General features: G+C 40.6%; 1 protein-coding gene across 2 annotated transcripts; it reads right to left on the bottom strand.

Annotated features, from left to right (window-relative positions):
• Positions 1–28,456: 28,456 nt before the first annotated feature.
• Positions 28,457–49,818, bottom strand: NMUR2 (neuromedin U receptor 2). 2 transcript variants are annotated; one of them, XM_073225658.1, is made up of 4 exons: positions 48,925–49,818; positions 44,040–44,124; positions 41,969–42,094; positions 28,457–28,668 (listed from the first exon to the last, which is right to left on the bottom strand). In XM_073225658.1, exons 1-4 carry the CDS (start codon positions 49,639–49,641, stop codon positions 28,535–28,537), a joined length of 1,062 nt encoding a protein of 353 aa, XP_073081759.1. In that variant the 5' UTR covers positions 49,642–49,818; the 3' UTR covers positions 28,457–28,534. The 2 variants fall into 2 exon arrangements, with proteins under 2 accessions (XP_073081759.1, XP_017512946.1); XM_017657457.3 differs by lacking the exon at positions 28,457–28,668 and adding an exon at positions 37,297–38,989.
• Between the last annotated feature and the right edge of the window lie 22,271 nt (positions 49,819–72,089).

The following is a 72,089-nucleotide window of genomic DNA, read 5'->3' as shown; positions in this document are numbered from 1 at the left end:
AATTTTTAATCTACACTTACATGAAGAATACTATGTTTACTATGCTCTCCCCTATATCAGATCCCCCCTAACAACCACATTACGGTTACTGTCCATCAGCTTAGCAAAATGTTGTAGAGTCACTACTTGTCCTCTCTGTGTTGTGCAGCCCACCCTCCCCTTTCTCCCTCCCCCCCACGCATGCTAATCTTAATACCCCCCTTCTTCTTCCCCCCCCCTCTCCCTCCCTGCCCACCCATCCTCCCCAGTTCCTTTCCCTTTGGTACCTGTTAGTCCATTTTTGGGTTCTGTAATTCCGCTGCTGTTTTGTTCCTTCAGTTTTTCCTTTGTTCCTATACTCCTCAGATGAGTGAAATCATTTGGTATTTCTCTTTCTCCACTTGGCTTATTTCACTGAGCATAATACTCTCCAGCTCCATCCATGTTGCTGCAAATGGTTGGATTTTTCCACTTCTTATGGCTGAGTAGTATTCCATTGTGTATATGTACCACATCTTCTTTATCCATTCATCTACCGATGGACATTTAGGTTGCTTCCAATTCTTGGCTATTGTAAATAGTGCTGCAATAAACATAGGAGTGCATCTGTCTTTCTCAAACTTGATTGCTGCATTCTTAGGGTAAATTCCTAGGAGTGGAATTCCTGCGTCAAATGGTAGGTCTGTTTTGAGCATTTTGATGCACCTCCATACTGCTTTCCACAATGGTTGAACTAATTTACATTCCCACCAACAGTGTAGGAGGGTTCCCCTTTCTCCACAGCCTCGCCAACATTTGTTGTTGTTTGTCTTTTGGATGGCAGCTATCCTTACTGGTGTGAGGTGATACCTCATTGTAGTTTTAATTTGCATTTCTCTGATAATTAGCGATGTGGAGCATCTTTTCATGTGTCTCTTGGCCATCTGTATTTCTTTTTTGGAGAACTGTCTGTTCAGTTCCTCTGCCCATTTTTTAATTGGGTTATTTGTTTTTTGTTTGTTGAGGCGTGTGAGCTCTTTATATATTCTGGACGTCAAGCCTTTATCGGATCTGTCATTTTCAAATATATTCTCCCATACTGTAGGGTTCCTTTTTGTTCTATTGATGGTGTCTTTCACTGTACAGAAGCTTTTCAGCTTAATGTAGTCCCACTTGCTCACTTTTGCTGTTGTTTTCCTTGCCCGGGGAGATATGTTCAAGAAGAGGTCACTCATGTTTATGTCTAAGAGGTTTTTGCCTATGTTTTTTTCCAAGAGTTTAATGGTTTCATGACTTACATTCAGGTCTTTGATCTATTTTGAGTTTACCTTTGTATATGGGGTTAGAAAATGGTCCAGTTTCATTCTCCTACATGTAGCTGTCCAGTTTTGCCAGCACCATCTGTTGAAGAGACTGTCATTTTGCCATTGTATGTCCATGGCTCCTTTATCAAATATTAATTGACCATATATGTTTGGGTTAATTTCTGGGGTCTCTAATCTGTTCCACTGGTCTGTGGCTCTGTTCTTGTGCCAGTACCAAATTGTCTTGATTACTATGGCTTTGTAGTAGAGCTTGAAGTTGGGGAGTGAGATCCCCCCTACTTTATTCTTCTTTTTCAGGATTGCTTTGGCTATTCGGGGTCTTTGGTGTTTCCATATGAATTTTTGAATTATTTGTTCCAATTCATTGAAGAATGTTGCTGGTAATTTGAGAGGGATTGCATCAAATCTGTATATTGCTTTGGGCAGGATGGCCATTTTGACGATATTAATTCTTCCTAGCCATGAGTATGGGATGAGTTTCCATTTATTAGTGTCCCCTTTAATTTCTCTTAAGAGTGACTTGTAGTTTTCAGAGTATAAGTCTTTCACTTCTTTGGTTAGGTTTATTCCTAGTTATTTTATTCTTTTTGAAGCAATGGTGAATGGAATTGTTTTCCTGATTTCTCTTTCTATTGATTCGTTGTTAGTGTATAGGAAAGCTACAGATTTCTGTGTGTTAATTCTGTATCCTGCAACTTTGCTGTATTCCGATATCAGTTCTAGTAGTTTTGGAGTGGAGTCTTTAGGGTTTTTTATGTACAGTATCATATCATCTGCAAATAGTGACAGTTTAACTTCTTCTTTACCAATCTGGATTCCTTGTATTTCTTTGTTTTGTCTGATTGCCATGGCTAGGACCTCCAGTACTATGTTAAATAACAGTGGGGAGAGTGGGCATCCCTGTCTGGTTCCCGTGGAAATGCTTTCAGCTTCTCGCTGTTCAGTATAATGCTGGCTGTGGGTTTATCATATATGGCCTTTATTATGTTGAGGTACTTGCCCTCTATACCCATTTTGCTGAGAGTTTTTATCATGAATGGATGTTGAATTTTGTCAAATGCTTTTTCAGCATCTATGGAGATGATCATGTGGTTTTTGTCTTTCTTTTTGTTGATGTGGTGGATGATGTTGATGGATTTTCGAATGTTGTACCATCCTTGCATCCCTGGGATGAACCCCACTTGGTCATGGTGTATGATCCTTTTGATATGCTGTTGAATTCTGTTTGCTAATATTTTATTGAGTATTTTTGCATCTACATTCATCAGGGATATTGGTCTGTAATTTTCTTTTTTGGTGGGGTCTTTGCCTGGTTTTGGTATTAGGGTGATGTTGGCTTCATAGAATGAGTTTGGGAGTATTCCCTCTTCTTCTATTTTTTGGAACACTTTAAGGGGAATGGGTATTGTGTCTTCTCTGTGTGTCTGATAAAATTCTGAGGTAAATCCGTCCAGCCCCGGGGTTTTGTTCTTGGGTAGTGTTTTGATTACCGTCTCAATTTCTTTGCTCGTAATTGGTTTGTTTAACTTTTGTGTTTCTTCCTTGGTCAGTCTTGGGAGGTTGTATTTTTCTAGGAAGTTGTCCATTTCTTCTAGGTTTTCCAGCTTGTTGGCATATAGGTTTTCATAGTAGTCTTTAATAATTCTTTGTATTTCTGTGGAGTCTGTGGTGATTTTTCCATTCTCATTTCTGATTATGTTGATTTGTGTTGACTCTCTTTTTCTCTTAATAAGTTGGGCTAGAGGCTTATCTATTTTGTTTATTTTCTCAAAGAACCAGCTCTTGGTTTCGTTGATTTTTGCTATTGTTTTATTCTTCTCAATTTTGTTTATTTCTTCTCTGATCTTTATTATGTCCCTCCTTCTGCTGACTTTAGGCCTCCTTTGTTCTTCTTTTTCCAGTTTTAATAATTGTGATGTTAGACTATTCATTTGGGATTGTTCTTCCTTCTTCAAGTGTGCCTGGATTGCTATATACTTTCCTCTTAAGACTGCTTTCGCTGCATCCCACAGAAGTTGGGGCTTAGTGTTGTTGTTGTCATTTGTTTCTATATATTCCTTGATCTGTATTTTGATTTGTTCATTGATCCATTGATTATTTAGTAGCATGTTGTTAAGCCTCCATGTGTTTGTGAGCCTTTTTGTTTTCTTTGTAGAATTTATTTCTACTTTCATACCTTTGTGGTCTGAAAAATTGGTTGGTAGAATTTCAATATTGTGGAATTTACTGAGGCTCTTTTTGTGAGCTAGTATGTGGTCTATTCTGTAGAATGTTCCATGTGCACTTGAGAAGAATGTATATCCTGTTGCTTTTGGATGTAGAGTTCTATAGATGTCTATTAGGTCCATCTGTTCTAGTGTGTTGTTCAGGGCCTGTGTGTCTTTACTTATTTTCTGCCCGGTGGATCTATCCTTCGGGGTGAGTGGTGTGTTGAAGTCTCCTACAATGAATGCATTGCAGTCTATTTCCCTCTTTAGTTCTGTTAGTATTTGCTTCACATATGCTGGTGCTCCTGTATTGGGTGAATATATATTTAGAATGGTTATATCCTCTTGTTGGACTGAGCCCTTTATCTTTATGTATTATCCTTCTTTATCTCTTGTTACTTTCTTTGTTTTGAAGTCTATTTTGTCTGATATTAGTACTGCAACCCCTGCTTTCTTCTCACTGTTGTTTGCCTGAAATATGTTTTTCCATCCCTTGACTTTTAGTCTATGCTTATCTTTGGGTTTCAGGTGAGTTTCTTGTTAGCAGCATATAGATGGGTCTTGCTTTTTTATCCATTCTATTACTCTATGTCTTTTGATTGGTGCATTAAGTCCGTTTACATTTAGGGTGACTATTGAGAGATATGTACTTATTGCCATTGCAGGCTTTTGATTCGTGGTTACCAAAGGTTCAAGGTTAGCTTCTTTAGTATCTTACTGCCTAACTTAGCTCACTTATTGAGCTATTATATACACTGTGTGGAGATTCTTTTCTTCTCTCCCTTCTTATTCCTCCTCCTCCATTCTTCATATGTTGTGTGTTTTGTTCTGTGCTCTTTTTAGGGGTGCTCCCATCTAGAGCAGTCCCTGTAGGATGCCCTGTAGAGGTGGTTTGTGGGAAGCAAATTCCCTCAGCTTTTGCTTGTCTGGGAATTGTTTAATCCCACCATTATATTGAAATGATAGTCGTGCTGGATACAGTATCCTTGGTTCAAGGCCCTTCTGTTTCATTGCATTAAGTATATCATGCCATTCTCTTCTGGCCTGTAGGGTTTCTGTCGAGAAGTCTGATGTTAGCCTGATTGGTTTTCCTTTATAGGTGACCTTTTTCTCTCTAGCTGCCTTTAAAACTCTTTCCTTGTCCTTGATCCTTGCCATTTTAATTACTATGTGTCTTGGTGTTGTCCTCCTTGGATCCTTTCTGTTAGGGGTTCTGTGTAATTCCATGGTCTGTTTGATTATTTCCTCCCCCAGTTTGGGGAAGTTTTCAGCAATTATTTCTTCAAAGAGACTTTCTATCCCTTTTCCTCTTTCTTCATCTTCTGGTATCCCTATAATACGAATATTATTCCTTTTGGCTTGGTCACATATTTCTCTTAGTGTTGTTTCATTCCTGGAGATCGTTTTATCTCTCTCTATGTCAGCTTCTATATGTTCCTGTTCTCTGGCTTCTATTCCTTCAATGGCCTCTTGCATCTTATCCATTCTGCTTATAAATCCTTCCAGGGATTGTTTCACTTCTGTGATCTCCTTCCTGACATCTGTGATCTCCCTCCGGACTTCATCCCACTGCTCTTGCATTTTTCTCTGCATCTCATCCCATTGCTCTTGCATTTTTCTCTGCATCTCTGTCAGCATGTTCATGATTTTTATTTTGAATTCTTTTTCAGGAGGACTAGTTAGGTCTGTCTCCTTCTCAGGTGTTGTCTCTGTGATCTTTGTCTGCCTGTAGTTTTGCCTTTTCATGGTGATAGAGATAGTTTGCAGAGCTGGTACAAGTGACCGCTGGAAGAGCTTCCCTTCTTGTTGGTTTGTAGCCTTTTCCTGGGAGAATAGCGACCTCTAGTGGCTTTTGCTGAGCAGCTGTGCACAGACAGGGCTTCTGCTTCCTGCCCAGTTGCTTTCGGGTTTATCTCCGCTGTTGCTGTGGGCTTGGCCTGGCTGGGGCTGTTCCTCCAAAATGGTGGAGCCCCGTTGGAGGGGGAGCGGCCGGGAGGCTATTTATCTCCGTAAGGGGCCTCTGTGCTCCCTGCTGCCCAGGGGGTTAGAGTGCCAAGAGATCCCCAGATTCCCTGCCTCTGGTCTAAGTGACCTTTCCTGCCCCTTTAAGACTTCCAAAAAGCACTCTCCAAACCAAAACAGCAACAGCAACAATGAGAGAGGGAACAGAAAGAAAAAAAAGGAAAAAACACGCGATTTTTTTTTTTTTTTTGTCCTCAGGTGCTGGTCCAGGCACCCGCTCACTGGTCCTGCTGCCCTGTCTACCTAGCACCAGGGTCCCTGTCCTTTCAAGCTTCCAAAAAGCACCCACCCACCGGTCCCGCCGGGAAGAAACGCTCAATATTCTTTGTCCTCAGGCGCTGGTCCCAGGCACCCGCTCACCAGTCCCGCTGCCCTGCCTCCCTAGCACTGGGGTCCCTGTCCCTTTCAGGCTTCCAAAAAGCACTTGCCAAAAAGAGAAAAAAAAAGGGGGGGGGGAAACGCACGATTTCCTCCATCCTCAGGTGCCAGTCTCAGGCACCCGCCCACCGGTCCTGCAGGGAAAAACGCGGGATATTCTTTGTCCTCAGGCGCCGGTCCCAGGCACCCGCTCACCGGTCCCACCACCCTGCCTCCCTAGCAACGGGGTCCCTGTCCCTTTAAGGCTTCCAAATAGCACTCACCAAAAAAAAAAACCACTCTGGTTTCTTTCCACCGCCGGGAGCCGGGGGGAGGGGCGCTCGGGTCCCGCCGGGCTGGGGCTTGTATCTTACCCCCTTTGCAAGGCGCTGGGTTCTTGCAGGTGTGAATGTGGTCTGGATGTTGTCCTGTGTCCTGTGGTCTCTATTTTAGGAAGATTTTTCTTTGTTATATTTTCATAGCTCTGTGTTTTTGGGAGGCGATTTCCACTGCTCTACTCACGCCGCCATCCTGGCTCCACCCTGGCAGGCAGCTTTTATATGTCATAAGCAAAGAAACAATAAATCTGTGAGGAATTAACAGGACAAAGAAAGCTTATGTTTGGGAGCTTCAGTTGGTAAGGAATTCTAAACAGAATTTCAGCTTGGGTAGTAAATTAGTAAAAGTAACAAGGTTTGTTTATACACCCTTTTTAGGCTCTTAATTCCTTCTCTGGCCATAAGATGTCTCTTCACTTCATCTTTACAGGGAGAGTACCTTTCACATGCAAGATTTATTTCCTGTTTTTTGGAAACAATGGCAATGTGGGTGGTGAGAGGACAGTCAGAGTGTCCTTTAGCTGACTCTTAAGTAACTTTTGATTCAAAGTAATCAGTATGCCAGAGTGGCCCATTTTGGGGTTGATGGGAAGATAGAGTTCCAGAAAAGGAAAGTGACTACCTATAAATTTTTAACTTACTTACTCATGTTATTGCCAGGCAGTCCCAACTGGCAAGGTCTCTCCTGTCCACTGGGTGAACCCTCAACTCAAATGGGGAAGGGCTCTTGACTCTGATTGGGGAAAAATTCTCGAATAGGTCTGATGAGTGCAGATAAGGAAGGAATTCATTGAAGTGAGGTAAGAGTGAGTGTCAGAGTTGCTTGGTGTCAGGAAAAGTGGTTCTTTTATTTGTGCAGCCATGCAGACAGTAGGGAGCATGGAAGAACAGAGGGAGGAAAGGGAAGTTCATCAAACTCCTGTTGAGTGTAGGGCAAATCCCTTGCCAGCTCCCAGAGTCAGGGTTACCTGGTGTCCAGGGTCTGCTTGACAGTGTGGGAACTACGTCCCCACCACCCCAGGATTTGGGAGAGCTGCAGAGCGCTGGATGGAGTGAGATTATATTTAGAGAACTTCTCAAAGCAAAGAAAGGAGACTTTTCAGGCAGGCTGTTAAAGAGCATAGTACAGCTGCAGTCCCGTCCAGGTCACCCAGGCCATGGAAATTTGCAAGCCCAAATCCAGATCTCAGGAGCCACTTCCTTATTTGTCTGAAGAAAAACAGAGAGAGAGAAGAGACTTGTGCTTAAGACTAGAAAATTGAAAAAAATAACAAAGTAGCAAAGACACTTACCAGTGATGGATGCTGGTGGGCTCTTGTCTTTGTTGCAAGAAAGAATTCAGAGACAAAGCAGAGTGGCGTAGGCAGCAGAAAGTTTATTTAAAGACAGAGTACACATTCAGATGGGTGCAAGTGACCTCAGAGGGGAGGCACACTTAAAGGTTTAGGATTTGGGTTTTCAAGGATTTCAAGAATGGGGTAAGGAGCCGGGGGAGCATAGGCTGACATGCGTTTTCACGACGCCTGTCTCTGGTGGCAGAGAGGTTATGTCACCATCCATGATCAGTCCTTCAGATGTTCTGTAAGATAAACTTAACAATGAATTTATTAGTCCTGCTCTTCTTCAAGGTAACGGTTGCCCTCAGATAATGAAGACATATTATTTAAAACCGTCCTGCTTCAGGATAGGGTCGCTTGTTGGCTAATCATGATAAAATATGTTAGGAATCTTACCTCCTAACTCCCTGATTTTGAAATGGAGTCTTAGCCTTAAGACAGAGTCTCTCTTGTTCTTACTATACTGTTTATATCTTGACATTTTTCATCATAGGAAGGAAACATTAGTCATGATGCTTGTCCCATGTCCCTTCTCCACCTCAGTGTTGCCTGATTTACAGGGGTTTATTTTGAATTTGATCATCTTGGCAACGGCGAGCAGCTCATGGATGATAAAATACCTATGTCTATAAGTGGCTAATGGTAGGTTTTATTGTATATGTGAAATGTGTATTTTTCTTTTTTTACATAGTACTGTCATTTAAAATGCTTACCCGTAGCACTTTGGAAAGAGACTTAAAAAGCTCTGTTGATTAAGTCTCAGAGGCTGAAAACTCTAAAATCGTAAGAAAATATTGTGGTTTCATAAGCATGCCACTGAAGTACAAAAACAACATTAGGTTTTCTTCATTATTTTCTTCATGATACCATAACCTGCACTGTTGTAATAACCTAGCGATGGTTTCCCTTTTCTAATCTACTTTATACAAGCTGTTCTACAATATGGACAGTTGAATCTTCATGAATGTCAGCTTTGATCATGTATTCCCCCACTTTCAATGCTTTGTCTGGTCTTGAAATGTTTACAAAATGAAACCCAAAGGGCTTGACCTGGCCCTAGCTATTCCTTCCAGCTTTATTCTTACCCCCTGCTTATTAAACATGCACAGAGACCCTCCCGACCCCTAGAACAGTGCTTCTCAAACTTTAATGCACATATGCGTCACTGGGGGGATCTTGCTACAATGCAGATTCTGATTCATTAAGTCCAGGCTGAGAACCTGGCTTCTTGCCTTTCTAACAAGTGCTCATGTGATGCTGATACAACTAGTCCAGGAACACACTTTGAGTAGCAAAGCTCTGACAGTTTATGCCCCCCTCCTATAGGCATTCATCGCATTTCACTGTCACGTGTTTAGTGACTGTCTCACTGAGTATATGTTCCAGAGGACCATAGCAGATCTTTTGGTTTCACTGTTAAATCCCTTGGCACCTATCAAAATGAATTTGAGATTCTTAATCCTCTAGCTTTGGGCAGGACCTAATCTAACCCTTCCTCTCAAGCTACAGGCAGTGAGTTGAATCCAGAGGGGAAAGTGACTTCTCCAGGGTGACACCCTGAGTTATGAAAGAGCTGGGACTACCAACTGGTCTCTGAAATAAATATCTACTGTAACACTAAAGTTCAAGTAAAGTTGTTAGGACAAATAGCCGCCAGGTATTTGATACTTAACAGAATTCCCATTGCAAGCCCTTGGGCAAATTGCAAAAGTTTGAGAAAAGACAAGAAATATTTCTGGGGTATTTCTCAGAGTCCTGGGAGGCTCCACATTTATACTAACAGATCATAAGATATCTAGAGGGTAGCCAATTGAGAAGGATTGACCGAATTATTCCTTTTTAATTACCTTAATTTATGCATCAGATATTAATTGAATGACTTAGTGATTACACAGGCTTTCTCTTTCTCCAGCCTGGAATGAAAACAAGTTGCATCAGAAGCACAGGTGGGAGGAAGAGAAGAGATTAAGACATGGGCCACCTGATAGGAGTCAGCATAGACCCCACACTATAGTAAAAAAACCACTTAATAATTTATATCTGAGTGATGTATTTGTCTGTCTAGTAGTGGGGGAATATAAGGAATGCCCCCAAATAGCTTCTAGGGCTAGATCAGGGTTTCTTAATTTAGGCATTATTGACTTTTTGGGTGAGATTATTTGCAGGAGCTGTCCTGTCCACAGTAGGATGTTTAGCAGCATCCTTGGCCTCTATTCACCAGATGCCAGTGACATCCCCCTCCCCCAAGTTATGGAAACAAAAACTATTTCCAGACATTGCCAACTGTCTCCTGGGGCAGAAAGGGAGAAAAATCATCCCAGCCAAGAACAATTGGACTAGATCGTGGTTAGGCTGAGTATGTCTACAAGGTCGCTGTATATAGTTAGTTACACAAGCTGTGCAGTAACAATTCCATGGAGCTCCATTCTCATAGATTTCAATAATGTTTAGGGCAACTTATTTCAGATTTTGGTAATATCTGCAACCCAAGGCTTCAGCCTTTAATAATGAACCTTTGTGGAATAAGAGCCTCCCCCATTTGAATATAATATGAAGAATTTGCAAAAGTGTGTACCCATCAGAATGTCTGGCAATGATAGTGTCCAAGAAGATGATCACTGGTCACCTTAATCTCTACTGATATTCTTGTCTTTGACCCCATCTCATCCTAGACTTGATATCGTCAGGAACTGTATCACCCCTGAACTATTCAAGTCTCTTTCTCTCCGATCAGTGACCCCTATGCTTCTGACTTGATTAATCATCTAATCCTTGCACAATATTTTGACCACAGCTTGTTCTTCAGTGCACTGGTCTCCCCATTCTCACAACTGACCATCCCCCTCTTATCTGTATTTGCCACTTTACTCACTTGTCCCTCATGGTCATCACTCCCTTGTAGAAATCCTCAGTAACCTTGCCTGACTAACCCTATGATATAGTTGCCTGGCTAAACCCAATGCAGATTGAATCTCTTTATTTACCTTGTCTGTATCTGTATCTAAACAGATAAACATCTGCACCTTTTGGGAAAAGACACATAAAGTATAATGACTAATCCATTGCAGTTTAAATTTAAGGCCACAAACCTCAAATGGGCAGTCACACTGCCTAAATCCTCATCCTGCTAAGTTTGTTTTCTCTTCTCTGGGACAACCCTTTCGAGCTTCACTCCCTCAGATGTCTTAACGCTCCTGTTAACTCACTCTTATCTGATAAGTTTGCCTGAAAAATAGAAGCAAGTTGTTCCCATTGCTTATAAATATACTCTAGTTTCTCATGTCTTACATTACCCTCTCCTGATCTGAATTCTATGTCTTCCACCATGATATTTCTCTCTTTTCTTTCACAGTAAATATTCTTGAAGGATTGGTTTACAGTCACTGGATCTGAGTCCTTATCACTCACTATTTAATTCACTTTGGTTTGGCTTTTACTATCATTACTTCTCTAAAACCATTCCTCTTTATTATGTTGCCAAAATGAAAAGCACTTCTTGGAACTTCTTACTCACTGTTTACTGTTGACCACCCTCTTCTTGAAACTCTTCTCTTGGTACCTAGGATACCACCCTCTCATAATGTTTTTCTTGCACTTCTCTGTATTTTTTTGCCCATGATTTCTCCTTAATCCTACCACTAATTATTAGCATTTTCCATTTACTGGTCGTGGACCAATTCTCTGCCTACACATCTACCTACAGTGATCTTATCCACTCCATGTCTTTAAATTCCAAATGGATGAAGATAGCTCCCAACCCTACATTCACATATCCTGTTTCTTTCCTGTGTTCCACATTTATAGATCCATCTGACTTTTTATTACTTATAATCAGATGTACAATACACATGTCAAATAAGCATTTTCAAAACAGAGTTTTTGAATTTTTCCTACCTCCCCTTTTGTGTTCTCAGATCAAGTGGCACCTTCACCCCCCTAATCCCACTCAGATCCCTCTCTTCCTACTTGGAATCCACTCAGGCAAAAACCCCAGGTGTCAGCCTTGATTTGTTCCTTACTTGCATTCCCTACTTAGAATCCTTTATCATGAAGTTTGTGGGTAGAATTGCAATGTTTCCAGAATCTCTTGCATGGCCTTAGTGCGTCTCCGTATCAATAGGTGTTTCCAAGAGGTGGAGAGTAGTCATCCATCTCCATAGCAATAGGTGACTACAAGGGTTGGGGGGCAGCAAAGTCATACATATCTGGACAGGAGAGGTTTGGTGGGGTCCCTTTTTAGCCGGGTTGTGAGAGACACAGGCAAGCAATAGTGGATGACTGCTTGTGAGCAATAAATGGGTTTCTCCAACTTTATTTCTCCCTTTGACTGATTTTGGTTTCAAAGGTAATTTGCTCCAGGCTTGGAACTTCTTTTCCTCCTGGAGTTACATTTTTATCATGATGTTTCATTCTACTTCTAAAATATATCTTCTTTCCCTGGTCAAAGAACAACAGTACCAAAAACTTGTTAAAGGTGGCAAGACCGATTTTATTCAGACAACTGCGGTAGGGGAGAGAAACTCCTGTAAAAACTGAATTCTACTCCATCTAAGACAAAGGTAACAGATTTTTAAAGGGAAAATAGAGTAAACAAAAAAGGGGCTATGGGGAAGTGAAAAAGAAGAAAGAAAAAGGGATGGGGTGGGGGGAGTGCCTGGGGAAATGGAAAATTACAGAGAGGAGTAAGTGGAGAATTACCAAAAGTGATTTGGCAGTGTGAAGTGGAACAGTGCACACTTTGTGGTTTGGCAGCATTCCATTTTCTTGAGCAAAGACTTTGTGGTCACCTTTAGGGACCACATTGCGCAGGTGGAAGCCAGGCTAAAATTTAGTCAAGTTTCTTAGCAGTGTTTGCCTGAGTCCTTTGTCACGGGATTGTTTGTGTTTTACACTCTCTTTGCTGCTACCATCTCGTCTATCATTTATCATGTAGACTTCTGAAAGAGCCTCTCCAGCTGTCTTTAGCATGCATTCTTGTCTAGCATCAATTAAATCATGTGTTCATTAGTCATTAGAGAAATGCAAGTCAAAACCACAATGATATACCATTTCATATCCATTGGGATGGCTGTAACAAAAAAAGATAGACAATAAAGAGTGTTGTTAAGGATACAAAGAAATTATAATCTTCTTTCATTGCTGGTAAGGATATGAAAGGGTGCAGCCATTTTGAAAAACAGTTTGGCAGTTTCCTAAGATATTAAACATTGAGTTACCACATGATCGAGCAACTCTGTTCCTAGATTTGTACCTAAGAGAAATGAAAACATATGTCCACATGTCCACTACGGCTCAGCAGAGGGACTCTGCTTACTGAAGTCACTCAGGGAACCTAAGATGATGAAGCAGCCGCCATTCCTACCAGCAATTGTTAGTTTTTATTTCAGAGGGAAAAACATAACTCCTGCAGATCTTGTATCAGCAATTAAGTGACACACAGTACTTCTCACAATTTAGAAGCTAGAATTAATCACAAGTCCCCATCTAACGTAAGAACAAGGAAGTGTAATCATTTATGTGTCTGGGTGGTGGAGAACCAGAAATGGCTGGCAAGGGTCCTAAGGACTCCTGCGCCTGTGCCCTGCTGTTCCCTTCATCACTGGGCAGATATGGCTCCTTCTCATCCGTAAGTTCCCAGGCTTCCCTGAGAGGACTTCTGTGACAGGTCTGTCCCCAGCAGTGCCTCTCCCTCTTGTGTGATCCCTTTGAGCTCTTTATTCCATCTTCCAATGTGCTGTGGCCATGAGGCTTATTTCATGATCTGAAATTGTTTGGTGTATTTCTTTGCTTATTTTCTTACTGACTAACTCTTCCCACTAGAACATAAACTTTTTGAGGCTGTAATTTGTGTTCTTCTCTATTTCATTCATTACTGGACCCCAGCGTTTAGAACAATGCCTAGCAAGCTCATAATAGAAATCAATACATATTCATTAAAGGAATGAATGAACATGCTCTCTTAGCTCTGTAGCATTTTTCATGCTATTTCTTTTTCTTCTTTCAAATAAAATACTATGTTTTCTCTAACATTCAGCTTAATGTCTCCTTTTTCATAAAGCCTATGCCTAGTCAGAGGTAGTTTCTAACTCAACCGTGCTCTAATGAACTTTTACTTATCCCTTTTCTTATAGCAGATATTCTGTATTATTTCTTTGCAGCTGTATGCATGACTCTCCATCGTTTCCTAGCCTATATTTTGGATTCAACTTACAGAGCTGTAAAGGCTAAATACTGCATCTTATAAGTGTCTTATATTCCAATATCCAGCCAATTCAACAAATATTTACTCAACATCTGTAGTCCAGGCAGTGTGCCACATGCTGGGGATAGAGGAGTAAACACAGATGAATCCCTGCCCTCACGAGACTTATTTTTTATTGGAGCAGACAGACTGACCAACAAATGAACATATGATGTAATTAGGGTGTGATAAGCACTTTGCAGAAAATTAAAGTAGAATGAGTTGGGTAGACAGTGAAGAGGGAGTGTTGGGCAGGAAAAGCTTTTCAGACATGTGATAGTTGAACAGAGGTCTGCGTGAAGTGAAAATGCAAGCCACCCAGGCATCTTGGAGACGGATGCTACAGGTGGCAGGATGGCCAGCAGAGGCCATGAGGTGGGGATGAGCCTTTTGTAATGTGGGTGGAGTGGGATTGGGAGCCAGCCATGGAGATATTGGGACCACATTTTATGCAGGGCCTGTAGGCCATGTAGTAGTTTTGGGTTTTGTTCTAAGTGTGTTGGCATTTCATTAGTAGATTTTGAACAGAACAAGATTTTTTAATTCATCAAATTAACTATCCATCTGCTGTGTAGAGAATAGTCTGTGGGGGCCAAAAAGTGGAATCAAGAGAAGTAGTTAAGAAGCTATCTGATAGACCAGATATGAGAGCAGGGCTTGGATTAGAGTGGTAGTGAAGAAATGTTCGATAAGTGGCTGGAAGGTGCGTGTACTGTCTAGGGAACCACGTGAAGAAAGTGTTTCAATAAGGAGGAGGATCATATAAAACAGTGCTGTGCAGAGGCTCAGCAAAAGGGCTTGGGAACTGCCACCTGGAGTCATCGGTGAGCTTGATGAGTGTGGTTTCCCTGGAGGAGTGGGGGGAACAGCGGGACTGGAGTGACTCCAAGGGAAGGGGGAAGATGAGCAAGTGGAGGCAGAGCGTATATAGACTCCAGTGGAGCTTTGCTATAAAAGAGAAGCAGTTAAATGGAAGGGAAGTGTATAGTGTTCATAAAAAATGGTTCTTTAATGAATCAAAATGTTCAAAAACACTCGGAAGGAAAAGCAGAGAAGAGTGGCCTTTAGAGTTCCTGGTCACTGTCTGTGACAGTCAATGGAAGCTCGAGTCTGTCCTCTCCCTTTGCCCTCTCTCCATCCCAGAGAGGAGAAGGACCTCCCCTGTGGGCCAGGGATGAAACGGACTCCACAGATCAGCGAGGCCCCCTTGGTGATGGTAGCAGTTCCCAGAGGAGCATAAAGGGAGACGCTGTGAGTACACACGGGGTAAGGCTCCCTGGGCCCTTGCAGGATCACTCCCTCTTGTTCCGATCATATTTTGGCAATGATATTCTTCTCTCTCATTAGTGTTTCTGTCCAGTTCTTTTAAATTTCACTTTCCAGGAAGCAAGATGTCCTGGCCAGATCTCTTAATTGCAGATATAAAGAGAGAGAGGGAGAGGCAGACAGAAAAATAAGAACAAAAAAAAAAAAAGCAAAGCAAAAACTAACTGTAATTGGTTTTGGTTAAAACAATGAATCAATTTTTTTTCTTCTCCTCCAATATTGTTCCTCATCAGAGAAATAAAAACTCAGGTTGTGGACCTAGGAGAAAAGGTAAAAAAACAATCATTTGACTGTTTATACTAGGGGTCAGCAAATTAATAACCCACAGGTCAAACCTGGCTCACTACCTACTTCTGTGAATACTGTTTTATTGGCTCACAGCCTGTTTGTTGCTTCATTTACATATGACTGATGGCTGCTTTCACGCTACAGTGGCAGTGTTGGGTAGTTGCGCAAGAGAGTGCACGGCTGTAAAAAGCTTGAAGTATTTACTGTCTGGCCCTTACGGAAAAAGTTTCCTGATTCCCTAGTTTATGCTAACAGTTCCTGAATGTGACATTACCTCAATGGGATACAATGAACACTCAGTCTTGCGGCCTCCACAGTAAATGAGGTTAAGCATATTTCTTCACTGCAGGACTTTACAGAGGCTTTAATATGCTACTATGGATGTGAGTCTCTAAAAGGGCAGTAAAATGGGCCTTGCAGGTTTAAGGATGAAATTTTAGGGGCATTAGGATAGTATGGTTCTGATTCTTAAAAATGCCCAAATTCTGGCATGAAAGACACCTCATTTTTCCATAGGGTCACTGGACAAGTAATATCTATAAGGAAAAATGGAGTGAGAACAAAATGCCACTTTATTAATAGCCACTCAAGTGTCTGATACTCAAATGCAGCCTCCTGTAAATGGCTCTATTGAAAAACACTAATTTATAACTTCAGGCACAAGGAGCTTTCTATTTTCCCTGTGATTTAAATCTTGAAATACCACCTTCTCCTGCCAGGCTCATGGATAAAGGAAGCTGAAGGGGATGGTTGAGGAGCAATGTGACAGGTTTGCAGAGCAGGGATTAGCTGAGATTCTGTGCTTGGCGGAGGTGGGAAGAGGAGAAACAGTCCCAGCTTCATCCACACAGGAGCAGCAGTTTCTAAACTGATAAGCTGGGTGGAGGGGAGCTTGTGTTTGTGCTTGTAAGGCCCAGTGATTGTACTGATAACAACAATGGTCTAGTCAGGGTTACAGGACTCCGAACAGTCTGCTCTGCAACAGCTCCTCTTCCTTTGCTGGTGGTGGGGATGCTTAAAAAGGATAGGCAGCTGGGGACAACTAAAAATGCACTGGCACAGTAAGGCGATGTTGTAGGTATCCTTTCCCTCTAATTTGCTGATTTTTCTTAACTTGTCTGACTTCAGTATCCTTTTGTATTGCACAGAATTCATAGTGAGACCAATTTTCCAGCAATACCCTTGGAGAATGTTGGTTTAAACCAGTGGTCCTTAAACTTTAGTGGGCATAAGAATACTTGGAGATTCTTAATAATAATTCATATTTTTATACTCTACCTCAGAGGTTCTATTTCAGCAGGTTCAGGAGGCTGCATTGTCTTAAAAAACTTCCCAAGTGGGAACGATTCAGGTAGTCCACTGGATAGTGTGAGGAACAACAGTCTTGACATTAGCTGGAGGAGGAAAAGGAGTCTTTTTTTAAAGTGGTTGCCCTAGAGTTTATGTTATACATTTCTGAGTCTACTTTCACCCTTTTTATTCCTTACATTGCAGTCTGGTTTGTCTGTCTGAAATTAATATAGTAACTGCTTTCTTTTGATTGGTGTTGGCATGGTGTATTTTTCTCTATCCATTACTTTAAATCTACATGGGTCTTTATGTTTAACAGTTTTCTCGTAGACAATATAGTCGGGCCATATTGTTCACTCCACTCTGACCATCTCTGCCTTTTAATTGTGCATTCAGACCATCGACATTCAGTGTGATCTTTAACATAGATCTCTGCCAGCCTGTTCCTCACTGTCTTCTATTTGTTGCCCTTTTGTCTTCTTTCTTTTTTTGTTTTTTTTAATTTGTTATTATTTTGTATTTTTTTATTACTGTATCATTGATATAAATCTTAAAAAGGTTTCACATGAGCAACATTGTGGTTATTACATTCACCCATATTATCAAGTCCCCCCCACACACACCCCATTGCAGTCACTGCCCATCAGTGTAGTAAGATCTGTAGAGTCACAGCTTATCTTCTCTATGGTTTACTGCCTTCCCCATGACCTCCATACATTATGTGTACTGATCATAATGCCCCTCAATCCCCTTCTCCCTCCCTCTTCTCCCACCTTCCCCACCCCCTTCCCTTTGGTAACCGCTAGTCCCTTCTTGGAGTCTGTGAGTCTGCTGCTGTTTGGTTCCTTCAGTTTTTCTTTGTTCTTATACTACACAAGAGTGAAGTCATTTGGTACTTGTCTCTCTCTACCTGGCTTATTTCACAGAGCATAATACCCTCTAGCTCCATCCATGTTGTTGCACATGGTAGGATTTGTTTTCTTCTTATGACTGAATAATATCCCACTGTGTATATGTACCACATCTTCTTCATCCATTCATCTACAGATGGACACTTAGCTTGGCTATTGTGAATAGTGCTGTGATAGACATAGGGGTGCATATGTCTTTTTGAATCAGGGATCTTGTTTTCTTCAGGTAAATTCCTAGGAGTGGAATTCCTGGGTCAAATGGTATTTCTATTTTTAGTTTTTTGAGGACCCTCCATATTGCTTTCCACAATGGTTGAACTAATTGACATTCCCACCAGCAGTGTAGGGGGGGTTCCCCTTTCTCTGTACCCTCACCAGCATTTGCTGTTCCTAGTGTTTTTGACGCTGGCCATCCTAACTGGTGTGACGAGATATCTCATTTTGGTTTTTTTTGCATTTCCCTGATGATTAGAGATGTGGAGCATCTTTTCATGTGCCTGTTGGCCATCTGAATTTCTTCTCTGGAGAAGTGTCTGTTCAGATTGTCTGCTGCTTTTTGTGGTTTTAGTTGAGCATTTTCTATGATACATTTTCTCTCCTTTCTTAGCATATCAATTATACTTTACTTTTTTTAGTGGTTGAAAAAGAAGTCCTAGGCTGACTTGTAATTCTGCCCAGGTCAGCAGAGACAGTTGGAGTAAAACTCCAGGCTGGTAAATGCCCGAGTTTCACTTCCAAAATCAGCTATCTTTTTGGGAAACTCCTGACACTGATAGGCAGTTGGTTTAGGCTTTTAGCTTGAAATTTTGACAAACTGAAGTCTCAGAGACATGATTAAAAAATTGGATGTAGGAAAATCTGAGACTCTTAAAGACTAGGGGTTCTTTGTATGATAGGAATGGGTCAGCCATTTTTCCAAAGGAAGCAATATCTGGAAGGGTTTTTAGGGTTGAGTTCTTAAGACTCCAGACAGGTTAAAACCCAGTTCTCTGGGTTATTTGAATATGCTTTCTGGAGAGTTATAGCATCTCCTTTGCAGGAAGTCACGAAGAACATTCAGAACAGTGTAGATGACATGTAAGATCTTGCATGGTTTGCAGACAGTTTGCAGGAGAAACAAAGACTTACTAGAACAACTAAAATGGAGCTGTCTGCAAAGATAATGAGTTGCTGTGGTAGACTGCAAACTTACATAAGTAAAGTGTACAAAGCATAAGATAGATTGTAGAGGAGATCAAATATCTCACCTGTTCTGGGTTCTAAATTTTTAAGTTCTAAATTTTAAAACCTCACCAGCTCTGAGATCCAGAGTGTGATGTGTATTTGTTGCATACCATTTTTTTGTTGGAAGACAATGCCAATTGTACATTTTTTTCTGTGAAAACAACTTATATGTCCAGTTGGGGGTGGTAAAGTATTTTTTTAGTGTCTCTAGGGAGTCTTCAGTATTTCCTCTGCAAATACATTAGATGTGAGTGAAAACAGTACCAACTAGATTTAGTTTTATTTCTTTTCTTTTGTGACAGTTTCTTCTAGTGTATAAGTAAACACAGCAAGAATTATGGACAAACATAGATTTCATTTCCTTTTTTTTTCCTTTAATGTGCAGAGAGTTAAAAATATACAAATTAAAATGTTTTGTCCTGTGAGCGGGAGCCAAGATGGCGGCGTGAGTAGAGCAGTGGAAATCTCCTCCCAAAAACACATAGAGCTATGAAAATATAACAAAGAAAAATCTTCCTAAAATAGAGACCACAGGACACAGGACAACATCCAGACCACATCCACACCTGCAAGAACCCAGCGCCTTGTGAAGGGGGTAAGATACAAGCCCCAGCCCGGCGGGACCCGAGCGCCCCTCCCCCCGGCTCCCGGCGGGTGGAGAGAAACCGGAGCAGTTTTTTTTTTTTGGCGAGCGCTTTTTGGAAGCCTTAGAGGGACGGGCCCCCGTTGCTGGGGAGGCAGGGTGGCGGGACCGGTGAGGAGGTGCCTGGGAACGGCGCCGGAGGACAAAGAATATCCCGCGTTTCTCCCTGCGAGACCTGGGGGCGGGTGCCTGAGACCGGTGCCTGAGGACGGAGGAGGTCGCGCGTTTTTCCCCTTTTTTTTTTTTTTCTCTTTTTGGCAAGCGCTTTTTGGAAGCCTTGAAGGGACGGGGACCCCAGTGCTAGGGAGGCACGGTGGCGGGACTGGTGAGCGGGTGGCTGGGACCGGCGCCTGAGGACAAAGAATATCCCCCGTTTTTCCCTGCGGGACCGGTGGGCGGGTGCCTGAGACTGGCACTTGAGGACAGAGGAAATCGCGCGTTTTTCCCCTTTTTTTTTCTCTTTTATGCGAGTGCTTTTTGGAAGCCTAAAAGGGACAGGGACCCCGGTGCTAGGGAGGCAGGGCGGCGGGACTGGTGAGCGGGTGCCTGGGACCGGCACCTGAGGACAAAGAATATCCCACATTTTTCCCTGTGGGACCGGTGGGTGGGTGCCTGAGACCAGCACCTGAGGACGGAAGAAATCGCGCGTTTTTCCCCTTTTTTTTCTCTCTTTTTGCCAAGTGCTTTTTGGAAGCCTTGAAGGGACAGGGACCCCGGTGCTAGGGAGGCAGGGCGGCGGGACTGGTGAGCGGGTGCGTGGGACCAGTGCCTGAGGACCAAGAATATTGAGCGTTCCTTCCCTGCGGGACCGGTGGGTGGGTGCTTTTTGGAAGCCTTGAAAGGACAGGGACCCTGGTGCTAGGGAGACAGGGCAGCAGGACCAGTGCGCGGGTGCCTGGGACCGGCACCTGAGGAAAAAAAAAAAAAAAATCGCGTGTTTTTTCTTTTTTTTTCCTTTCTGTTCCCTCTCTCATTGTTGCTGTTGTTGTTTTGGTTTGGAGAGTGCTTTTTGGAAATCTTAAAGGGGCAGGACAGGTCACTTAGACCAGAAGCAGGGAATCTGGGGATCTCTGGGCACTCTAACCCCCTGGGCAGCAGGGAGCACAGAGGCCCCTTACGGAGATAAATAGTCTCCTGGCTGCTCCCCCTCCAACGGGGCTCCACCATTTTGGAGGAACAGCCCCAGCCAGGCCAAGCCCACAGCAACAGTGGAGATAAACCCCAAAGCAACTGAGCAGGAAGCAGAAGCCCTGTCTGCGCACAGCTGCCCAGCACAAGCCACTAGAGGTCGCTATTCTCCCAGGAAAAGGCTACAAACCAACAAGAAGGGAAGCTCTTCTCGTGGTCACTTGTACCAGCTCTGCAGACTATCTCTATCACCATGAAAAGGCAAAACTACAGGCAGACAAAGATCACAGAGACAACACCTGAGAAGGAGACAGACCTAACTAGTCCTCCTGAAAAAGAATTCAAAATAAAAATCATGAACATGCTGACAGAGATGCAGAAAAAAATGCAAGAGCAATGGGATGAGATGCAGAGAAAAATGCAAGAGCAGTGGGATGAGATGCAGAGAAAAATGCAAGAGCAGTGGGATGAAGTCCGGAAGGAGATCACAGATGTCAGGAAAGAGATCACAGAAGTGAAACAATCCCTGGAAGGATTTATAAGCAGAATGGATAAGATGCAAGAGGCCATTGAAGGAATAGAAGCCAGAGAACAGGAACGTATAGAAGCTGACATAGAGAGAGATAAAAGGATCTCCAGGAATGAAACAACACTAAGAGAAATATGTGACCAATACAAAAGGAAAAACATTCGTATTATAGGGTTACCAGAAGAGGAAGAAAGAGGAAAAGGGATAGAAAGTGTCTTTGAAGAAATAATTGCTGAAAACTTCCCCAAACTGGGGGAGGAAATAATCGAACAGACCATGGAATTATACAGAACCCCCAACAGAAAGGATCCAAGGAGGACAACACCAAGACACATAATAATTAAAATGGCAAGGATCAAGGACAAGGAAAGAGTTTTAAAGGCAGCTAGAGAGAAAAAGGTCACCTATAAAGGAAAACCAATCAGGCTAACATCAGACTTCTCAACAGAAACCCTACAGGCCAGAAGAGAATGGCATGATATACTTAATGCAATGAAACAGAAGGGCCTTGAACCAAGGATACTGTATCCAGCACGACTATCATTTAAATATGATGGTGGGATCAAACAATTCCCAGACAAGCAAAAGCTGAGGGAATTTGCTTCCCACAAACCACCTCTACAGGGCATCCTACAGGGACTGCTCTAGATGGGAGCACCCCTAAAAAGAGCACAGAACAAAACACACAACATATGAAGAATGGAGGAGGAGGAATAAGAAGGGAGAGAAGAAAAGACTCTCCAGACAGTGTATATAACAGCTCAATAAGCGAGCTAAGTTAGGCAGTAAGATACTAAAGAAGCTAACCTTGAACCTTTGGTAACCACGAATCTAAAGCCTGCAATGGCAATAAGTACATATCTCTCAATAGTCACCCTAAATGTAAATGGACTTAATGCACCAATCAAAAGACATAGAGTAATAGAATGGATAAAAAAGCAAGACCCATCTATATGCTGCTTACAAGAAACTCACCTTAAACCCAAAGATAAGCATAGACTAAAAGTCAAGGGATGGAAAAACATATTTCAGGCAAACAACAGTGAGAAGAAAGCAGGGGTTGCAGTACTAATATCAGACAAAATAGACTTCAAAACAAAGAAAGTAACAAGAGATAAAGAAGGCCACTACATAATGATAAAGGGCTTAGTCCAACAAGAGGGTATAATCATTCTAAATATATATGCACCCAATACAGGAGCACCAGCATATGTGAAGCAAATACTAACAGAACTAAAGAGGGAAATAGACTGCAATGCATTCATTGTAGGAGACTTCAACACACCACTCACCCCAAAGGATAGATCCACCGGGCAGAAAATAAGTAAAGACACACAGGCACTGAACAACACACTAGAACAGATGGACCTAATAGACATCTATAGAACTTTACATCCAAAAGCAACAGGATATACATTCTTCTCAAGTGCACATGGAACATTCTCCAGAATAGACCACATACTAGCTCACAAAAAGAGCCTCAGTAAATTCCACAATATTGAAATTCTACCAACCAATTTTTCAGACCACAAAGGTATGAAAGTAGAAATAAATTCTACAAAGAAAACAAAAAGGCTCACAAACACATGGAGGCTTAACAACATGCTACTAAATAATCAATGGATCAATGAACAAATCAAAATAGAGATCAAGGAATATATAGAAACAAATGACAACAACAACACTAAGCCCCAACTTCTGTGGGATGCAGCGAAAGCAGTCTTAAGAGGAAAGTATATAGCAATCCAGGCACACTTGAAGAAGGAAGAACAATCCCAAATGAATAGTCTAACATCACAATTATTAAAACTGGAAAAAGAAGAACAAATGAGGCCTAAAGTCAGCAGAAGGAGGGACATAATAAAGATCAGAGAAGAAATAAACAAAATTGAGAAGAATAAAACAATAGCAAAAATCAACGAAACCAAGAGCTGGTTCTTTGAGAAAATAAACAAAATAGATAAGCCTCTAGCCCAACTTATTAAGAGAAAAAGAGAGTCAACACAAATCAACATAATCAGAAATGAGAATGGAAAAATCACGACAGACTCCACAGAAATACAAAGAATTATTAAAGACTACTATGAAAACCTATATGCCAACAAGCTGGAAAACCTAGAAGAAATGGACAACTTCCTAGAAAAATACAACCTCCCAAGACTGACCAAGGAAGAAACACAAAAGTTAAACAAACCAATTACAAGCAAAGAAATTGAAACAGTAATCAAAAAACTACCCAAGAACAAAACCCCGGGGCCGGACGGATTTACCTCGGAATTTTATCAGACACACAGAGAAGACATAATACCCATTCTCCTTAAAGTGTTCCACAAAATAGAAGAAGAGGGAATACTCCCAAACTCATTCTATGAAGCCAACATCACCCTAATACCAAAACCAGGCAAAGACCCCACCAAAAAAGAAAATTACAGACCAATATCCCTGATGAACGTAGATGCAAAAATACTCAATAAAATATTAGCAAACAGAATTCAACAGTATATCAAAAGGATCATACACCATGACCAAGTGGGGTTCATCCCAGGGATGCAAGGATGGTACAACATTCGAAAATCCATCAACATCATCCACCACATCAACAAAAAGAAAGACAAAAACCACATGATCATCTCCATAGATGCTGAAAAAGCATTTGACAAAATTCAACATCCATTCATGATAAAAACTCTCAGCAAAATGGGAATAGAGGGCAAGTACCTCAACATAATAAAGGCCATATATGATAAACCCACAGCCAGCATTATACTGAACAGCGAGAAGCTGAAAGCATTTCCACTGAGATCGGGAACCAGACAGGGATGCCCACTCTCCCCACTGTTATTTAACATAGTACTGGAGGTCCTAGCCACGGCAATCAGACAAAACAAAGAAATACAAGGAATCCAGATTGGTAAAGAAGAAGTTAAACTGTCACTATTTGCAGATGATATGATACTGTACATAAAAAACCCTAAAGACTCCACTCCAAAACTACTAGAACTGATATCGGAATACAGCAAAGTTGCAGGATACAAAATCAACACACAGAAATCTGTAGCTTTCCTATACACTAACAACGAATCAATAGAAAGAGAAATCAGGAAAACAATTCCATTCACCATTGCATCAAAAAGAATAAAATACCTAGGAATAAACCTAACCAAGGAAGTGAAAGACTTATACTCTGAAAACTACAAGTCACTCTTAAGAGAAATTAAAGGGGACACTAATAAATGGAAACTCATCCCATGCTCATGGCTAGGAAGAATTAATATCGTCAAAATGGCCATCCTGCCGAAAGCAATATACAAATTTGATGCAATCCCTCTCAAATTACCAGCAACATTCTTCAATGAATTGGAACAAATAATTCAAAAATTCATATGGAAACACCAAAGACCCCGAATAGCCAAAGCAATCCTGAAAAAGAAGAATAAAGTAGGGGGGATCTCACTCCCCAACTTCAAGCTCTACTACAAAGCCATAGTAATCAAGACAATTTGGTACTGGCACAAGAACAGAGCCACAGACCAGTGGAACAGATTAGAGACCCCAGAAATTAACCCAAACATATATGGTCAATTAATATTTGATAAAGGAGCCATGGACATACAATGGCAAAATGACAGTCTCTTCAACAGATGGTGCTGGCAAAACTGGACAGCTACATGTAGGAGAATGAAACTGGACCATTGTCTAACCCCATATACAAAGGTAAACTCAAAATGGATCAAAGACCTGAATGTAAGTCACGAAACCATTAAACTCTTGGAAAAAAACATAGGCAAAAACCTCTTAGACATAAACATGAGTGATCTCTTCTTGAACATATCTCCCCGGGCAAGGAAAACAACAGCAAAAATGAGCAAGTGGGACTACATTAAGCTGAAAAGCTTCTGTACAGCGAAAGACACCATCAATAGAACAAAAAGGAACCCTACAGTATGGGAGAATATATTTGAAAATGACAGATCTGATAAAGGCTTGACGTCCAGAATATATAAAGAGCTCACACGCCTCAACAAACAAAAAACAAATAACCCAATTAAAAAATGGGCAGAGGAACTGAACAGACAGTTCTCCAAAAAAGAAATACAGATGGCCAAGAGACACATGAAAGGATGCTCCACATCGCTAATTGTCAGAGAAATGCAAATTAAAACTACAATGAGGTATCACCTCACACCAGTAAGGATAGCTGCCATCCAAAAGACAAACAACAACAAATGTTGGCGAGGCTGTGGAGAAAGGGGAACCCTCCTACACTGCTGGTGGGAATGTAAATTAGTTCAACCATTGTGGAAAGCAGTATGGAGGTGCATCAAAATGCTCAAAACAGACCTACCATTTGACCCAGGAATTCCACTCCTAGGAATTTACCCTAAGAACGCAGCAATCAAGTTTGAGAAAGACAGATGCACTCCTATGTTTATCGCAGCACTATTTACAATAGCCAAGAATTGGAAGCAACCTAAATGTCCATCTGTAGATGAATGGATAAAGAAGATGTGGTACATATACACAATGGAATACTACTCAGCCATAAGAAGTGGAAAAATCCAACCATTTGTAGCAACATGGATGGAGCTGGAGAGTATTATGCTCAGTGAAATAAGCCAAGCGGAGAAAGAGAAATACCAAATGATTTCACTCATCTGAGGAGTATAGGAACAAAGGAAAAACTGAAGGAACAAAACAGCAGCAGAATTACAGAACCCAAAAATGGACTAACAGGTACCAAAGGGAAAGGAACTGGGGAGGATGGGTGGGCAGGGAGGGATAAGGGGGGGGAAGAAGAAGGGGGGTATTAAGATTAGCATGCATGGGGGGGAGGGAGATAGGGGAGGGTGGGCTGCACAACACAGAGAGGACAAGTAGTGACTCTACAACATTTTGCTAAGCTGATGGACAGTAACCGTAATGTGGTTGTTAGGGGGGACCTGATATAGGGGAGAGCATAGTAAACATAGTATTCTTCAGGTAAGTGTAGATTAAAAATTTTAAAAAAAAGAAAGAAAGAAAGAAAGAAAAGGGGGATTACTCCTTAACAGGATAAAACTATTGGTAAATCAAAGATCAACGCATGCTTTAAATATCCTTAATGTTGATCACTTAAAGGGTGTCAGATGATCAGCTATGGAGGTACTCTTTTCTGATAATATTCCTTTCTCTTAATTAAAAAAAAAAAAAAAAAAAGCAGTTACTGTGTGCTGACCTCCAATGAGTTCTGCACAGTGGTATAGAGGGCATGTCAAAGTGTGGGCAAAGGGTCTGTTTGTTTCTACGCAGAAGATCAAGGCCTAGCTTGGATACCCAGAAAATGAACTAAGATACGATATGAGGAGGAGCTTCCGGCATCAGCACTCTCTGGAGGACTCGTGCCGGGGGATGATCATCAAAAAGCCTCCACAGGGATCCGGACGATGCTGCGGTTGTGGCTGCATCCAGCCCACCATCTCCTGGACTTGCCATAAGAAGGAGGAGGGAGATGTCTAGGCTGGCATGTGCATACAGTGAGACAACGAATTTGACTGGATCTGTACTGTTGGAACTCAACCAGGAGTTGGGAGGGGTGCAAGTTGTAGCACCCCAAAATCTCATGACTATAGACTATCTATGGTTAAAAGAACATATGGGATGTGAACAGATCCCAGAAATGGGCTGCTTTAATTTGTCTGATGGTTCAAGTACAGTTGGAAAATATCCATCATATCATAGATAAATTTTCACAAATGCCTAGGGTGCCTAAATGGTTTTCTTGGCTTCACTGGAGATGGCTGGTAATTATAGATTTGCTTTGTTTATGTCACCATATTCCTATTATGTTAATATGTGTGTGCAAATTAGTTAGTAGTTTAAAACCTATACATACTTAAGGTACTATACAAGAAGATATGTCAAAGAAATAATCAATCCTCCCAAGTTTCCTTCATATGCTACATCTATAGCTTTTCTTCTTCCTTCCTAATTACAAACTTTAAATAGAATTCGTGCCTCATATCGAATTTACCGAGTATCATAATTCCTCCAGGTGGTAAAGATACCTCGAGACAAGTGCTGGGCATAGAAGCCACAGGGCATAAATCTGCAAAGAAGTAAAAAGCTAACCTTTGCAAACAATATGGCTTCTCTCTCACTTACCAACTTTACATTTCCCTGTATGGCCCCGGAAGATGACTGGTTAGCCAGAGACGGGTAAGATTCCTCATGGGAGGAACAACCTAAGACAGGCACAGTCGCAGGGGGGCCATCAGGTGAGAATTTGGGGATCAACAGAGGTGAGGCTCAGAACCTCACCCCCCCTGTTTTGAGAGAAATCTTCTGCATCCGTGGATGTCTTGCTGCCCTTGTCTAGCCTGGATTAATACTTAGTCCATAGGCACACACCTGATCATCTGATCATCTACATTTGCCTTCTTACAGCACTAAACTATGTTTTCTACCTTTATCTTGCATCTACCTACCACTTCAGCATTTTATTAAAAATAAAAATAATAATAATAATAGGAGAAATGTGGGATCAACATATAAATCAAGTACAAAAATCAAATGAATATTCATATTTGACCTGATGGTTTATAGGTCATATTGCATGATCAAAACCGAAAGTTTCTGTGATGACTGCCCTTGTACTGTTCACCATGTAAGAATTTATTCACTCTGTAAGAATTCGTTCACCATGTAAGAACTTGTTCGTTATGCTTCAGAAGATTGGAGACTGACGAGAATTAGGCTTGAGATGGATTAATGATTGTACATTGAGCATTGACCCCCCTATACTGAATTTTATTGTTGTTAACAACCATTTGATCAATAAATATGAGAGATGCCCTCACAAAAAAAAAAAAAACAAAAAAAAACAAAAAAAAACAAACAAACAAACAAAAAAAAAATGACTAATTTACCATATACAATTTATATATAATATATATAACTACGTATGTGTGCTGTATGCTATAATATACGGTTATATACATATACAAAATCATGCATGTATCTATGTATTAAAACTTCTCATATTATGGTTTAGAATGGTGACATTTGCATTTAGATTTATTAATTTTTAATAAATCATACTTTCCAATTACAAAAAAAAAAAAAAATGTTTTATCAGCAATAAATATGCCTAGAAGCTGAATGACATTTGAGTTAATTTTATAATGGTGGTCTCATCATATTCAATTCAATAACATAGTCCCCAAATGGTCTGAAAATGCCTGGGTTGTAAAGATATGCTAACACTCGGCTTATTCACCCCCTTTTAAACAATTTCAAAATTTTTTCACCCTTACTGTAGTAACAGTAACATAACAAATTACTCTGAAACTTAGCGACTTAAAATAACGATCTTTATTATCTTGCAGTTTGTGTGGGTTAAGAACCTGGGTGCAGGTAGCTGGGTCCTCCGGCTCAGGATTTCTCATGAGGTTGCTGCGGGAGTATCGACAGGCCTGCAGTCACTTCAGGGCTTGACCGCAGAGGATCTGCTTCCAAGTTCACTGGCATGTGGCTTCTCCAGAGGAAACTGTGTAAGAGAGGGACAGCTGCCCGGGAGAAAAGCCAGAGAAGTTCTGAAACCTAACCTTGGCAGTGACATCCTGTCATTTCTGTTATATTCTGTTAGAAAAGCAAGGCATTAAAGCATAGTCCACATGCAAGGGCTGGGGATTACATAGGACATGTGCATGAGTACCAGAAGGTGGGGATCATTGTGGGGGTCCATTGTATTGGCTGCCCAACACAGATACAGATATTACAACTCTTGGGCAAAAAAAGAGACATGAGTGGGTGGACGGAGAATAAGGCCAGTAAAGCCTACTAAATGGACTCACAGTTAGCCAGACAAAACCAGAGAGCCAGAAAGGCCTCACAGAGCCCTTTGCAATGTGAGTTCGTTTCACATGGCCTGAATCTGGGCTGACCTTGAGACTTGCTCTAGGTAATGCAAGTGAGAGAGGGCAGAGACATGGCACAAGCATCATTAATTTTCCCCCAAAAAATGCCAAGATATGAATAGCATAAAAAGAATAGGAAGGATTTACCTTAAGGCAAGGCAAGCAGTCTTAACTGGTATGTTCCCAGTGCTTGGGGGTAGCCACTATCTTGGAGAGGAACGGGAAGTTTATCCTACAGAATTATCTGGAGGACTGACTGTATTAATGACATTGTCTCTCACCAGAGACAGATATCATGAGACCACATGACAAACCTATGCCCTCTGACCCTTTACCTTTATCCCATTCTTGAAAATCCTGAAAGACAGAAACCCAGCTTTTAAGTGCACCTCTTCTCTGAGGTTGCCCATAGCCCCCTTTCTTCAAGTGTGTACTCTTGAATAAAGCTCAGTTTACTGCATTTTGTCTCTGGCCTCTTCCAGTGGTAAGTGTTTTTGTTACTTTGCTATTTCATTCTATTCTCTAGTCTTAAGCACAAGCCTTCACTCTGTTTCTGTCTTACTTCAGATAAGTTTGGAGGGGCTGCTGGGAGCTCTGATTTGGGCTTGCAAGTTCCCAATGCCTGCATGACCCAGATGGCACCACAGCTCTCAGTCGTACTCTTTAGTAGCCTGCCTGAAACCTTTCTTTGCTTTGGGAAGTTCTCAGAACATAATCTCACTCCATCCAGTGCTTTGTGGCTCCCCCAAATCCTGGGGTGGTAGGACTTAGTTCCCATGCTGTGCAGATCCAAGTGGACACTGGATATCAGGTGTCACTGGCTTTAGGAGCTGACTGGGAGGTTCCCTATGCTGAGCATTTCAATGAACTTCTCTTTTCTCTCTGTTCTTCCTTATTCTCTGTTGCCTGCAAGGCAGCTGCCATTCCTTCCTACTCTTGCTTTAATGAATTCCTTCTTCACCTTGTACTCTGACTTCCCTGCATCTCCAAACTGACTACATGATTTTAAATTATTACTCTTTTGAAAAATTACTAAGACAGTGTTCAGTGGTTAATCAGAATTCTGTTTTATGGGTGGGGCAGCTGGAACCTCCTTGCATGGGGGTCAGTGGACACAGGTGCTGCTCCCCCCTTGCTCTGGCCCGCTGCAGCCCCTCCAGCTCTCTGCCTAAGCTCTGAAGCTTAGTTTCCCTGTCACCCAGGAAGAGCCCTTTTGACGATATGCTTTAAGATCCCTTCTCGTTTGGACATTGTTTTCCAACAACAAATTCTGTCCTGAAGGAGTCCCAATTGTTTGCCTTCAGATGAGTTTCTCCACCTCGGCACTGTTGACGTTTTGGGTCAGGTGACTCTTCACTGTTGGTGGGGAATCTGTCATGGGCATTGAAGGATGTTGCACAGCACCCTTGGCCTCTACTTACTAGAAATCAGGAGCAGCCTGCTATTTGCCCCAATAAAAAAAATTCTCCAGAGATTCAGGACCACAGATCTAGGTAGGGCTATACTTAATCTAACATACAGAAATGATTTCCTTTTCTGTAATACCTTAAATTTTTTCTAATAAGAAAAAATCCATAAACGAATACACAAGTTCTACTAACTTACAAATATTCATAATTTAAAAGATAACTGATCTTTTGAGAGAGAAATTCAAGGCCTAGAGATGAAAAGGTATTTCTCGTGACTATGCTGGGAGTAAGTGGATATGAAATGCTGAGCATGAATGATACTTATTCCACAGAAAAAAATGAAGCTGCCAAAAAAATTAAATTATTTCCTGGAGTCACAGAAGTGATTGTGTGAAAGTACATGTGAGTCCTATTGGTTAATTACATGTGTCAACTTGACTGGGTCACCAGATGCCCAAACAGTTGGTCAAACAGTGCTGTGGGTGTGTCTATGAGGGTTTTTATGGGCGAGATAAACATTTGAGTCCATTTGAATTAGTAGGCTCAGTAAAGCAAATTGCCCTCTCTAATGTGGGTTGGCCTCATTCAGTGAACTAAAGACTTGAGTAGAATAAAAAGGCTATGAAGGAACTTTGCCTGTTTGATTAAGCCAGGCCACTGGTCTTCTGACCTCTGAAAACTGGGCCACTGGCTCGGCTCTCCTCCTCAGGAATGCAGACTTGGATGGGAGCTGCACTACCTTCCTCCCTGGGCCTTCAGCTTGCTCACTGGGATCCTGGGGCTTCTCGGCCTTCATGACCCCATGAGGCAATTCATTATGCTAAATCTGTGTGTGTGTGTGTGTGTGTGTGTGTGTGTGTGTGTGTGTGTGTGTGTGTGTGGTGTGGTATCCTCTGGGTTCTTTTTCTCTGGAGAATGCTAATAAAAGACCTGAGGAAATACACAGTAAGAGAAAAGATGGTTTGGAAAAGACTTCTAGGGGAAAAGAGTTGTGAAGGGGATGATGAATGGTAGAATCTTAGCTATGTCACAACTTTTCTCAGCATGATACTCCAGGGCCCAGAACTGTGTAAGGCTCAGGAAGCTTCTCCACCTCCCACGGGTTCCCCCTGCTGCCATCCTCAGCACCCAAACACTACTGACAAGGAGTTGCTCCTGGACCGAACTCTAGTCAGGCTTCTTCAAGCCCGTTTGTTGATGAATCCTCTCCTTGGCCCTCATCTTTGGTCTGTTTGAATCCAGTTTTAGCAAAGAACATTGCTAAGCCAGTTTAAGAGCATCTTCTTGCCATTGATATCCAATCAAGCTCTTTTCCTCTGTCCTTTATCCAATCAAGTTCCTCTTAGTAATTTTACATCCACTCCCTCACCCCAACCACTGGCCATAAATCCCCACTTAGTCTTGTTGCATTTGAGTTGAGTTCAGTCTTTCTCCTGTGTGGCATTAATCTCCATCCTTTATTACAATAGTCTTGAATAAAGTCTTTCTTGCAATTTTTAACATTTGCCTTATGCAATTTTTATTTAATTTTATACCATAATGTGATGACTGCCTTAGTAAGTAAAAATTACTGGGAACAAATTAAGGTTAGACTATTAGACATTTTTTCAATTAGAGCCAAAGTGTGATTTTAGGGGTTTGGTTTTTTATTCGTAGTGTGAACCATGGAACAGTTACCTCTGCATGTTTCAAAGCTATATTCTTCTGTTAAGAATTGTTCTTAACAGAGCCTAGAGATGAAAAGGTATTTCTTGTGACTATGCGGGGAGTAAGTGGAGATGAAATGCTGAGCATGAATGATACATGAAAGTACATATGGAACACACACTAATTTTATAGGTAATCAAAGAGACACAAACCTGTTGATGAAATTGTCTTTAAAGGGATCCAAAGACCCATGTTGTATGTTTTTAAGAATCATGCTTTTTAAGGTTATAAATTATTTTCTGAATTATCCAGGCTGTAGGTTCTCTTTGTTCATTCAAATGTAGTGAGATATGGAAGGAGCCATGGATGGGAGTTGGTGAAATCTGTCCTGATCTCAACCCAGCTACTCTGTTTGTCTCAGACAGGTCACCTTTCCTTTTTGGGCTCTAGGCAGGTGATACAGACCTCAGAGCTTGAGGTCTAGCTTTAAAACTGACTGAGTTAAACCTTGTCTTCTATTTATTAGCTTTGTGACCTTGGGCAAGTCACTTAACTTCTCTGTTTCAGTGTATTTTTCTTCTGTGGCATGAGGACTATAAGAGTGCCCATTTCTTAGCATTGTTGGTAAGGTGAAATGAGATGATAAATATAGAGCTCCTGATACAGTAGCTGGAAAAGTCTCAATAAATATTATTGCTATTCATTGGGCTAGATAATAAACTTCTATAAATTTTGTAAGTTATATAGGAGTTCAGAATAGGCTGCATGCCTCCATTCAGTCAGGGCCAGAGTTAAGAATAGTAATAAAAGAATGAATATAAGTTTCCTTTCAGTCCGTAAATGTTAATGCCCACTGATCCAATAGATTGAGGGTAAGGACATATTTGTTATTCATTTTCTGTATTTCTAGATTTAGGTCAATGTCTGCTACTTGGTGTAACTTTAGTATTTACTGAAGATGGGGAGTAAATAGAATATAGCATGTATAACAGTAAAGCACAGGGTCCAGGTCAGACTTCCTGGCCCTGTCACTTATTTATTTGTATGAATGGCAACTCAGTTATCTCTTCAAGCTGCGGTTAACTCATCTGTCAAATGGGGATTGTTATAAGGTTTACTTCATGAATATGTCAAGAACATAGCCCAGTATCTGCCTCATAGTAAGTGTTCAGTAAATAGCCATATATGACATAAATTTAATATGAGGCTCAGGGATGTGATGCAGCTGCATATCCATTTCCATATATCCTAGAAGTAGTGTAACAGTTAATACCTCTGAGGCTTGTCTCCTTATTATTCATCTCTGAGCAAGGTGTCTATGCCAGGCTGATCACGTTAGTTGGATCCTTAGTTCCCTGTCTTCTAATTCTGAGAGTCAAAAATCAGACATTTAATTCCCCGGATGAAGACAGGACAAAGGCCTTCAGAAACAATTAATATAGTTGGCTGTCCTCAGCAGCCGGCATGCCTATAGTTTGGGTGACTGCCCCATCATAGAATTGATTAATCATACATGCAACAGAGATGCAATCTTTAATACATATTCTTGCCCTCATTATTAATGAAATCCTAGCAGTTGATGATGGAATCTCAGGCAGCTTGTTTATCTGGTGGAAATAAATATAGAAAACGTCTGACACATTTCCTGGTATAGAGCTCATCTAAGTCATCTTACATATGAAAGGTGCCAAGGAGAGCAACATGCTCTAAAAACTGTAAACAAAGTGAAGTGGTAATAAAAAACATATCTTCATGAAACAGTAAATGCTCCCATTCCTATTGCTCATTTTCCCCCTAACGCTTACCATAGCATTTCTCAGGTGTCAGGCACATCCTATGAGTGTTAGGAATAGCATTCATCCTCATGTAATCACTACCATACTGGATACTGTTATTATGCTCACTTTCTAGATGGGAAACTGGGCTATAGAGAGATTGATTAGGTTACCTGCCCAAGGTCACACAACTAATCATGTTATAGTCAGGATTTGAACCTATGCATCTGGCTCTAGTGTCCATGTTCTTGACTGCTGTGTTTTTTCTTTGATCTTTATTAATTTAGTGGGAAATAAATGAAAAGGTAATAGTTGGGAATGGCATTAAACTGAGAGGCTTTTTCAGTGGTGTCAATGAAATAGAGTCCCATGCAGAATCAGGGTAGCATAATGGGGAAGTTCAGACACTGGAGTCAGTCTTGTACCACTTACTAGGTGTGTGTCCTCAGTCCCGACACTTCATTACCTCTGGTAGTATTATACATTCCCCCTTGGTGGGGTGATGGCCTCATAGTGAGGAAGTATATTTCTGGGTCCCTAATTTGGAGATTGTTTCTGTGACTTGCTTACTATGCATACTCCAGGTGGCCATCACGTCTCCTTTTTGGGGTGAAATGGAGCCACCCCAGCTAACCGCCAGGTATACAGGTGACAAAAATATTATTGTTGTATGTCTCATCCAGAATTTGTGCTTGCTTGTCTGTTTTCCCAAGTGTAAAATAAATCTTATTTTGTCAACTGTAAAGGGGAGATAATAATATCTTCCTCTCAGCAAAGCTGTGAGAACTTGGAGAGCTAATAGTGCTATGAAGTAAAACTTTTTTTCAGTTTCTAAGTTAGGATCAATACTAACATTTTCAACATTATAAAGGGAAACATGAAATTATGGTAAGATATTCTTTCTGTTGGAATAATATTCAAAAAGCAAGCTTTACCCATGCCTAGTAAAGACCTATTTTCAAATATCTATTTACCCACAAATCACTCTTACCTATGCATAAGCTCCTTAACATAGATTATTTCATGTCTTTGAAATAATGAATTGCTTTTCTTTTTAAATAGTGCTTAATTTTTTTTTTACTGATGCAGTCTAGCCATTATAGCTTACTAAATTCACAGTATGTATTTTTTCCAAAGCATATATTTCACTGAAAATAGTATAGTTTAGCTATATGCAATAATTTCTAGGCCATGTATAGATGAGTTAAAACTTCCAAACACTGACGTTACCTAGAAAATGTTTCTGAAGTATTGCATATATGTATATCTAATTTAGAGTTTAAATGATATTTAATGATTTAAAGGAGATTGAAAAAAAAGAAATAGATTGAACTGAATCTTTGTTTGGCTTGCATAAGTCAGTAAACCTCAAGTTTCCTTATAATGTTTATATAGTACAATTCCACATATCTAAAAAATGAGGTCTCCTGCCAAGTAGAGAGAATGTGGAAATTTTGCATATTTTTACAATGAATCCTGTAGGATGTTTCAAAACAGATGCACAGTGAAGATAACACATAGATCTGTTGCTATTTTGTGTGCTAATATTAAGAGACAGCATCTAAAGGTAATTCTTCCACTCCAGCTTAATTATAAAGTGCTGATGAGGTTTTCATGTGGTAATTATCTGCTTTAGCTTATTTTATCTCACACCTATGGGTCCAAATCTGGCCCAGTGACTTTTTTTTTAATTACTTAGTCACAACTTTAAGTGGCCTGCAATTATAATGGTGTTATTGGGTGTCTAGTCTACAAACTTATCAGATATATTACAGCAAGAATGTAGGTTGCCAGTATTCTTTATAGTTAGTGGTGTGCTGATAAGCTGGCTCTCTAGGGAAGAAAAAAAGCTTGGATATGTTTGACAATTTCTATGGTGTAAATACTCCCACTATGGCTGATTTCAAGCTACCCATCATTTGACAGCAGGCTTTTGAAACTCCTAAATATATAACAAACTTTGCAAGACCCCAGTCAGCATGCACCAGCATACCACTGAACAGCTAATACTTTTACATACTAGATTCTTGTGTTGGAATAATGATACTTTTTAATTATACTGCAATGCCTTCATTCAACTACAACTCATCCATAGAAAGTCTGTATATACGATGGTTAAAGGCATTTTACAATAGTGATTATAATAATTTAAGTCATAGACTACTTTGAGGAACTAATCAAAACTATAAGCCTTTCCCAAAAGAAAAAAAAGGTACATACTAAGAATCTTTATAGCTGCAAGGGATTCATGGGCCTTCTGATACTTTTCCATGATTTCCCTCTCACATTAAGAATCTCTTCTGTCTCTCTGGGCTGGACAAACTTTGGGCAAGTAGCATTCTGACTGTCATTGGTGAAATTTACTAAATCTGTAAACTCCTAGAGAGCTCAAAAGTCACTATTTCATTGCAGAAGAGTTAAATTACCAATATTTTACTGATCGCATTTACTGTCAGCCTCCTTTGTTCTATTAATCTTTTGTGAGGTATTATATTACCTAACTCTAGGACTTGCAACATTTCAATTTTCATTTGGAAATATAAGCTTCTTATAGGTATATGTGTATATATGTATGTATGTGAATATGGACAAACCTCAATGAACACTTTTTTCCTTCTTTTTTATGTAAGCCTTAATTAAACCTATTGTTTCCTTACTTGGACAAATACCTTTTTTATATAGTCCCATAGTACTTGTATTTGTATTTTGTAGCACACTTCACAAGTAGATTTAAAGAATTAATTCTGTAATAGTTTTCAAAATTAGTCCTATCTTCTACTAGAATGTAAACTTTCAAGGCCAGGAAATTTTATAACCTAGCATACAATGCACATAACCTAATGGGTACTAAGTGAAGATTTGTTGAATGAAAGAATTAATTGAGTAAATGATAATGTTTTGCATGTAATATCTTTAAGAGAAGAAAGGTAAATGAAAAGACCAAAAGAGGCAAAAGTTTTAATCAAGCAATCATATCACCAGCTTCACTTTGGTGTGTCTTTTTTCTGTCCTCCCACCTACAATAGCAGCATTTTTAGTCCTGGCCATTGGGAGTTAAGGATAATGACCCTACTAGATCTTCATTCATGAATGTCTCTATAAGGCAAGAAGGAAACTAATTTCTCCTCCATTTCTGAGGTTTTGTTTGGCTGAGTCTTTTTAACTTAATCCTCAAATTTTGCTCACCAAAATAAGCCATCACCGGAGAATTCCAAATCATTAAATGTGGCTTGTAATTAGCAAGGAGATTTTTAAAAACTATGGAATCACTTTGTTCAGTTAGGAAATGATGTCAGAGATCAATACTCCCATTTATCAATATGACAGTTCATGTAAGGGAAAACTCAAAGGCTAAAAGCTTGGACTTGCATGTTTCAGCATCAGTAACCCTGGGATTGGTAAGGGCCTCCGTGTACCACAAGCATAGCAGGCTTGCCATTATAATCATGACAGATTAAGTGGTCAACTGAAGGTCAGATATCCATGTAAGAAACAGAATCTTAGTCTTTTGGCTCTTAACATGGTTCCATTTGGAACCGTTGTTTGGCTCAGTATATTGGAATATGAAGTCAACTCACCACATGTTTATTGAACATCTACCACTGTGATAGATATACTGCTAGGATTTCAGCAACAGCAAAAATAAACACAAGATATTTCATGCCTTTGACAAATTTACATTCTGCAAACCAAGTATATAAATCACTGAATACAAAACAGAGTCAAGAGAAAGCTTAAGAGACACAGAGAAGTTACACATCACATCTACTTGAATAACTCAAGCAAAGTTTCATAGAAGAGGTACCACACTGAGAGGGACATTGAAAGATGGGTAGGAGAGCAACAGAGGAAGATCGGAGATAAAGAGGGCATTCGATAAGCAAATGAGTGCAGCTAGGAATACTGGGGCATATTTTCATAAGAAGGGCAAGCAATCTAGTTTGAGTGGAATGTGTATTACTTGTGATGAAATAATAGAAGATGAGTCTGGAAAGTAGACTTTTCCTATATCTTATCTGTGAACAGCATTCTATAAGTAATGAAGAATTAAGTGGGTGAAAAGTCATGGGTTTGAGACCACGAGTTTGACTTTTCTTTTTTCCAATATAGTAGACCATGCCTCTCTCTAATTATGAAGAAGGACTTCAGAAATACAGGTCTAGCCCAAATTATAAAAGTAATTGAGTTTGTGTTTGGCATAGTTTATGTCCATCTCCTGCTTCTCATCTCTAAATGGAACTTGTATCTGACCCCATTCCTGGTGAGGAATGACAGAGTATGACTTGGTGACTGGAACGGTGGGAATAATTGTTCTGAGGAGCATGCCCATGTTATCAAGAGGACGCATAAAGCAAAAGGTTTCAGGACTCTATGGACTCACATGATAATGGCTGGATATGAGGCAGTAAATAGTTCACTGTGGAAGAACACTGACATGTACCTCTCAGATCAAATAAAGGGTATAACATCTCTATATCTCCTCTCTGTGTCTCACAGGGACCATTGATTGTAGGAGTGACAGCCTGACCCAGAGTGTGGACAACTAAGGACAAACCATCTCCTGCAGTGGAAATCACTCGGAGTGTAAGTGCTATGGTTTGCTGCTCATGCTCTTTACAGGAACCATTTAAAGGGTGTGACAGAGGTAAGATAGTGGGAAGACAATGGAAACTTGGGAGGCTCTGGGCTTTAGATCCAGATTTAAGTAGGTATTTTTATATTTGTTAAAAAAAAAACTAGCAATGGGTATATAAGTTCTGAGAGTCATTTTACCTCCCTAATATCATTTAAGAAGGTATACATAATGGGATGCCCCCCTGCAGTGTGGAGGCACAGAGGAATGTCAGTTCTTTGAGAGTCCCTTTCGTGGGGCCTGTCTAGTATAGAGGGCTGCGGGGAGGCGAGAGCTGCACGTGGACAACTGACAAGGGAACTGGGGACCGGCATCTTCAGTCAGCTCCACAAGGTGACATTCTGTTGGAAAGATGTTCCGCTGAGTAGGCAGCCCCTGTGGGTGGTGTTGGGAGTGCCACTGTTTGCGGGAAGGAGAGATCACATTCCAGAATGCTGCTCGGAAGCGGCCAGAGAGTAGGTTATAGATAACGGGGTTGACAGCTGAGCTCAGGTAGAAGAAGACACCTAGAAGGCAGGGCATTAAGAGAGACATGCAAAGGAGAAGTTGAGAGGTGTGGTAGGGAGATGCATAAATATTTAACAAAGGCCTAGAATCCCAGTGACTGCCTCTTTTGGAAGTGATAATGTATACGAGACTCTAACTGAGAATACAAAATGCTCTAACAGATCTACCACCTGTGCACTTCACAATCAAATACAGAAAGATTGAAGAGTATCAGAAAAATTTAGGCTGGCTGGGGATATCTGAGATGTTTGGCTGCTTCCTTTGATCCCCACTTGTTTAATTAAAGGATGTGCTTCCATAGCATTAACAAGAGATGCTTAAGTATCAGAGGAAGGAGAGATGTTTTTATTTTATTGGAGTTGTGTTTAACTCTGTAATTTGAAATTGTGAGTAGTGGAGGAATGGTAAATCAGTCTAGGAGTAGTCCCTGCTGAGATTCCTTACAATGCCAAATACCTCTTCAAAGAAACATTCCCAATATTCTTTCCCTACTTAGCTTTTCCTCTGGATGGCTCTTCCCACCTTATTTCTAACCTTACTGAATAATTGTATTTTGCTTTTGTATCTGTGTTCTCCACCAATTCCTTGGCACACTGCCATTTTCTTGTTTGGTATACACTGTTCCTTTATTAACGTGTCCTATTATATTTCCTCAAGACCCAAGATGAGCCTAATATTAAGAATCAGAGGACTCAGTTTCTGGACTTGGCTCTTGCCTGTTCTATGACCTTAGATAGAACTGGCACTTCTGGTTTATTTCTCTGTAAAATGGGAATGATAATGTCATTCTAACCCACCTGTCTGGATTATTGTGTGGATAAAGTTGAGATACTATCCACAGGGGGGCTAAGGATGGCTCAGAATAAAAAATAGATGATAGGTATCGTCATCCATAAACTCATCATTGTCCTTGTTTATGTGGTTCAGGACGCTGTGTCATATGCCCTGTGTACAGAGTTGGACAGGGAGGAATAAAGGAGACTATTTCCATGAACTGTCAATTTGTTCAATGAATAAATACTAATTGAACTCTTATTATGTGCCAGGAATTTTGAGGCACATTGGAAGGTTGTGGATTTAGAATTTGCTTTCCAAAGATTTGGAAGAGTATTACAGAGGCAAGATCAATGCCTATCTCCAGTAATTAACAACAGCACAATAACAAACACTATTAGTTAAGGGCAAAATATGTGATACCAACAGTCATGCTATGGAAATTCACATAATGGCATAAACAGAAGGATTGTGATAGTCATGATAGAATTAATGGGGATAATGGACACTAGTCAGATCCTGAAATGGGTAGGAAGTAGTTGGGAAGGAGAGGTGAGAGTACTGCAAGTAGAAGGCAGAGCACGTGCAAATGTGCAGAGGCAGGAGTGGTGTCACTACACAAGAATGATGCAGAACAGGTGGAAAGTTCTATCACATAGGCATACTGCAATATGATTAACTAATTAACCAGTTTGATGAGTTTATGGTTTATGAATAGAAATACTATAACTTGAGGATCAAGAGGCAAGTTGGGGACATTTTTTGTAGCATTTAAGAGGTTTAGACTTCATCTGGTTGGCAATGGGGAGAGGGAGGGATGATACTTTAACAGGAAAATATTATTAGAAATGACATAATCTGGAAATCTTAGAATGGTTTTCTTGATGCATCTGGAGAGGTATAGTCAACTAGTCAAGTTTCCTGTGATCCTGTAGTGTTTTCCACTTTATTTAAACACTCCCATTTCTCACAGATTAACCACAAAGATAGGAGCTTTAAATATTTTTGAGTTTTGTCCAGAATATCTAATAGATTAATATAAGGGAATGTACTAATGTCTAGGTCTAAGCTGTACCCAAGGCCTGCTGTGAGTACAAAAAAGAAGATAGTAGACAATATACATGGTATTCAATATATATATATATGAACATTGTTTTTGTTGTGTGCTCATCTGGAGCTTAACTTGTACAAATTCATCTTATCTTTCTTCTCTGCTCATGTCTTACAATCTTAAAGAGCCCATAGAGCCAGCCAGTGGCTAGCTTAGCTAAAGGGACAGAGTGGCCCAAATATGAGCCTACCAGTCAAAGTGACTGAGAAAGAGTATCCCTGGGGGGCCATCCTCTGCTCCATTTTATGGGAAAGAACCATGAACTTGAAGTTAGATGACCTGGGCTTCAGTCTTGTTTCTGCTCTTTGCCAGCTTAGTGCCCTTGGGCAAGTCATTTCTTCTTTGAGGCACTGGTTCTTCAACTGTATCTATGTAACAACCTTGTTCTGATGATTATAGAAGCCTATATAGCACTTTACAGCTTGACAAGCTCTTTCTTGGCTATTATTTCATTTGCTTCATACCACAGCCCATGGTTTGTATAGAGCAGGCATTATTGCCATTTCATAGTTGAGGAAACTTTGGCCTGAAGGAAGCCACATTCTTCAGATCATGCAGAATGTTAGGGGAGGAACTGAGATACAAACCCAGGTCCTCTGCCTGAGTGATCCTTCCATCACTATGTCCAGCATATTCTATGGTATCCCTAATAAGCAGCATTAAAGTAGCCTGAAAGCACAGCTTAATGGACTGTGAATATTGTTTAGGTTTCATGAATATCTAACGCTTGCTGAAGATAACATGAGATTTCAGGGACATGGTCGTTCAATAAATAAGAACCAATTCAATCACATGGTTACAGGAAACAAAACCAAAGGAGTCACTCCTCAGATCGTTGGCCTGCTATAATCACCATGTTTAGAGGTGGGTCTTCCATAGTGTAGCACCTACAATAGTGGTCTGGGATATTTCTTTTGGACCAGTAACACACCTAAGCCAAATTTTAATAAAATACAAATCAAGCATCTTTGTTACAGTATGGCAGGTCCCCATGACAAATCAGTGCACTGTGTCCAGATAGCATCTGTGCTCTAAGATGAAGCAGCTGCAATTACGGACACTTGTGGTACAACAAAACCAGCTGAGATTTTACCTGACACCACATGGATGAGATTGAACACGGCAGCTAGGGATTCAGTCCACTCCTCCACAAAGCTGAAGAAGAGCCGATCAATGTGGAATGGGGTCCAACAGATAGCAAACACTAAGACCAAGACAACTGCAAAAGAATGATGAATGGGAGGGCTAAAGGGAGTCAAAGCAAGGAGTATACAATGCCCACAGTGAGCCCGTCCATTACTTCTACCATTTTCCCCTCCTTCTTTGTTAAACTGTAACTGTAATGGGCCAGTTAGATTCTAAAGAGCCTTTACATAGAATATTCAGACATAAAAATGGATAGTATAGGTTAAGATCACTTTTTCATATAATTGTACATGATTTCTTATGTAAGTTTCATTTGGAACACTTAAAGTCATATTGAATTTATTCAAAGTTCTGAAAACATCCTATTGTGGAAAAGTATGTTGCAAATGGATGGCTGAAACCACATAAACTGGTTATATAAATAAAATGATCGGGTTTAAGGAATTGGTGTACTTTGAAGTCATAGGTTAAAAACATACTATTACATGTGGTATGAATTTATCTTGTTACTCTTGAAATAATTAGAAACTTCTCTGAATTCAGTCATTTAAAATTCTGTAAGGGCAGGAGAAGAGGGAGAAAGAGAACATCTATGAGCATAATATTGCTTTACAAGCATCTTTTAATTGGGGTGGTGATGTGTTTATTACATTATAAATTTCTGGAGTACAGATTTCCTTCCAATTTCTTTTTGTTTGTTTTTACTTTTTATTTTGAAATAATTATAGATTTACAGAAAGTTGCATCTCCCCATTTCTTATTTTCAGCTTGGCAGAGATACTGCCTCTGTAGTTTCTTTTTGGGGCATTTAATCTCCACAGATAGAAATATGTATGTTTTTTTCTCTTCTGAAGTTGTAAAACACTTTCCTGTGACAGGATGCTTAAGATTTGCCTCAAAATAATCTTGAAGGGGTTAGAAGAGAGGCTTATAAATGAAATAAGACTGGTTATGAACTGATAACATCTGAAGCTGGATGATGGGCACATCAGTGTTCATTTTATAATTCTCTGTATTTGTGAGCACATTTGAAGTTTTCAGAGTAAATAGAACATGTGTTTCCTGTTGGCATTAACCATATACAGAGTACTTTGTCTGCCTATGTGGTGTGGTTCCAGGAATTTCTGGAAGCTTCTTCTGAGCTTACCCTCCCAGGTTAAAGTCCCTAATCTGCTCACTACTGTCTATGATTCCTTTGATGACTGTTAGAATCAAAAAGGCAAACATTCAGTGGTTTCACAGTTTTTGTTCATGAATTCCCACATGGTTATAATGAGTGTTTCATATACACACTAGCCCGGAGGATTTGTTTCTTCCAAACCATAGTTTTTGACTTGGTATAAAGCCCCTTCCTCTCATCAGTATTTCTTGCAGGCTAGCACTGGATAATATATTTTTATAGCATTCTTTTGGGAGAGTGTGGATCAGTGCCTGGGTATATTTTTAACATCTAATCTCTAATAAAAGTGTATTGTTTTATACAAAATCATACCATGTCATACATGGAATGACTACTCAGAGTTACTCTTGGCCAGATGTTCTTAATCTTGAATTAAAAGATTCCATGGACTCCAAGGATGAGTGTCAGGGGGTTCACGATCCCCTGATTTCGATTATTCAATGCTTTGCATATGTGTATTTGTACATTTTCTGGGTGGAGAGTCCACTGCTTTAATCATATTTTGAAAAACAACTCATAACACAAAATGGGTTAGAGACCTTTTGCTCATTTTAGAGGGTGAAAGAGAGACTCAAAAACTCAGAGTGTCTGTGAGTTACCAAACAGCACAGAGGGTATTAACATGCATGCAATTTAGTGTGTTGTGTTGAGGGTTAAAAGCTGAAATAGAAAACAGACAAGGCTTAGAAGCTTGATTAGCCAAGGAAGACCAGACCACAACATTATGTTACAGGAGAATTTTGATCCTGATCCCAGCAGCACATTCTTGGTACCAAATGCAACCACTTTGCTATTATAAACAACAACAAAAAAAGCCACAACAAAATGGAGGACTCACACAGCATTTTGGTGACTGATTTTCTGGAGGGTCTTTGAATATTTGCAGTTACTTCATCTGCCACAAGGGACTGGTCTTTCTTTAGCTGTAAAGCAAGTGGAATGAGATGTTAAGAAAGGGAAATAATTTCTCCTTCAGTTAAGATCTGAGAAGTGTAATTCTAATACTCATTTAGTAGACAAAGAACTGTGACTTAAAGAATTTGTCAAATTTTTAACAATAACTGGGAGGTGGAGTTGGATCCGGGTCGTCTAATGAAACGGGATTATGGAATGGCTATGGTCAAGCTGCTGTGCAACCATTTATCATATGATATTCTGTAGGACCCTAGTTATACAGTATGTTAATAGATATTCCACAAAAAATGTAAAATTCTGAAATTAAAAAAGTTAGATTGGTTAATTCATTTGTTCATTCATGCAATTATTATCAGACAGCTATTATGGAGGGTATAGACAGCTGCTATATGGTGGATAGGCAGTAGAAAACAAAACAGGTATTATTTCTCCTTTGTGAAGTTTAGTTTCCATTGCGGATCTTCTCAGAGCCTTCACTATGCTAATAGACATTATGACTCTTCATGGGAGGTAGTGTATCACCCTTCCCCCACCCCACCTCTACCACTCCAGCTTCAAGGGAAACAGTGCCTTTTTGACTAAACTATACCCTCCCCCAACCCCTTTCAGTGGAATACCTAGTACCATCTTGAAAAGCACAATTTGGGAAATTCTGCTTTACTAATATGACTAATAGGAGTGCATGTGTTTCTGAGCTTTGATGTTAAAATATACTCATCCTTGTCAGAAGATGTGATGATCCTTGAAGTAGCTTCTGAAAATTTCAAATATTAGCACTGCCTGTGCATGCAGTCTTCCATGCCCTGTTCAAGTCCCACCTACTTCTGGGAGACTTTGGAGGCCATTGTAGCCCACGGTCTTCTCTTTCCTTTGACCTCCCACAGAACTGAAGATCTACATCATTTATATAGTTGTGGAATTTTTTCCTCTTTATTTTACATATATTTTTAGTTTGTGGGAATATTCAGCCAGATAAGAAAGTTTTAAGGATACATGATAAACTGCAATCAAATATTTAGGAGACAGTATGGTATATATTTGCTGATTGGTTCTCGAGCTTTTCTTCTTCTCTTATCAATAGTACCCTGACTTTCCCTTAGGGATTTACTCCTCCATCATGAGCAAAGTGCTTGGCATCAGTGGGCCACTGTGTGGATTTTGAGGCTAAAATCAACATCATAGAAAGAAGAATAAAGAAACAGAAATAAAGCTAGGTCCTTGATGATACTGTGTGTTTTGCTGGCTTAATTTTCACCAAGAGCCAGCTCTACCTCTGGCTTTTCAAGTCTCTACTCCCTTTCATATTTTGCCAGACTGAGTTGGGATTCCCTCATTAGCAGTACAGAAAGTCCTGAGGAACTGATCAAGACCATCCTGTGGCAAGAAAATTCAACTTATTTCACATAGTCTTAGGGTAGATTAGGATCAATTTATTGGACTAAAGGGAGATGTACTCTGAAGCAATGGAACAAATTGCTCTAAGAATCGGTAAGCTTTCTGGCCTGGCTGGCATTTTGACAGAACATTTTAGAGATGTTTAAAATTAAACAAGCCTTGGAAGAGAGGGTCATGAAAAGTTGCCTCCAAAGTTCAACAAACCAGTATTCTACAAAACATGTAAGCTCTTAGAAGTCAGGTTGCTCTCAGGACCACACTAGCCCTAAAGCATCCACTTGGATGAGTAACAAACCTGGCCATCTATCTCAAGAATGTATTGGTGTTCTCTACATATACCTGTGTCTTCATAAAGTCAGGGATTAAAGTTCCTGTGAAATTTGACCTGTCAGAGTTACCTAGAAATTGGAAAGAAAAAGGAGAGAATATTGTGCAGTTATTAAGAACAGATGGGAGGAAACCGAAGGTAATAAGATATTATTAATATAATAACAAAACAAAATAATGCAGGTAGAGTGCTTATCTCGGTGCCTGGCACATAATACTCAGTAAGTTATATATTTTTGTTATTGTTGTGATTCTGATTATTGTCCCAAGTCTACTCAAAAGGCATAATAAAAACTGAATTTTATAAGATAGAGTTATTTATTTATACCTATGGGCCATTCATCTGTATTACTGAGTCTCTTCTAGAAATTCTTCTCTTGGTACTCTTCACCCCTAGGCAGTACTTGTGCTGATACAAAGAAGCAGCCAGATGGACTGAGAAGGAAACGTTGATGTTCAGGGTCAGAACAATGCATCAAATTACAAATCTTACTCATCGTCTTTAATTAAATTTACCAAAGCTGGTTGTTTCATATCATTAAAAAAAAATTGTCATTATTACAAGACAGTTATTCTATTATGTGGTTTCAGTCCATAATTAAGGACAGTGAAAGAATATTGAGATGGGTTAGTCACTCCTTTGAGTGGGTTTAACAGGTCCCATTGGTACAGTTTCTTAAGTCAAACATAAAGCAAACAGTTCACACAATTATTTTACGAACAGGCTTCCTGTACAACATAGTTTGCACTGAAAAGAAGATCATGTGTACTAATTATCTTCCTTTTTAGCTTCCTTAAGTTACAGTGATACAACTAGTTAACCAGAGGAAGAGTGAAAAACTGATTACTTATGCATATTATACATTGTTTCAACAGAATTTGAAGAGGTTGACATAGTAGAATAGAATCCAAACCATTTATCTGTCCAATATTAAATGCTGCTTTATTTTAGAATAATTTCATTTCCTTCAGCTGTTCAGCAAAGTAGATATTGAATATTAATTACTCCCACCCAGCCCCAAACTTTTATTTTAAAAGTCAAATTACAGAAAGAGGAGTGGAAAGTTCAGAAGCCATCTTACTTCCGTCCCTTTAGCTATGTGAGATAAAAGGTGTAGGGGAGGCCCATGTGACTGATTATCATTCATGTTGATACATTATCCTGATCAGTTATGTATGTGATTAAAATCATTTAACCAGTTGTTTATTTATATAGTTTGTGGAGACTAAGCTTTAGAATACCAAGATCTAATCATAGTGTTTGTGTGAATATTTCCAAAATATGAACAAAATCTGTTTATTAAAAAATCATTCCAACTCTGGCATGGCCAAATTCTACTGCAATTCATAATCCATCCTCTTCAAGCACTAAAGCTGCGTGCAGGAGATGCAAGGACTCCGTGAGAGCCCCAGCAGAACTTCCTCCCAGACAGGAAGGAACTGCCCTTGGGATCGCCTTGTCTTGGGATATTAACCCAAGATAAGTGATTGGTGTTAGACAAGATGGTACTGATGAGTTTGGGGTGGACATTTCTCATAAGGCTCATGACATTTGGAATCATGCGGAGTCCTTCACTCCCTCCATGAGATGCACAGGGCATCCTAAAGAAATGAGAGTGAACGAGTTTGGGGTGACATATAGCCTAGGAATACAGGGCCAGCCCTCGGAGACTGGCACAGCTCTCTGTCTGATTAGGTTTACTCCTGTGTCCAGACACCTGTGGTACCTAGAATTTTTTCTTCCTACTTAGACTTTGCCATTCATATTAGGCACAGTAGGTATTCAAAAGGACCACTTGTGGGGCACTCATTCCTTACAGGGACCTTTCTCAGAGATGCATGTATACGAACAGTCACATAATACATGCTATCAGAGCCATCCTGAAGCATAGGATGTGAGTGTGATGTCTGCTTTGTTTTCCTCTCATTTGTAACTCACTTTGCTCCTGCTCCTAAATTCTTTTTCTCCTTTTTTAAGGAATCACAGACAGCTAGAGCTTCAAGAACCTTAGATATGGTCTGATGTGGCCTTTTCATTTTATTAATGTGAAAACTAATTCCAGGAGAGATTTGTGTGGCTTACCTACAGACAGTTTATATGTGAGCTTCAGACTTGGGAGTCTAAATGTACTCATGACTGCTTCCTACACAAACTACCTCCTTAAATGTTATAAAACTGTCACAGTTAGATTTTATCTCTGTGAAATACAGAATATACCAGGAGATGAATTACAGAATCACCTCTATCCTCACCAAAAATAGTTTCTCAACTAATTTAGATCCAGAAAAAAGAAAAAAAAGAAACAAGTCAGTTTATCACCATAAATACAGAAAAGGATTTTATTATACGACACTTGGCAAACTAAGTCATAATTTTCTGTTAATCCCACCTATCTCTTAATCACACTTTCTTGTACTCTCTCTTATGTACTCTGTTCACCTACCCATCCTTCAATCTCCCTGCTCAAAAGAAGTCCAAGGTGACCTCATTCAGGCCCTTTTTTTGCATTTTAACCTGATAATTTCAATGAAAAGGTGAACCAAGGCAACCACAAGGAAGGGTCTGACTTTACAACTGTGGATTTGTCTTGGGTTAAGTACCAAGGATAGTGTGTGGTGTACTCAGACTATGTTGGTGCAGAGGAAGATTTCAGTGCAGGCAGCAGATGGGGGCAGGAAAGAGTCAGCAGGGTATGGGTCTGTCTTGACAGGCGGGCTTGGGGGGCATCTGCACTATTTAAAATGAGACTCCCGTTCCACCTACTGAATTTCCCAAGGGAGGGGCCTGCACATTTGTATCCAGAGTAAGTTTTCTAGGTGATTCGCAGGAACACCTGAGTTTGAGAACCACATGTCCAGAGGGATGAAAAATGGAAGGTGAGTTACAAGAAATGATTTATAGTTGTTGTTACTATGTGTCTACCTTGGGACAAGTTGTTTAACTTCTCTTTGCCCTCTGAGCTTACTCGATTTTTCTCTATGCTCCCTTCCAATTCTGAATTTCTCTGATTCTTGTTTCTCTCTGAACTTGGAGTCAGTGGAAAAAGAAGGGACGCTGCCCTAAACCAGCCAGGTGGAATACTCACTCTGAGTCCCATGAGGTAGTAGAGGACACTGATGACAGTCATGGGAAGGATGTAAAAGAGGAAGGAGGTGACCTGGATGATGAAATTGTAGATCCACATAGGCTTGATGACTGCACAGGTGGCAGAGCCGGGGACCAAGGACCCATTGGGGAAGTAGTGGAACTTGATGCCGTGAATGCTGGTATTGGGCAGGGAGAACAGCACAGAGAAGCCCCAGACGATGCTGAGGATCCTGAGGGCGCGCCTCCGGGTGCTCTCCAGCTTGGCGCGGAAGGGGTGGAGAATGGCCACGTAGCGCTCCACGCTGACCGTGGTGACGCTGAGGATGGAGGCGAAGCACACGGTCTCAAAGAGGGCCGTCTTGAAGTAGCATCCCACGGACCCAAACAGGAAGGGGTAGTTGCGCCACATCTCATAGACTTCCAGGGGCATCCCAAGGAGCAGGACGAGGAGGTCGGAGATGGCCAAGCTGAAGAGGTAGTAGTTGGTGGGGGTCTTCATAGTCTGGTGCCGCAGGATCACCAGGCACACCAGGAGATTACCAATGACTCCCACCGCAAAAATCAGCGCATACACCACCGTCACTGGGAAAAAGAGGTGGCTGCGTGGAGGCCCACAGAGGAAGGCCAGGTAGTCCTCGGCGCTGTTCAGGTATTTCTTGAATGGATCTTCCAGTTCCTGCTGGGGGATCCAGGAAATATTCTCAGGTTTTTCCATACTGAAATTAAAATCCAGAGGAGACCTGAGCCTCCTCTGGTAAGAGCGTCAGTGCCAAGCTGAGTCAGAAAGGAAAGAAAAAGCTGACGTTAAAGCACAAACAGCGGGGGTGGGGAGAGGGTGAGTAGTTTCAGCAAGATTGGGCTGCTCAGCCCTGGGATCCTTTTTGAAGAGCCCCCGAGGCAGAAACCCCGCCCCTCCAAGGCTGCAGGCCAATGAGTGTGTGTCAGACGCTCAGCCAGAGGACAGCTGGGTCGTGTGCGCTGGCTTTGCACCCGGAGCAAGAGAGGAGGGGGAGACAGTTCTCTGAGCTTGAAGGAGCTGGGAAAAGAGAGCTGACAGCCGATGCTCGGACTTAAAGTGTGGGCACCCCGAGCAGGGCATTTTGCAAAGCTGTGGGAGTCTGGGTGGAAATACAAATTAAAGTTGCAGGGTCATGGGTAGACGAGAACAAATTTTCATAGATCCTTGTCACCTGTACAGCATGACAAAAATGGGAGATCCATAGATTGTTCAAGCTGTCTTCTTTCACTGGGAATTCAGGCTCTCTGGGGAAAGCATGGTCAATGTGCCTTTTTGTCTGATTGCCTCCAGAGGCTGAGAGAACGCTTGCACGTCATCTAGCCCGGCCTGCTGTCTGACCCTTGGTGGTGGTGCCTTGCTGTAGCAAAAGGCGGTGGGATTTAGAATCAGACACACCCATAGAAATTCTGTCAGACTTTGGGAAAGTTACGCAAATTCTTGGATTCTCATTTCCTTACCTGTAAATTGGAGAGTCATTCATTACATTTTATTCCACAAATTCTTGAGGATTCACTATGTACCACGCAGTGTCCTAGGCTTTGTGGAAACATCAATGAATAAGTAAGACAAAGTCTTTGCACGTAGGGAGTTTCCTTACAGTAGGGAATTTTGAAAATACACAAAGTAATTAATTAATAATATGATTTCAGGTAATAATTGATGTGTTTCAGAAATGTCAAGAGGACCAGTATAACTGGAACTTAATGAGTGGATAGGAGACTATGAATAATTAGATTGATGTAACTACCAAGGACTGGATCATATAAATTTTTCAACTGCAGGGACCTTGGATCTGAGTCAAACTGCAGAGAGAAATCTCTGGTGGGTCTGAGCAGAATTCAGGAGGATGAGGTTTTAACAAAATGCAGGCCAGTACAATCTTCCAAGTAAGAAATCATGGTGGCCTTGATTTCAGTGGGTTTGAGAGATATCTTTGGATTCAGGAATATTTTTGCAAGGAATGATACTTTTTATGGTTTTTGAGAAGATTAAATGAGATTACATATATTAAAGCCCTTATACTTAAGAGATGCTCACCAAATATTTATTCTTCTTTCCCTTTTATTTAACTTCAGTAATGAAACTGAGACTAAAGAGGTAAAGTGACTTGTTCAAGGATATTCTCTTGGTCAAGGTGGAATAGTTTGTGCTGCTGCAACAAACGCCACCCCATATCTCAGTGGTTTAAAGCAGTAAAGATTTATTTCTCACTCACACTAAAGTTTATCACAGATCAGCTGAAGGGTCTGTCCCAGGCTATATGCATTCTGGGACCCCTCGGATGGAGCAGTCACTATCTGGGATTTTGCTGATCACTGTGCCAGAGAGAAAGAGAACTCTAGAAGGTCTCAAGGAGGTAACTATAAGCTCTAGCCCAAATGTAAGTAATACATGTCACCTGTGTTCATAGCTCACAATGCACTGGCCAGGGCTGATTATGTTTGTCCATTAAACACAACATGGGCAGGAAGTGCTGTCCTAGGATATGCTCCAAGAATGGAGAACCAGGACAATTTGGCGCACAGCCTTAACAATGACACAAACAGAAAGTCATGGCCGAGGCAGAATTGGTGTTCTCCCATTAGTGGTAAGCTTTGATGTTGTGATCACTTTTAACAAACTTTAATATATATTTCTGATGAAGTAGGAACAAAGTTTAAATTTGGGATGCAATAGCTTACTGAGGTGTAAGAGTCATTAAAATTTTAAGGGTGGACAGTAGCAGAGTGAATTTGAGGCAGGGAAGATATATAATACATAGGACAACAGATTAAAGAATCAAAGATTCACATCTCTACTTTGTGACAAGGTGGTTCTAATGAAATAGAATGATGTCTAATAGGGGATGCAATTACAGGCTCAATATAGGGAGATAGTATAGGAGTGGTAAAGACATGGACTCTAGTATGGGCTTGGGGTTGAAATCCTGGTTGTTCCTCTTACTAGCTGTGTGACCAGAAGGGACTTATTTAACCTCCACAAGTCTCAGTTATCCTGTCTATAAAATGAGTAAGATAGTAGTACAGCCTTATAGGATTGCTAGTGGAGTGAAACAGTTCCTCATGAAATGTTGAAATATGTATTATTGGAAATAGTACAGTATTTTAAGTAAGTATTTAATAATAAGATACAAGATAATTTCATAATGGAAATGTATTTTTACTAGGGTCAAAAGAGTATTATAAGATTTAAAAACTGGGAGATGAGCTTGGAAGTGTTTATGTGAACAGGACTTCTCAGTTTTAATGAACTGTCAGTGCAGGAGAACAAGTCCAAGCAGCTGCTGTGGAAAGATAAGCCTGGCTATTCCCCAGATCCTCTGGGTTTGGATCTACACTTTCTAGCACTTTCCATGTGAAGACAGTGAGCATGACAAGGGGCTCAGTATCCTGAAGAGAATGTTCAATGCAGGTTTGGAATATTTTGCCTGAAGACTCGGAAGGGTGAAGGGGGGTACAATGTATTTGGATGATGCCCAAAGACAGAGGGGAAACTAATGTGTAGAGAACCTCAGGGAGCCACAATAGGGGGCCAGTTCCACTGGAGGTTCCTGATAATTGAATAGAAAACCTCTCAGAATTGTTACAGAAAGAAAAGAAGTTCAAGTATTTATCCACCAGTTCTTGTCCTTCATTGTTTGAGGGTTACTCCTGGGGGCTGTAACTCCTCTGCATCTCTGGACTGTTCTTATGGGTTAAGCAGGCTTCTATGGTATCACAGAAAGTTATGGGATGGAAAAATAGAAATGCAGCATGAACTTATGGTGTAATTCTATTGGCACAGGTGAGTCTAAGCATGCACAGGGCTACTCTTTGTAGCAGTGGCTTAATCAGGTGGGCCAAGGGGATGTGGCACAGGGATACCAGTACCATCTACTAAAATCTCTCTCTCTCTCTATATATATATATAAACAATAGCTAATATTTGTGGAGCATTTATTCTTCCCAGGCACTACTGTAAGTATTTTTCATATAGTAGCACATGTCATCTTTACAATAATCCTATGAAATAGGTTCTTTTTTTTTTTTTAATGTTTCAAATGGTTACCCTTAGCTTAGCCTTTTTTTTTTTTTGAGAGGGCATCTCTCATATTTATTGATCAAATGGTTGTTAACAACAATAAAATTCACTATAGGGGGGTCAACGCTCAATGTACAATCATTAATCCATCTCAAGCCTAATTCTCGTCAGTTTCCAATCTTCTGAAGCATAACGAACCAGTTCTTACATGGTGAACGAATTCTTACAAAGTGAATAAATTCTTACATGGTGAACAGTACAAGGGCATTCATCACAGAAACTTTCGGTTTTGATCACACATTATGACCTATAAACAATCAGGCCAAATATGAATATTCGTTTGATTTTTGTACTTGATTTATATGTTGATCCCACATTTCTCCTATTATTATTATTATTTTTATTTTTAATAAAATGCTGAAGTGGTAGGTAGATGCAAGATAAAGGTAGAAAACATAGTTTAGTGCTGTAAGAGGGCAAATGTAGATGATCAGATGATCAGGTGTGTGCCTATGGACTAAGTATTAATCCAGGCTAGACAAGGGCAGCAAGACATCCACGGATGCAGAAGATTTCTCTCAAAGCAGGGTGGGTGAGGTTCTGAGCCTCACCTCTGTTGATCCCCAAATTCTCACCTGATGGCCCCCCTGCGACTGTGCCTGTCTTAGGTTATTCCTCCCTTGAGGAATCTTACCCGTCTCTGGCTAACCAGTCATCTTCCGGGGCCATACAGGGAAATGTAAAGTTGGTAAGTGAGAGAGAAGCCATATTGTTTGCAAAGCTTAGCTTTTTACTTCTTTGCAGATTTATGCCCTGTGGCTTCTATGCCCAGCACTTGTCTCGAGGTATCTTTACCACCTGGAGGAATTATGATACTCGGTAAATTCGATATGAGGCACGAATTCTATTTAAGGGTTGTAATTAGGAAGGAAGAAGAAAAGCTATAGATGTAGCATATGAAGGAAACATGGGAGGATTGATTATTTCTTTGACATATCTTCTTCTATAGTACCTTAAGTATGTATAGGTTTTAAAGTACTAACTAATTTGCACACACATATTAACATAATAGGAATACGGTGACATAAACAAAGCAAATCTATAATTACCATCCATCTCCAGTGAAGCCAAGAAAACCATTTAGGCACCCTAGGCATTTGTGAAAATTTATCTATGATATGATGGATATTGTCCAACTGTACTTGAACCATCAGACAAATTAAAGCAGCCCATTTCTGGGATCTGTTCACATCCCATATGTTCTTTTAACCATAGATAGTCTACAGTCATGAGATTTTGGAGTGCTACAACTTGCACCCCTCCCAACTCCTGGTTGAGTTCCAACAGTACAGATCCGGTCAAATTCGTTGTCTCACTGTATGCACATGCCAGCCTAGACATCTCCCTCCTCATTCCTATGGCAAGTCCAGGAGACGGTGGGCTGGATGCAGCCACAACCACAGCATCGTCCGGGTACCTGTGGAGGCTTTTTGATGATCATCCCCCGGCACAAGTCCTCCAGAGAGTGCTGATGCCGGAAGCTCCTCCTCATATCGTATCTTAGTTCATTTTCTGGGTATCCAAGCTAGGCCTTGATCTTCTGCATAGAAACAAAAAGACCCTTTGCCCACACTTTGACATGCCCTCTATACCACTGTGCAGAACTCATTGGAGGTCAGCACACAGAAACTGCTTTTTTTTTTTTTTTTATTTAATTAAGAGAAAGGAATATTATCAGAAAAGAGTACCTCCATAGCTGATCATCTGACACTCTTTAAGTGATCAACATTAAGGATATTTAAAGCATGCGTTGATCATTGATTTACCTATAGTTTTATCCTGTCAAGGAGTAATCCCCCTTTTCTTTCTTTCTTTCTTTCTTTTTTTTTTTTTTAATTTTTAATCTACACTTACATGAAGAATACTATGTTTACTATGCTCTCCCCTATATCAGGTCCCCCCTAACAACCACATTATGGTTACTGTCCATCAGCTTAGCAAAATGTTGTAGAGTCACTACTTGTCCTCTCTGTGTTGTGCAGCCCACCCTCCCCTTTCTCCTTCCCCCCCACGCATGCTAATCTTAATACCCCCCTTCTTCTTCCCCCCCCATCCCTCCCTGCCCACCCATCCTCCCCAGTTCCTTTCCCTTTGGTACCTGTTAGTCCATTTTTGGGTTCTGTAATTCCGCTGCTGTTTTGTTCCTTCAGTTTTTCCTTTGTTCCTATACTCCTCAGATGAGTGAAATCATTTGGTATTTCTCTTTCTCTGCTTGGCTTATTTCACTGAGCATAATACTCTCCAGTTCCATCCATGTTGCTTCAAATGGTTGGATTTTTCCACTTCTTATGGCTGAGTAGTATTCCATTGTGTATATGTACCACATCTTCTTTATCCATTCATCTACCGATGGACATTTAGGTTGCTTCCAATTCTTGGCTATTGTAAATAGTGCTGCGATAAACACAGGGGTGCATCTGTCTTTCTCAAACTTGATTGCTGCGTTCTTAGGGTAAATTCCTAGGAGTGGAATTCCTGCGTCAAATGGTAGGTCTGTTTTGAGCATTTTGATGAACCTCCATACTGCTTTCCACAATGGTTGAACTAATTTACATTCCCACCAACAGTGTAGGAGGGTTCCCCTTTCTCCACAGCCTCGCCAACATTTGTTGTTGTTTGTCTTTTGGATGGCAGCTATCCTTACTGGTGTGAGGTGATACCTCATTGTAGTTTTAATTTGCATTTCTCTGATAATTAGCGATGTGGAGCATCTTTTCATGTGTCTGTTGGCCATCTGAATTTCTTTTTTGGAGAACTGTCTGTTCAGTTCCTCTGCCCATTTTTTAATTGGGTTATTTGTTTTTTGTTTGTTGAGGCGTGTGAGCTCTTTATATATTCTGGACGTCAAGCCTTTATCGGATCTGTCATTTTCAAATATATTCTCCCATACTGTAGGGTTCCTTTTTGTTCTATTGATGGTGTCTTTCGCTGTACAGAAGCTTTTCAGCTTAATGTAGTCCCACTTGCTCATTTTTGCTGTTGTTTTCCTTGCCCGGGGAGATATGTTCAAGAAGAGGTCACTCATGTTTATGTCTAAGAGGTTTTTGCCTATGTTTTTTTCCAAGAGTTTAATGGTTTCATGACTTACATTCAGGTCTTTGATCCATTTTGAGTTTACCTTTGTATATGGGGTTAGACAATGGTCCAGTTTCATTCTCCTACATGTAGCTGTCCAGTTTTGCCAGCACCATCTGTTGAAGAGACTGTCATTTTGCCATTGTATGTCCATGGCTCCTTTATCAAATATTAATTGACCATATATGTTTGGGTTAATTTCTGGGGTCTCTAATCTGTTCCACTGGTCTGTGGCTCTGTTCTTGTGCCAGTACCAAATTGTCTTGATTACTATGGCTTTGTAGTAGAGCTTGAAGTAGGGGAGTGAGATCCCCCTACTTTGTTCTTCTTTTTCAGGATTGCTTCGGCTATTCGCGGTCTTTGGTGTTTCCATATGAATTTTTGAATTATTTGTTCCAATTCATTGAAGAATGTTGTTGGTAATTTGAGAGGGATTGCATCAAATTTGTATATTGCTTTGGGCAGGATGGCCATTTTGACGATATTAATTCTTCCTAGCCATGAGCATGGGATGAGTTTCCATTTATTAGTGTCCCCTTAATTTCTCTTAAGAGTGACTTGTAGTTTTCAGAGTATAAGTCTTTCACTTCTTTGGTTAGGTTTATTCCTAGTTATTTTATTCTTTTTGATGCAATGGTGAATGGAATTGTTTTCCTGATTTCTCTTTCTATTGATTCGTTGTTAGCGTATAGGAAAGCTACAGATTTCTGTGTGTTAATTTTGTATGCTGCAACTTTGCTATATTCTGATATCAGTTCTAGTAGTTTTGGAGTGGAGTCTTTAGGGTTTTTTATGTACAGTATCATATCATCTGCAAGTAGTGACAGTTTAACTTCTTCTTTACCAATCTGGATTCCTTGTATTTCTTTGTTTTGTCTGATTGCCGTGGCTAGGACATCCAGTACTATGTTAAATAACAGTGGGGAGAGTGGGCATCCCTGTCTGGTTCCCGATCTCAGTGGAAATGCTTTCAGCTTCTCGCTGTTCAGTATAATGCTGGCTGTGGGGTTATCATATATGGCCTTTATTATGTTGAGGTACTTGCCCTCTATTCCCATTTTGCTGGGAGTTTTTATCATGAATGGATGTTGAATTTTGTCAAATGCTTTTTCAGCATCTATGGAGATGATCATGTGGTTTTTGTCTTTCTTTTTGTTGATGTGGTGGATGATGTTGATGGATTTTCGAATGTTGTACCATCCTTGCATCCTTGGGATGAACCCCACTTGGTCATGGTGTATGATCCTTTTGATATGCTGTTGAATTCTGTTTGCTAATATTTTATTGAGTATTTTTGCATCTACATTCATCAGGGATATTGGTCTGTAATTTTCTTTTTTGGTGGGGTCTTTGCCTGGTTTTGGTATTAGGGTGATATTAGCCTCATAGAATGAGTTTGGGAGTATTCCCTCTTCTTCTGTTTTGTGGAACACTTTAAGGAGAATGGGTATTATGTCTTCTCTGTGTGTCTGATAAAATTCCGAGGTAAATCCGTCTGGCCCCGGGGTTTTGTTCTTGGGTAGTTTTTTGATTACTGTTTCAATTTCTTTGCTCGTAATTGGTTTGTTTAACTTTTGTGTTTCTTCCTTGGTCAGTCTTGGGAGGTTGTATTTTTCTAGGAAGTTGTCCATTTCTTCTAGGTTTTCCAGCTTGTTGGCATATAGGTTTTCATAGTAGTCTTTAATAATTCTTTGTATTTCTGTGGAGTCTGTCGTGATTTTTCCATTCTCATTTCTGATTATGTTGGTTTGTGTTGACTCTCTTTTTCTCTTAATAAGTTGGGCTAGAGGCTTATCTATTTTGTTTATTTTCTCGAAGAACCAGCTCTTGGTTTCGTTGATTTTTGCTATTGTTTTATTCTTCTCAATTTTATTTCTTCTCTGATCTTTATTATGTCCCTCCTTCTGCTGACTTTAGGCCTCATTTCTTCTTCTTTTTCCAGTTTTAATAATTGTGATGTTAGACTATTCATTTGGGATTGTTCTTCCTTCTTCAAGTGTGCCTGGATTGCTATATACTTTCCTCTTAAGATTGCTTTCGCTGCATCCCACAGAAGTTGGGGCTTAGTGTTGTTGTTGTCATTTGTTTCTATATATTTCTTGATCTGTATTTTGATTTGTTCATTGATCCATTGATTATTTAGTAGCATGTTGTTAAGCCTCCATGTGTTTGTGAGCCTTTTTGTTTTCTTTGTAGAATTTATTTCTACTTTCATACCTTAGTGGTCTGAAAAATTGGTTGGTAGAATTTCAATATTTTGGAATTTACTGAGGCTCTTTTTGTGAGCTAGTATGTGGTCTATTCTGGAGAATGTTCCATGTGCACTTGAGAAGAATGTATATCCTGTTGCTTTTGGATGTAGAGTTCTATAGATGTCTATTAGGTCCATCTGTTCTAGTGTGTTGTTCAGGGCCTGTGTGTCTTTACTTATTTTCTGCCCAGTGGATCTATCCTTTGGGGTGAGTGGTGTGTTGAAGTCTCCTACAATGAATGCATTGCAGTCTATTTCCCTCTTTAGTTCTGTTAGTATTTGCTTCACTATGCTGGTGCTCCTGTATTGGGTGCATATATATTTAGAATGGTTATATCCTCTTGTTGGACTGAGCCCTTTATCATTATGTAGTGTCCTTCTTTATCTATTGTTACTTTTTTGTTTTGAAGTCTATTTTGTCTGATATTAGTACTGCAACCCCTGCTTTCTTCTCACTGTTGTTTGCCTGAAATATGTTTTTCCATCCCTTGACTTTTAGTCTATGCTTATCTTTGGGTTTAAGGTGAGTTTCTTGTAAGCAGCATATAGATGGGTCGTGCTTTTTTATCCATTCTATTACTCTATGTCTTTTGATTGGTGCATTAAGTCCATTTACATTTAGGGTGACTATTGAGAGATATGTACTTATTGCCATTGCAGGCTTTTGATTCGTGGTTACCAAAGGTTCAAGGTTAGCTTCTTTAGTATCTTACTGCCTAACTTAGCTCGCTTATTGAGCTGTTATATACACTGTCTGGAGATTCTTTTCTTCTCTCCCTTCTTATTCCTCCTCCTCCATTCTTCATATGTTGTGTGTTTTGTTCTGTGCTCTTTTTAGGGGTGCTCCCATCTAGAGCAGTCCCTGTAGGATGCCCTGTAGAGGTGGTTTGTGGGAAACAAATTCCCTCAGCTTTTGCTTGTCTGGGAATTGTTTAATCCCGCCATCATATTGAAATGATAGTCGTGCTGGATACAGTATCCTTGGTTCAAGGCCCTTCTGTTTCATTGCATTAAGTATATCATGCCATTCTCTTCTGGCCTGTAGGGTTTCTTTCGAGAAGTCTGATGTTAGCCTGATTGGTTTTCCTTTATAGGTGACCTTTTTCTCTCTAGCTGCCTTTAAAACTCTTTCCTTGTCCTTGATCCTTGCCATTTTAATTACTATGTGTCTTGGTGTTGTCCTCCTTGGATCCTTTCTGTTGGGAGTTCTGCGTAATTCCATGGTCTGTTTGATTATTTCCCCCCCCCAGTTTGGGGAAGTTTTCAGCAATTGTTTCTTCAAAGAGACTTTCTATCCCTTTTCCTCTTTCTTCTTCTTCTGGTATCCCTATAATACGAATATTATTCCTTTTGGCTTGGTTACATATTTCTCTTATTGTTGTTTCATTCCTGGAGATCCCTTTATCTCTCTCTATGTCAGCTTCTATGCGTTCCTGTTCTCTGGCTTCTATTCCTTCAATGGCCTCTTCCATCTTATCCATTCTGCTTATAAATCCTTCCAGGGATTGTTTCACTTCTGTGATCTCCTTCCTGACATCTGTGATCTCCCTCTGGACTTCATCCCACTGCTCTTGCATTTTTCTCTGCATCTCATCCCACTGCTCTTGCATTTTTCTCTCCATCTCATCCCATTGCTCTTGCATTTTTCTCTGCATCTCTGTCAGCATGTTCATGATTTTTATTTTGAATTCTTTTTTGGGAGGACTAGTTAGGTCTGTCTCCCTCTCAGGTGTTGTCTCTGTGATCTTTGTCTGCCTGTTGTTTTGCCTTTTCATGGTGATAGAGATAGTTTGCAGAGCTGGTACAAGTGACCACTGGAAGAGCTTCCCTTCTTGTTGGTTTGTGGCCTTCTCCTGGGAGAGTAGCGACCTCTAGTGGCTTGTGCTGGGCAGCTGTGTGCAGACAGGGCTTCTGCTTCCTGCCCAGTTGCTATGGGGTTTATCTCTGCTGTTGCTGTGGACTTGGCCTGGCTGGGGCTGTTCCTCCAAAATGGTGGAGCCCCGTTGGAGGGGGAGCGGCCGGGAGGCTATTTATCTCCGTAAGGGGCCTCTGTGCTCCCTGCTGCCCAAGGGGTTAGAGTGCCCAGAGATCCCCTGATTCCCTGCCTCTGGTCTAAGTGACCTGTCCTGCCCCTTTAAGACTTCCAAAAAGCACTTTCCAAACCAAAAGAACAACAGCAACAATGAGAGAGGGAACAGAAAGAAAAAAAAAGGAAAAAACACGTGATTTTTTTTTTTTGTCCTCAGGTGCCGGTCCCAGGCACCCGCTCACTGGTCCTGCTGCCCTGTCTCTCTAGCACCAGGGTCCCTGTCCTTTCAAGGCTTCCAAAAAGCATGCACCCACTGGTCCCGCAGGGAAAGAACGCTCAATATTCTTTGTCCTCAGGCGCTGGTCCCAGGCACCCGCTCACCAGTCCTGCCGCCCTGCCTCCCTAGCACCGGGGTCCCTGTCCCTTTAAGGCTTCCAAAAAGCACTCGCCAAAAAGAGAGAAAAAAAGGGGAAAAACGCGCGATTTCCTCCGTCCTCAGGTGCTGGTCTCAGGCACCCGCCCACTGGTCCCACAGGGAAAAACGCGGGATATTCTTTGTCCTCAGGTGCCGGTCCCAGGCACCCGCTCACCAATCCTGCCGCCCTGCCTCCCTAGCACTGGGGTCCCTGTCCCTTTTAGGCTTCCAAAAAGCACTCGCAAAAAAGAGAAAAAAAAACGGGAAAAACACGCGATTTCCTCTGTCCTCAAGTGCCGGTCTCAGGGCACTTTGTCCTCAGGGCATATTCTTTGTCCTCAGGCGCCAGTCCCAGGCACCCGCTCACCTGTCCCACTGCCCTGCCTCCCTAGCACCGGGGTCCCTGTCTCTTTAAGGCTTCCAAAAAGCGCTCGCCAAAATGAGAAAAAAAAGGGGAAAAACGTGCGATTTTCTCCGTCCTCAGGCGCCGGTCTCAGGCTCCCGCCCGCCGGTCCCGCAGGGAGAAACGCGGGATATTCTTTGTCTTCAGGTGCCGGTCCCAGGCACCCGCTCACCGGTCCCGCCACCCTGCCTCCCTAGCAACGGGGGCCCGTCTCTTTAAGGCTTCCAAAAAGCACTCGCCAAGAAAAAAAAAACCGCGCCAGTTTCTTTCCACCTGCTGGGAGCCGGGGGGAGGGGCGCTCGGGTCCCGCCGGGCCTGGGCTTGTATCTTACCCCCTTCGCAAGGCGCTGGGTTCTTGCAGGTGTGGATGTGGTCTTGATGTTGTCCTGTGTCCTGTGGTCTCTATTTTAGGAAGGTTTTTCTTTGTTATATTTTCATAGCTCTATGTGTTTTTGGGAGGAGATTTCCACTGCTCTACTCACGCCACCATCCTGGCTCCGCCTCTCAAATAGGTTCTTTTTTTATCTCTACATTACAGATGAAAAAATACAGGTACACACTTATGGGACTTGTTGAAGCTCACATAGTGTATCTGTCATTTGGGTTAGGTTATGTTGCAGGAACAAAATTTCCCAGATTTTAGTGGGTTAAAAGAAACAGAGCTTTATTTACTGCTCATTCTCTATGTCCATTGACAGTTGTCTTGTAGCCTATGTTCTACATTGTTCTAACATTGGAGTGAGGGCTCCAACCTGTGCTTCACGATTCTCAAAGGAGGATTCCCAAAGGGGATCCTGGCTCTTAAATTTTCTACCTGAAAATGACAAACATCACCTCCATTCACATTTCATGGGCCAAATCAAATTACACGGCCCCTCCTAACCCTCAAGAGGGCAAAAGGAGAACAATTTTAACATGTGCCTAGGAGGAGAAAAACAAAAAATATTTGGTAAACAGAATTAGTAACATACATTTAACTCCTCTGAATACCAAATATTCAGTTTATCTTCATTCTGGCAGACAAAACATACCACTCCATTAGAGAGATTTCAGCACTCCGATCAAGTCATAGCTTCCAGTTGAAGTCCAGAATCTCTGGGTGAGATGTGGTATTCTCTTCATCAGACTCTCACATGGCTCCTCTTGACCTGTAAACTAAAAGGACACATTATCAGCTCCCCACATGGATCCTTCTGGCCTCTACAACAGTTTTCTCATTGTCCACCATCTGACCCCTGGACTCATGTCATCCATTTCAGTTTTATAGCATAGTTTTATAGCTCTACGTCCATATCCAGTTTTGAGTCAGTACATTGGATTAAATTATGCAGAGATAACCCCAAATTCTCAGCAACTTTAAACCACCAAGGTTTATTTCTTTTAGGTGTTATGTACCAATTGTGGCTGGGAGAGAAAGCTTTGTACTACAGTATCTTCCTTTGGGGAAATACAGAGAATTATGTCTTCCAAAATGCAGCCATAAAATTGTTGGGAAGACATGGCTATGGGATGTTGTCTGCTCAGCTGCCTCCTTCTGAGAGACTTCCTCCCATCCCTTAACATCTAGCATTGTTACGGGCAATTAGAATGTGTTCAGTAAATGGATCATAAAGAACAATGCACTGTAGAAACTAGGTTGGTTATATAGCCATCATTTGTTAAGAAATAATTAGGAAAATTGTGACCATCTTATAAGAAAGTGTTTATTTTATAGATGCGAAGAATTTAAACACATTTCCCAGAGACATTTGTAGTTGTAACAGAAGCTGGTTTAGAGACATTACATTTCCAATTCTCAACTTTGGCATCCAACAGGTCAGGAAATGCTCATGTGACTTTGGATAACATCAACAAAAAGTATAGTGTCTAAAACAAGAGAGATTGTTGTCAGTTCTGTTGTGTGCTAGTTAAGCCAGACCAAGTGTATTAACTCGATTTTTGAGTCCTGAACTTCAGGAGGGACTTGAAAAAGTTGACAAAACTCTACTGGACGTAACAGGACTGATAGAGGAAGCTGGAATTATTATCCTAGTAAAGAAATAATTTGTCTTAGACTTGATCATTGCCTTCAACCATTTTAAAGTATATGTATTTTAATGGAAAAAATATTCAAATTCACTTCTTAGAAGAGAACTGAGAACAATGGGTGGCCAATATAAGGAGGAAGATGTTGAACATTTGCACAAACTAAAATAGAGATGGGTCACCCATGTCAGTAAAGGCACTCAACTAAGGCTGTGTGGCCATCTGTTGATATTTTATCAGGTTATGGGAACTGGGATTAGTTTACCTTTGAGGTTACTGTTAACAATAATATTTTTGTTGCATACTTCCTTCTGCTTACTCAGTATCTCCTCTTGGTGTCTCATGGGCATCTTGAACTTGACATGTCTGAAACTGAGTTCATGCATCAACTTTCCACGAAAGCTTCTCTCCTCCTATGTTTTCTGTCCAGGGTGTAGATCATCATGTACTAGCTGTCCAAGCTAGAGAGCTGTGCATTGTACTGACTCTACCCTGTCATTTACTAATTACCATCTCACCAATATCCAGATCCTACCCATTATATCTCAAAAGAATACACACACACACACACACACACACACACACACACACACACATGCACACATTTTAAATTTTATTTTATTCCATGCACTGTTTTCCATCCTCACTATCATTTTCCTATTCCAGGCCACTGTCATATCTCCACTGGACTTCTAGAGTGTCCCCCACTTTTACTCTGCTCGCCTTCCAATCCCATCTCATCCTGTAGCTAGAACAATGTTTAAGTAACACAGTCTGTGGTACTTTGATATGGCAGCTGTAGTAAACTCATTCTAACTTGATTACCTCTATTAGGATCCTATCTCTAAAAAGGTGACATGTGAAGATGCTAGGGGTTAGGGATTCAACATGTGAGTTCTGAAGTTGACACAGTCAACCTATAACAGACTCTTTACAGAAAACCCATGATTTGTAGTGCTTTACTTCCCCATGTGTTCCAGAGGACAAGACCCTGGCTCTGTTCATGATAGTATGGCTAGTATCTAGCACAACACTTTGCACAAACTCAATATATATGTAATTAGTGATGATTGAGGTGCCACCTTGTGCCCTGACATCTCTTTTTTTCTTTTTTTTTTGGCCACGTCTCTTCTGCTTTACAATTAGTGTAAACTGTTTCGTGACTATTTCTGTATGTCTGAGCGTTTTCACTGTGGTCTTGACTCTGTCTTGGGTTGTCTGTAAACCCTAGGTAAGTTATTAAGTCTCTCAAAGTGTGAGTTTCCTCATCACTAACATGAGATGTTGGCCAAGGTCCTATAAAATACTAATATTCCACAATATTGACGGTATTGGGCTAATATGGTAATCCTTCCACCCTTGATGACCATTTTGTCTTTTGTTTACAAAGCCCAGTGGTCTGCACTTTGGCAGATTTATAGGAGAAAAAGGAAAAGAGGCCCTTGGTTTGGACCAGTTTTCACAGATGTCTCGCTGGACTCACAGTTTCCTAGAAAGTCAGTGGGGGCTTGTGTGGCCAGAGTTGTCACATATCTGGGAAGAGAATTCTGCTGGCAGTTGATTTCTTTCTGAAGTCTTTGATGGAAATAAAGTCAGTTTCAGCTCCAGTCTTAATGACTTCTATTGATTGGAAACAGAAAGTGATTAAGGCTACTTAAACCGTGAACACATGGAGACTTTAGTAATCACATCTTTATGAAAACAGATACCTGAGTAGCATCCAGAATGGACTGTTTTCTCTGCAGATCAGAAGGTGAATCAGTGAAAGTTAGCTCCTGACTGTGTGAAAGCCCCTATTGGCTAAATGTCCTGTCCCAATAATGTTTAAATTTAATCATTCCATTAGGCATCTCATATTTCTGCCGAAAGAAGGTCATTACCATCAGCAGCAGCAGCAGCTGAAGTGCCACTTTCCACGATGGAGCGTTAAGCACGTGCCAGGAACTGAGCCGAGTGCTTGTTGGATCACGGAGGCAGGGAGAGGCTGAACAAAGAGACAGGCCACTCCAGATTGGCAGGTGCTGATTTAATAAGCAAGGATATTTACACACAAAGATTGTCCTGGGTGGCTGTAAGACAAGTAGATATCTCCACCCAGAAGCCAGAACCTGGAAAGTTTATACAGCAGCTGTTAACTGGATTCAGTCACATATGCCATCTAGCTGGTCTCAACACCACCTTGCTTTCTCAAGTCTCTGTCTTAGGAATAGCTCCTGGAGGGGGAATGGTGGGCAGAACAGACATTGCAAGAATGGAAGGGGCTGAAGAGCCTCCAACTGCCTGGGTCCAGCTCATGGGTCAATGGTGGGCACATCCTTTCGATGACCTCCTTCCATAGAGCTTTTTTTGAGTTCTCTAATATAATTCTTGAAACAACCCTGTAAGGAGGTGTTTTTATTTCTCCCATTTTACAGATGAAAAAAGTCCAGGATTTAAAGAAATTAAGTGCCTCACAAACTCACATTGTTAATTATCATCAGTGCCAGGACCTGAATAGAACATGCCCTTTGTTATCTGAGTACAAGGCTTCTGCCCTGAATCATCACTGAGAATTACCTTATGACAAATTCTGTTTCATTTTCATGCAAATTACTGATCCATGCATTTCAGGGATATCTGCCTTTAAATGGAATATTCCTGTGGCATAACATACTCCCCTAGAGGTCAGTCCATAGCTGAGATGCACTCAATTGCAGTATTAAGACTTTTTGATCAAACTTAAAAATAAAATTATATGCACCCAACTCAATAGAACATATTAAACTCCTTTTACTGAGAAGCATACCAAGCTTGTTTTGGTATAAATTAGTCCACAGAATAAAGTAAATGGCAATTTGTCATATTAGTGCTATTTATATATCAGGGATGCCTTAGATGATACCATGTGGAAGGTGTTTCAAATCAAAGTAGATTTTTTTATGGCCCAGTTGGAGAAACTGGCTAATCAACTAATCACATAAATAATGTAAAATTAGAGCAGGGTTACACAAGGAAAGCACTTTATTAACAGAGCTACAAAATGTGATCTAGATCTGAAATATGAGAAGAAACTAATATGAAATATTAGGGGTGGAGGTTGGGAAAAGAGCATTCCAGGCAAAGCAAAGATTTCCATGTGCAAATGTCCTGTGGCATTTGGGAGGGGCAGTCTAGGACCCATAGGGAGAGGTGTAGGGCCCACTGAATCAGGGGGGCATGCTGTGAGATGGGGTCCATGAAGAGACCTGTAGGCCACACCAAGGGCTTTGTTCGGTTTTGTTTCAATTTCCTATTCAAGAAGCCACTGAAACATTCGGAGAAGAGGAATGACATGATCTTCAGAAAGATCCCTTTTGCCTACAGTAAGGAAGTGGATGGAGGTGGGGAACAGGAGGGTACACAGACTATTCCAGTAGTCCAAGTGAAGAGATAATGGTCAGTTGGGCTTGGATGGTGGCAATAGAGATGTGGGACAAGGTGGAGATGTGGGAGGAGATAGACATAGAAAATACAGGTGACGGAACTGCTAAATATCCAGGCCCACCACTTCCTGACTGTGTGACCTTGAGAAGATGTTGAACCTCTCTGAGTCACTATTTCTAGCTCAGTAAAATTGGAACAACAGCACTATCTACTTCAAGGTTAAAGCGAGCAAGTTCACATATGTTCCTGGTACCTGTTAAGTGTTCAGTTAAGTGTCAGCACTTATTAGCATTAGTAGTAGAAGTCATTATTGTCATAATACTAATATCACTAAATTTAGGGTAAATGAGAGTTGGCTGTGATGAAAATATTTCCAATTACTAAATTCATGTAAGTAAAACTCTTGGGTCAAAAGGTGAAGGTTAAAAAGAATTTACCCTAAATGTACTTCTTTGTAACTCCTCTTTTAAAGTGTATGTTAGACCTGAATTCACCTTTCTCTTTCTAGTCCTCCCAAAAAGCTTTCTGAATTTACAGTTCTTTTAAGGTGACTGAGAAGGCATATGCCCTCAAAACCTTTCTGGATATTACAAAGGTTCCCTTTTGTGGTGCATACTGTTTGAATTTAACTTAAGTTTTTTGCTGTATTTTCATGTTTATTGGTCAGTTTCCCATTTTGTCTTTGATATGCCCTTTGACATATTTTCCCAACATAAGTAATAAATAAATAACAAACTAGACTTTTGAAACCACCATAGAAGGGGAGACTAAAAGAGAATATTCCAGTAAATAGTTGGGATCTTAAGAAGAGTCAGATGAGGGCAGCCATGATGGTAAGGCGATCGGAAATCATTGAAGTGATGGAATCTCCCCTCCACCCCACCCCGGGAGGGTCCAGCCTCCAGGAAAGAACGCTTGGCTAGGCTGTAGTGATGGGGATGATTTGCACATCTCTAAAAGGCTATTGTATGGAGCATGAATGAAATGTTTTCATGTTGCTTCTTTGATTCATATAAAGATGTTAGAAACAGGTGAGTATTGAATAAAATAGGAGGAGATTTCTGATGGTTCTGTGAATTCTCCCAACAAAAATAAAGTAAGCTCTGTGAGAGGCAGGGACCTTCTTAGCAGGGAAGATTTTTAAGGGAGACTGGAGACCTTTCAGAGCTGCAGGACAAGGACAAATGAGCTGCTCGCTGCTAGATGTGTCTTTCATAACCAGCAGCATCAGTATCACAGGTAGCTTTCAAGGCAGAATTTGGGGCCCAGTCCAGACCTCTTGAATCACCACAGTGTGCATTTCACTGGGCAGCCCAGGAGCTTTGTGAGTACAGTAACATGGGAGGAACACGGGGCTACCTGTCTAAAGTTCTCTCAATCGGATGGTGGTGTGAGTCTAGGAGCGATGGTAAGCGGAGGGAACTTGGGCGTGGTGTGAGGACAGTGGAAGAGATGCTGGGAGTGGGTAAGATTTGTAGGGCTTTTCAAGCTGCTCCAGTCATTCCCGCATTAGGTTCACAGATACCTGAAGAAGTAGGTGGTGTTTCACACAGAGTGAGTTTTTGAGCTGTTGGCTGTCATAGCTGGGAAAAAACCCAGGCATCATCTGGTTTACACCTTTCTTTTGTATGAGAGGAACTGAAGACCAGAGAAGGCAGTGACTTGTCCCAGGTTAAAATAAAAATTGATGACTTATTTATATGTTAATTTCTAACCTGGTTTGTTCTTTTCCCACCTTGCTATCTACACTCTCTCTCTATCTCCCCTACCCCCTCTGACACACACACACACACACACACACACACACACACACACTCCACACACACACACACTCACTCCACACACACACTCATGAATATGCACATACTTCTCAAATAATCTGCTTTTTAAATTAATCTAGTGGCTGTCCTCAGGGAAACACCCAGAGCAAGAGGGGGAAATGTAATGCCTCAGAAGGAGTCTTTTCAAATATAGCAAAGCTATAGATGAAGTTGGAAAGAATATAAACCAAGAATGCCAACACTTTTCAGAATGATATATGCTCTTCATTAGTTCTCTCTCAGACTCTATAGCTGAGGCTTTTCACTGGTTATTTCAATAAACAGTCTTAGGGTTATGATTGAGGTCTGAGAAGAAGATGGGGACTAATAGAGGAGGAGTGGACAGAAGTCCTAATCTCAGCAGCAGACAAGCTTCATGGAAAACCCAGTTCTACCATCTAAGGGGACTATGCTTGGTATAATGGACCTTTGGGCAAGTCATTTTGTATGTATGTGCTTTGGTATCCTTATGCATAAAAAATATGGATTATTCTTATTTCACCTACAGGGTTGTTGTGAGTTCCAACAGTACTTTGGGAAAACATTTTGAAGTTTACAGAGATGTTTAAACTGTCAGGCTTCCCAGTGAAGGTGCTGAGATTAATAATGGCAGTGCACTGTTTTATTATTTGCTATTCCATCTCCATAGTTAACACAGTTGTCCCGCATAAAAAGCATAAAAAATATTCAAGTTTTGTTAAATGGCAGGGAGTAAGGAAGATGGAAAGACAGCAGGCTGGCCACTGCTTTGACATCAGTTTTATTCATGATAGGTTTCCTGCAGTCTCTTTCTGGTCTGATATTTCTGTATAGGTTTGGCTCTTTAGTGATGACACTAAACTGGTTAATGGGTGTTGGGCGAAGCAGGGCTCAGTGGTCAGGCTGTCCTAGGTTTAATTTTCTTGCATGAAACTATATGGTATTGGGCAAGTTATATACTCTGCCTAACTATTAGTTTTCTCATCAGTAAAATGAGATTAACAAGTCCTAACTCATTAGGGTTGTTGTGAAGATTAAGTGGTGAAATGAGTATAAAGAGTTTAGCACAGTTTTTGACATACAGTAAGCATTCAATAAGTGCTATTTTCCTGCACTGAGAATTCAAGGAGGTTGATCTACTAATAACAAGGTTTGATAATGGCTGTTATACTGGTACATGGTAGGTATTTAGTAAATGAGTTGAAGTAGAATGCATAAATGTAATAATGATTTTTGCTTTCAATCACATTTTAGTTGAAGGTGATTTATAAATCTGTGATTATGTTTTCATATGATTAAATTTTAGTTTTTTTAATCTTTCATTTTATAATGTTGATTGTACAACTTCTGCCATTTGAAATAATTGAGTTTTTTCCTTTATTCTTATCTGTGGTTAAGTTTTATAAAGGTTGTATGAAAATTTGGTAGTACATTTTTGATATGAGGTAAAATCAGATCTATATTTATTAATTTCATCTTATAGGCTATATCTGTCAGCTTTCTTTGGTGGAAAGCATTCATACATAGTGCTGTAGGAGCATACAGATAAATGAACAATTGGTTTAGTTGTAGCATATGGGTAATTCACAAATTAAAGGATGAGATAAACAGCCTGGCCTCCAGCAGGGAAGGAACCACGTACGCTCTAGAGAGTCCAACAGCAGATGCTCGTGGTCAGCATCTCTGGGACACTGTCCTCTGATGCTTCATTCCAACTATATTCTCTCTACTTGGATCTCAAATTTCCCCAGAGTAAGAAGGAGATGGGCTTAGCTTAGATTTCTTGTCAGATTCTGTCAAAGACAGTGGAGGTTCATTTTCCACTAGGAGAAGGGTGGAGGGAAACAGGCAAAACAGCAGAGGTTCACCACCTGGCTTCTGAGGGTCACATCTCTGTATCCTCATCTCAGTGCTTCTCTTTGATCACTCAGACCAAGCCCTGATGTATTTAGGACTCAGAAATAAAAATTTGGTCAGCTACCTAAGAGAACATTGCTAGGCTTGGATGCAGGGAACTCTCCCTAGGTTTGCTCATCTTCAGAGAAAGAGTGTTATGGCTCTTCTCTTACAATTACTATTACCACCATTACCACCGTTTACTGAGTGCTTTATTCATGTATTTATTTGTTTATTGATATTTAGGCTATTAGACACTATAATAGGTATAATTCTGCTCCCATGATCTTAGAATCTAGTGGCTGGACAGTCATTCAATCAAATAAACACTTGAATTGATTGTGATTACAACTGGAGTAACTGTGCTGAAAGGGACATACATGGGTGTAGAGAGCATCAGAATGGAGACCTGGTCCTGTCTGGCAAGTCAAAAACATCTCTGAGTTGGTAGTGCTGTTTGAGGATATATAAGAGTTAAGCAAATGAAGGGAACTCAGGAATAACATTTTAGGCAAGGAGAAGAGTGTGAAAAGAGTCCATTCCTCTAGAAACATGATTTATTTGAGAAGCCAAATGAAATGCAGAGAGGAAGTGGAGTTGGTTGGGTGGGAAGAGAGCCTGTGGAGGACGGTGCAGACCTGCAGGACCTGCGGGTCATTTTAAGTATGTTGGCATTCAGCCAAAGAGCTATATGAAGCTATTGGATCATAAACATGAGAGGGATATGACCAGGTTTACATTTTGAAGCTATACTGCAGATGCTATATGAACAGATTTGAGGGGTGAGAAATAGAGGTAGAGTGTATATCAGGAGATAGCCATAGGGGACAGTGAGACATATGAAGGGATGTGGAGCAGAGTAGAGAGGAAGAGAACTGGATGGATTTCAGGTATATTTGGAGAGGTAAAACAAACAAACTTGGTGGTGGATTTAATTTCATAAGAGAGTGTTGGAGAGGAGTGACATCTGTGATTCCTAGGTTTTAGCTGGCATAATTGGATTATTTATATAATGGGTATATGAGTATACGGGAATGCATAACTCATCCATTGAATCATCCATAGAATGGATGGTCATCCATTTAATTAAACCAGCCAGGACCCAGGTCCATTCACATTAATAAAGGACATCAGTATGAGTCTGAACTTAGGAGGAAAGATTGTGAGTGTAATTTTAAATGTGCTGACTTGGAAACACCTTTGTAATAGTTATGTACAAAATCCAGAGGAGGAAAAAATCAATGAAACCAAGAGCTGGTTCTTTGAGAAAATAAACAAAATAGATAAGTCTCTAGCCAGACTTATTAAGAGAAAAAGAGAATCAAAACACATCAGCAGAATCAGAAACAAGAAAGAAAAAATCATGACAGACCCCACAGAAATACAAAGAATTATTAGAGAATACTGTGAAAACCTACATGCTAACAAGCTGGAAAACCTAGAAGAAATGGACAACTTCTTAGAAAAATACAACCTTCCAAGGCTGACCAAGGAAGAAACACAAAATCTCAGCAAACCAATTACCAGCAAAGAAATTGAAGTGGTAATCAAAAAACTACCCATGAACAAAACCCCTGGGCCAGATGGATTTACCTCAGAATTTTATCAGACATACAGAGAAGACATAATACCCATTCTCCTTAAAGTTTTCCAAAAAATAGAAGAGGAGGGAATACCCCCAAACTCATTCTATGAAGCCAGCATTTCCCTAATACCAAAACCAGGCAAAGACCCCACCAAAAAAGAAAATTACAGATCAATATCCCTGA

This window comes from Manis javanica, chromosome 1, assembly GCF_040802235.1.
Source record: "Manis javanica isolate MJ-LG chromosome 1, MJ_LKY, whole genome shotgun sequence".
NCBI lineage: Eukaryota > Metazoa > Chordata > Mammalia > Pholidota > Manidae > Manis > Manis javanica.
This window is presented reverse-complemented; position numbering and strand designations above follow the sequence as displayed.

Coding starts and splice junctions, on each gene's coding strand:
- NMUR2 (XM_017657457.3), bottom strand. CDS start 49,641: ATGGAAAAACCTGAGAATATTTCCTGGATCCCCCAGCAGGAACTGGAA. Junction 44,125..48,924: donor ACTACCTCATGGGACTCAGA/GTGAGTATTCCA, acceptor CTTGCTTTACAG/CTAAAGAAAGACCAGTCCCT. Junction 38,990..41,968: donor TCTCATCCATGTGGTGTCAG/GTAAAATCTCAG, acceptor CCTGCCTTCTAG/GTGTCTTCTTCTACCTGAGC.